We start from the raw sequence: 72,089 nt of genomic DNA on the forward strand, positions 1-72,089 counted from the left end.
GACAGAGTATGGGCAGGAGAGGGCCAGAGAGAGAGGACAACACAGAATCTAAAGTTGGCTCTAGGCTCCGAGCTGTCAGCACAGAGCCTGATGGGGGACTCAAACTCACAAATTGCGAGATCATGACCTGAGTCAAAGTTGGACACTTAACCGACTAAGCCACCCAGCCATCCCTCTATAATATATTTTTTAAGCTTGTATAATGTTCTCTACTATACTTTTTGGGAGTGGGACCAAGCCCTCATTTGATGCTGCTTGTCCATGGGCCACTCTTTGGTTGGTACTGAAAGCCTTATAGGGCCATCAAAGAACTCTGGCTTTGTGCTGTTTGGGTTTAGTGTTAACTTGAAATAAACTGACTTACTCAAATGTTCCTTCACACAGTTCCCATTTAACATTTTGTTGAGCCAATCAAATGAATATAAACACTTCATATATTGGGAAAGAGAATTAATAGGACTTGACACTTTCAGTGTACATTTGCAAATGGCTGAAGGTGATCACAAAACACCACTATATAAGAAACTAGCACTGAGAAAGTGTTGGTATTTGCTGGGGTGACAGCAGAAAGTGAGACACTCTGAAAGTCTGCTATTGCAGACTCATTTTCCTTGTACCTGAGTAAAACCATGGGTAGGCATTCTCTACCCACCCCACCCCCCGCCCCCCCAGTATTCAAGAAATAAAACATCCTCTAATTATTGGAGGAAAAAACATGTCTTGTTCTCAGAAGCCACATTGAAGGAGCTTCCACTGGCAAAATCAGGGACAATTTGAGCATCAAAATGATATTAGTAAAGGATTTTAAACTCATTAAATGAAAAAGGAATACATGGGTCCATATGGATTTAAATCCGTAAGTTAATGGGGAAGAAGATATAGCTCTGCCCAAAAGTAGAAAGCCAATAGGAAATGTAGAAAGAATGTGGAAATCAGAAATTCATCTCATGACAGCCATCCTTATGGTAACTATTTCAGGCAAGACTCCTCATGAGTGCTAAAAGTAGTGGGTGACAATTATGGTAGTAACAGGAAATCTATATAGTTTCATAGGTTCTATTCATAGAATACTTATTAAGTACAAAGGGGAAAATAACTTTACAGTAGAGAAACCAGATAGATACCACTTTAATCAAGAGATTAACATTCACAAAGTTTACATCACATGTCAACATCACATGCCTCCCAATATGATGTACTGAGAAGGGTACAGTGGTATTCCTGCCTCACATGTATCACTTGAATCTATCTTGCCCTCAAACCTGAAGGGCATTTTCAAAATAACTGCATGTGTTCTTCTAATACTATCAATGTCATTAAAAAAACCAGATTGAGGAACTTTTTTTTAGAGTTGGGACAACAAAATGCAGCCTGTGATCTGGGATTTTCTTTTGGTATAAAGGATATTATTGGGACAAATAGCAAAATCTGAATAAGGTCTGTAGACATGACTAGTTAATTCAAATATTAAATTCCTAATTTTGACAGTTGTAATATGATTGTGTAAAAGAATGTCTTTGTTTTTTGGAGATACATACTGAAGTATTTAAGGGTAAGGGACATTATGTCCTCAACAGACATTCAAATAGTCCAGGAAGAAAAATTACACACACATACACACTATGTATATGGAGAGAGAAACAGAAAGAAATAAGCCATGTGGTTAACCTGTGGGTAATCTGGGCAAAGAATATATAGGGATTCTTTGTAAAATTCTTGCAACTTTTTTGTATACTGGACATTAACTCAACACTTTAAAATGATTAAAAATAGACACACAAAATACCTCATGAAACAAACAAAATTTAGTTCTAAGAGCAAATGTCCAGGCTCCCTAACAAAAACCTTATAAGGAACTCCAGCTCAAGCCTGCCTCAGAAAAGTGGGCCTGGATAGCTACTTGCTCCCTCATCCAGCCTCCTCCCCACTTACCAGCTACAGTAAAGGCTCTTCACAGGTGGAAAGTGAAGGCGGTGACAAGCAGAGGGCTTTGTTGTATACGGGTGACTGAGTTGTAACCTGGAGTTAGTGGCCTTTGGTAAGGCAGATCCTAAAGTGGACTTTTTTTTTTTTTGGTCAATGGAGCTTTTGTGGATATTTTTGGATCTTCTGCCCAGCACTCACTACATTTCCTGGTGTCAGTGATGCCACTCCTAGCTTTTTACTCAGTAGTACACCTCCAGCAATGTCCAGTTTCATGTCTCAATTTGGCTAGGCTAGGTTCTAGTACACAGTTACTCAGTCAAACATGGATTGTAGATGTTGCTGTGAAAGAGCTGTGTAGGTGTAATTAACATCTACAATTAGTTGACTTTATATAAAGGAGATTATCCTCTATCATCTGGGTGGGCCTAATCCTTTCAGCTGAAAGAGCAGAACTAAGTTTCCCCTGAAGAAGAAGAAATTCCACTTGTGAACTACATGGATAGCTCTCACCCAAGAGTTTCCAGCCTGGACTTCCTGGTGACCTGTTCTGCCAGCCCCCATAGTCATGTAAGTCAGCTCCTTGCAATAAATCCCTTTATCTATCTATCTATCTATCTATCTATCTATCTATCTATTATCATCGCCTATCACCTATCTATCTCTGGTAGAATCCTTTTCCAAGTAGCATCCCCTGGCCCAAATCCCAATGGACACTTACAAGGTATATCTCTTAAATCCCCCACTTCTCCCTTGCCCCCCATGCATACGCCATAAGAAAAAGTCACACGTGATATCTAGTCCTTCTTTATCATATGCATATTTTTTGGTACCTGGAAATTTTGTTCCAAGTTTCCACTATTGTATGAATACCACTTGAATTGTTCCTCAATTGCACAAGACCCTGGGAAATGCTCCTTTCAGCCTGGGAAATGCTTATTTTGTAGTACACAGAAGATAAGGGAATGCATTTTGAAGTTTTTTGCTAGGGGGACTCAGAATCATAACTAATACTGTAGCTGTTATCTTAGTTTGGGTCCTTCCAGAAGCAACCTTGAGATAAGGGTTTAGGTGTATGTATTTTGGAGGTCATCTTGATAAAGACCTGAAGATGTGGAAGAAATATGGGAGGACAGGGAAGGGAAGGCTGCCAACAAAGGGTGTGTTATCAAATTACCATTGTGGGCAATGTGATATCAACCTCTTGGAGGAACTTAGGCAGTCAATAGGAATGCTCACTTCCAAACAATCCAACCAGAGCGGTGAGGGAGCTGGGGTGTTAATACACTGTATCTGTTCACTCGCTGGTTGAGAGCTGCTTCTGGGAGGCTCTTGTTCTCATGTACTTGGGCCCTACTCTACAAGTTTAAATGTCAGGGTCAGCCTTCCAGCATCTGAATGTTAGGCCTGCTTCAATCAAGGAGAAAGGGGTGGAGTGCTGACAGTGTCAGCTAGAAGTGCCAAAGCTTATTTGACCCAGGTATCTAATACATACCACGTATGATGGTGTGTAAGAAATAAGCCCTTTCCATAATGGATTAGAATTACTTCACTGCCCTGCTATTAAATTGTTTTCATCAATTTCCACTAGAATTATATCTTTAACAAACATAATGGTGTACATCTTGTAAATTTTTTGACAAATTTTTTGACATATTTATAACCAAAGTGCCATTTTTTCTACTACATCCTTAAAGAAGATTAAGGGGTTTATCTAGGATGACATGTAATTCATTGCAAAGTAAAATACACCTTCTCTAGATAGCTCAGAATATTTATAGCTGGTAAAGCAAAAACAAATATCTGGTTACAAATTCTTAATTTTGTGTATTCCTTTGACTTTGATGGAAATGCTGACTTTCTCCCTGGGCCTTGAAGTGTTAACCCCAAGAAGCAACTGCTGTGATTTAGGTCTTGAAGGTGGCTTCCAAGGCTTGAGCTTTCTCCATGATGTTCTTCTGAAAGGGCATCATGAAGTCCTCAAAGTCTACCTCATACGTGAGCCTCTCCCGCCGTAGCTCCCTTTGTCTGATCAGCTCTGCTGTTGTGGCTTCAGGACTCCAAATCTTAAAATAAACAACCATATCCAGAGCACGCGTGAGTAGGAAAGCCAGCAAACATGTCAGAATCCAGTGTCCAGTATGATTAACTTAAAACTATCATATTTACTTCTAAATCCATTTTAGCATATGCGTTCCTCTTACATGACATCAGGGGTTACGTGGGCATCACCATTTCTGATGGTGACTATTTGGACAATTAAAATGCTTTTCGGGGCGCCTGGGTGGCTTAGTCGGTTAAGCGTCCGACTTTCGCTTGGGTCATGATCTCGCGGTTCGTGGGTTCGAGCCCCGCGTCGGGCTCTGTGCTGACTGCCAGCTCAGAGCCTGGAGCCCGTTTCAGAGTCTGTGACTCCCTCTCTCTCTGACCCTCCCTGCTCACGCTGTCTCTCTCTCTCTCCTAGAAATAAATAAAAACATTTAAAAAAATGCTTTTCACTTACTTCTGATGATCCTCTGCTATTCATTTTTAGGATGTCAAAACAAGGAAAAGATGGAATTAGACGATCATTTGGGTTTGTTACCTCTATGTCTTATGTGGATGGAAGTCATAAAAACATTATTTTCATAGTAGAAGGCAGAGGGGACTGGTGGTCTCTTATTCATCATGGTTTGATGAGCATTGACAAGACCACCCTTGTTCTCCATAGATGTCTCCACCTCTTTAATTGTGTATGTTTTAGGAAGCTACTGAATAAATCTAGTGTTGCTTAACATGAAACTCCCAAGTGAGATGGTAGTAAGAGTACAAAGAGGAAGGCTAGGGTCTGAACAGTACCAAGAAAATATATCTATAGAACTTGGTGACCAAATGGCTATAGGGAATGGCATTAATCAAAGAATATTTTAGTTTTTCAAGGACAACTAAAATGTCAATATAGAAATAGTAATAGAGAAAACCAGATATTGGAAGCTAAACAAGATGAACTTACTGAGCTGAAGTAGCAGGAATTAGCAAAAGGATACCTTCAAATCATAACTATGAAAGATAATCTTTAGATATTAATTTGGGTGCTTTGCATAAATTTTATTTAGAAAAATGATATTATGAGTTTATACCATGTTATGAAGATCCTTCCAAAGTACTTACCCTCCGTGGAATAAATGTGATATCCACTTTCTTGGTATAACCACTGGTAATCAATGAATTGAGATAAACCACATTATCTTTACGCACTTTCTTTTCCTCTGATACGGCTGGTACAGTATAAACTGATGAAAGTGGTTCCTGGAAATGAGACACAAGAAAAACTGACCCTATTGATTGCAAAAACCTATATTACGCTTTCTTATATTATTTGTTGTTCTTGCTCTGAAGCCAAAAAATAAAAATAAAAATAAAAACATTACTATATAAATTATAGTTTGAAGTGAAATGGAATATTATAACTTTGGATGCGGAAAGATAACTTGTTTGCTTTGTTTAACTCTCCTATAGTAGTATTGGTGACAGATCATTTAAGTCTGCAAGATATCCATCCGTGACCTATCCTACTAAAATGATAATGATGTATGCAGTAGAAGCTTAGCTGATTGATCTTCTTTCACCTCTGGTCATTCTTACTCTTGTCTCCTTCATGTTTATTACTCTCTACTGTTTATTGTCCTCCATGTTTGTTATAATCCCTCCACCCTCTCCACTTCCTACCACCTTATGTTTCCCCAACCCTTTCCAATTTGATAACATTAGAACTTTTCCTTTTTGAATTTCATCCCTGCCCTATGTCTGCCAAGGATCCCCAGGGGTTCCTCCTGCTTTCCTAAAAGAAGCTTCTAGCCTGCTAGAAATGCACTTGAGCTTCCCTGTTAATGACAAAGTCTTGATCTCTCAGTAATCTCCATGGGCAGAAACCTGAATCTTCTGCTGGTAGTTTAGAGGCACCCACATCACTCCAGATTACCAGCAATAGTCACTTTGGCATCTTTAAAACTTTCTAGTCATTCTGCAGGATATCCAAGTCACAAGTGGCCCCATATCCCAGGGTTCATTGGTAGTCATTAAAATCTCTTAGGGGGGCACGTGGGTGGCTCTGTCAGTTAAGTGTCTGACTCTTGATTTTGGCTAAGGTCAAGACCTCATGGTTAGTGAGTTTGAGCCCCACATTGGGTTCTCTGCTGACAGCTTGGAGCCTGGTTGGGATTCTTTGTTTCCCTCTCTCTGTCCCTCCCCTGCTTGCACTCTCTCTCTCAAAAATAAATAACCATTAAAAAATAAAATAAAATTCCTTAGAATGAGGGTAAGGTGGGTAATGAAAAGATTAGGGCACCATAATGAAGGAAAATAATCCTTTGCTTCATTCCTCTCACCCTCCTTCCCCTTCTGGGGTGTCTTATCAAATCTGTATAACTCAGAACCAAAAAGACATATATCCAATGCCCATTCTTTTTTCAACATTCTAATTGTGTTTGGCTGAACCCACTTGGTTTTTACATGGCTTTTATTTGCAATGAGCACTTTTTAGACTTTTCTGTACTAAGAATTTCTTTGCTAGGTATTCCTTTAAAAGTACTGCATAATAGTGCTGACAATATGGGTTGTATATTATTTTGCCGTATAATCATATCATAGTATATGTACTATGTACTATGTAATAGTACTATATTACAATACTACATAAGTAATATGTACTATTATATAGTATATAATCATATCAAGTATATCATGCTGTATAATCACACATACATAGTGACACTGCCCTACCCCCAACAAGTTTTTAACAGGTTCTAGTTACTAATGGGTAACATCACTTTTCTTACCTCCTCTTTCCTAATTTCAGGGCCTTCAGTCTTCACTTTAGGAGGTGGCTTGCCTTTCAGTTTTTGATTGTCTGCTGGTTTTGGCAAGTTATCCAGCTTTTCTTGAATCAAACTAATTATTCTATAGTCAGCATACGCCTTTGCAATATCCATGGCAGTGTGCCCTTTTCAAGACATAAATTCAGAATAATGACAAATGGATTGATAATAAACCATGTAGAAAAACGTCAGCAGATCAGCCCTCAGCATACAGTAGTAAGGGTGATTACTAAAGCAAAGGGTTATATGTAAGGTCACAAAGCTAGATCAGATATTCTCTAAGGTGGACCTAGCTCTAAAATCTCGTAATTTAAAGTGCCATTTATTGGCAACACAACTTTTTCTTGTTGTTGTTGTTTTTTTTTTTTTTTTTTTTTGTGTTTTTTTTTTAAAAAANTTGAGCATGTTTCTTAAAAAGTTGATAGGAAATACTGGTAGGATATTTACATGTGAATATCTGATTGATGGTTGTCTTCCTACATTGCATACATTTCCTTCTGTGTGATAATTTTACATTATTCTCCCCTTTCCCTGAAATAAGGAGGTATATTCAAAAAGTCCCGAGGAAGCTGGTGTCACAGTGTGCTATGCAGATAGGGCTAGGTATTAGGACACCTGTAACATCCTCAGGCAGGCCTACAACAATACTACTGGTAACTCAGAGGAAGTTTGAGGCAGCCAGAAATATTAATGCTCTCTCAGATCAAAAGGAAGCAATGGGCTCCACTATAAGAAAATGGTACCTCCAAGCAATGAGGTCAAATGGTTATTCAAATGTTTATCTATTCTTCAGGTGTGATATTTGTGACATAAGCTAGGCCTCCCATTGACGTCCTAGAGAGAACCTCAAATTCAGAAATTACTTTGTTCAGTTTTAGAAAGAATTCAAATTCTATAGTCTTTAAACTATGCTATTTACTAGGAATTGACAGTTGCAACAATGTGAAAACTCTGAACACTGGTGCAAGCCTACAAACTAATGCTTATAGGACCACAATGAAATAACTCCAGAAATTAAGAGTAGGCAATTAGGGGGGCGCCTGGGTGGCTCAGTCAGTTAAGTGCCCAACTACAGCTCAGGTCATCATCTCATGGTTTCTGAGTTGGAGCCCCACATCAGGCTCTCTGCTGTCAGCATAGCACTCTCAAAAATAAATAAACATTAAAAAAAGAGTGGGCATTTAGAAATTTTAGATAGATTTGATAGAAGAATTTTCTGTCATTTTAATCTAGTGGTTTAAAAAAACAAAACCTGTATTGGGGCACCCGGGTGGCTCAGCCAGCTAAGTGACTTCAGCTCAGGTCATGATCTCACGGTTCATGCATTCGAGCCCCATGTAGAACCCTGTGCTGACAGCTAGCTCAGAGCCTGGAGCCTGCTTCCGATTCTGTGTCTCCCTCTCTCTCTGACCCTTCCCTGCTCACGCTTCCTCTCTCTCTCTCTCTCTCTCTCTCTCTCTCTCAGAAATAAATTAAAAAATTAAAAATTTTTTTTAAAAAACCTGTATTTCTGTTTCGTCTCATTTCATTTTCTAGGAAGTCACTTTTTATTGTACTTTACAAAAGTATCTGTCCACGATGGATTGCAAACATAAAGCCCTGATCCTTTCACATCAGTGATGTGAGAGGTGCTTCACAGAAAACCAACTTGTGTAACATTCAACTTAGGCTTGCACTTGCAGTAGTAACTCACAGGGAAAAGTGGTCCTACGAGAATAGAATCAGAAGTCTGGAATCAAACCTAAATTCTCCTTTTGACTCCAATGATATCAATGATACGAATACATACCTTTTCTATTTTCCGTCTGGAATTTAGCACCCATATCAAGTAGATATTTTACGGTATCTAGTCTACAGCTCTCGATAGCTCTAGTTAAAGGAGTGGAGTTGTTGATGGAGAGTGCGTCTATCACAGCTCCAGATTTAACAAGAAGCTCAACAATATCTTGCTGGCCTGCATGGCATGCAAAATGAAGCGGAGTCCACAGGAAATTATCTGTTGCATTAACGTTAGCCCTATAAAATAAGACAGATGTACAGGCTAAAAATGTGGGTTGTGCCAACCCACATTTCAGCTGGAGGCTGAAAATGCAAAGCAAGATTTCATATTAGTTTTATCAAGTTGTTCAGCTGTAAGCCAGGGACACTCTGAGTAAAGATAAACTCTGTACCACAATTCTTTTTGACTCGTGCTCTGCATTATCTGACAATCTTAATTTTCTTTGCATATATATATATATGCATTTTGTTCTTAAAGGCACTTAGATCCCAGGGGTTACAGTTTTTGCAAAAGTTAAAATTAAGGAAAATTATATAACTGGATCCAATGAAGGTAAAATCTGATAGGAAATATAAAAGTCATATTATTTCCCTTTGAGTCTACTTTCTCTGAATGTTATAGACTTTTTTTTAAATGTTCTTTATTTATTTCTAGGAGAGAGAGAGAGAGAGACAGTGTGAGCAGGGGAGGGTCAGAGAGAGAGGGAGTCACAGACTGAAACAGGCTCTAGGCTCTGAGCTGGCAGTCAGCACAGAGCCCGACTCAGGGCCCGAACCCAGGAACCGCGAGATCATGACCTAAGTGAAAGTCGGACGCTTAACCGACTAAGCCACCCAGGCACCCCTGAATGTTATAGACTTTTAAATGCACCTTCATTGTTAAAATTCTAAGCATTGAAGTGTATTATTTTAAACGTCAGTCCTTTTTTAAAAAAAATTCACTGTCCACTTTGGAGAAGTGTCTGTTCATATCTTCTGCCCATTTCTTCACTGGGTTGTTTGTGTTTCGGGCGTGTAGTTGGTGGGAATGTAAACTGGTACAGCCCCTCTGGAAAACAGTGTGGAGGTTCCTCAGGAAACTAACAATAGAACTCCCGTATGACCCAGCAATAGCACTGCTAGGAATTTACCCAAGGGATACAGAAATGCTGATGCATAGGAGCACATGTACCCCAATGTTCATAGCAGCACTCTCCACAATAGCTAAAACATGGAAAGAGCCTAAGTGTCCATCAACAGATGAATGGATCAAGAAGATGTGGTTTATCTATACCATGGAATACTACATGGCAATGAGAAACAATGAAATCTGGCCATGTGTAGCAACATGGATGGACCTTGAGGGTGTTATGCTGAGTGAAATAAGTCAGGCAGAGAAGGACAAATATCATATGTTTGCACGTATAGGAGGATTGGGAGGAACTTGACGGAGGAACAAGGGGGAGAAGAAGGGCGGAAATGGTGGGGGAAAGGGAGAGAGGCAAACCATGAGAGACTTTTGAATGCTGACAAAAACTGAGGACTGATGGATGTGGGGGGAGGGGGGGATGGGCATGGAGGAGGACACTTGTGGGGATGAGCACTGAGTGTTATGTGGAAACTAATTTGACAATAAACTATTAAAAAAAAAAAAATTCACTGTCCAAAAGTTTAAATTCTCATTAACTGCTTTATACTCCCTCTTGATAATATACAAATTTGAATACCTCTTTGACCTTGACCATTATAGTAATAATAACAATAATAACTTTTATCAAATATGCAATTGCTTTGCTAATAAGCACTTTACATATTTTAAATGATTTGATCTTCAAAATCTATGAGCTGAGTCCTATTAGAGCCCTATTATAAAAATGAGAAAATGGAGGCACAAAAAAGTTAAGAAACTTACCCCAGGTTATTCAGCTATGGTACAAGAAGAAATTAAACCTGAGCAGTTGCTTTAGATTACACAGTTAAATAAAAATGTTATGCTTTGATATTTTAAGGATATTCACAAATGAACCAAGGAGGTTCTGGAGGAGGGAAGGAGACATGTCATCATGGCCATGGTACCTGTTTAAATTTGTTAGGATTCCCCCACATGCAAAAGAGACAGATTAAAAAGCAACATATAAAATGAATAAGTTTTAGAGATCTATACAATATTGCAGTTATAGTTAATATTGTATTGTACACTTATAATTTGTTAAGAGGGCAAATCATGTTATGTTTCTCCAACAACAGAAAAAATTCTTGGGGCACCTGGGTGGTTCAGCCAATTTTAGTGCCTGACTCTTGATTCCTGCTTAGGTCATGATCTAGGTTGGTGAGTTTGAGCCCCTCACTGGCTCTGTGCTGACAATGCAGAGCCTACTTGAGATTCTCTCTCTCCCTCTCTGTTGGGCCCTCCCCCACTCACAGGCATGTGCGTTCTCTCTCTCCTAAAATCAATACATTTAAAAAACGATCTTGGTAATTTAAAATAAATAAAATGTGACTACACACCATGTAGGTAAAGCTCTCTGGGTAAAGCAACTTTGTGCATAGTTGTTACTGGCAAACTACCTGTGTGTACCCACAGGTTCCCATTAGCTGGCTTTCCCATGCAAGGTCTATCTGTAATCTAGATTTCAGAAATGAAGCTCTTTCTTTGTCCTAAAATTCTGGAGTTGAATATAAACACTCATGAAATTTAAACCTCATTCAAAAAAGAAAACCCACCCTTTTTCAAGAAGAAACTTGACAGCATCTATGTTTCCACTGGCACATGCAGTCATTAGTGGTGTTTTGTAATAATTATCCTTCATATCCACAGGTATTCCTGATTCAAATGCCTTTTTCAGAGAAGCTAGGTCTCCAGCCTTGGTGACGAAATTAATATTTGAAAATACATTCCCTGGATCATCAATGTACCAAGCGGAGTCATCCTGAATGGGATGTTCTGGTGGATGGTCTCGGTTAAACCGACTGCAGTCAGTTATATTCTTGTAAGTTTCAATCATGTAATAGGGCGGCCCGCCATCAGTCCGTTGGGGGAATACGTGGTCAGGGATGATGCAGATTGGGAGGGGTAAAACAAATTTGCCTTTCTTTACCTTTTTGGCCATCCCTTTTTTCTTTTTCTTAGGCCCATATGATCCCAAGACATAAGACTTGCTTAAGTATTTGGTTCCTTTAAAGAAATCGTTAATATTGACCCCACCTCCCCGTAATTTTTCATGATATTGAGCTACCATAGCCAACTGTTCCGAGGTCACGAAATCTTGCCTCTCCTCCAAGGTCAACACGAAGTCGTCCTTGCTGACTGTCCCGTCACCTCTGTCCACAAATGAAAAGGCTTCCCGAAGGAAAGTCTCATGTTCTAGCGACCAGTCGTGGAGTCTAAGGGCCCAGAGTGGATTTGGATTTTTGGCTCCTGGCCGTGCCAGTTTATTAGCGGTTCGCTCTGCCCGCCGAATTTCTTTGTTTGCTGCTTTGAAACCGCCTTCCTTGGCCACAGCCCTGGGTGTTTTATGAGCTAAGTTCTTCCATTTCAGGTCACATCCTAGAACACAAAGCATCATTATTATGAATATTGCCCAGTCATCTGCATGGTTCTACAAATGATATTCATCCGTTTTCTTAATTTTGATCTATTCTATAAAATTTATCCCCCATAATTACCAAATTAAACTGTGATTTTTTTTTTCTGTGAGCTTCACTTTGGTGGATTCTGAAGTATGTTTCCAATTTATATTTTCTGCCCCCTAAAGAATTAGGATGTTGATCTCTATAGATACTTGAAACAACTATCATTTTGGCATACTTGCTAAGGAGACTTGATAAAAAAGAAAAGAGTAAGGGTGGTATTTGAATATGGAAAGAACCTGGATTCGGAGAGCTTACTGGGCCATTAAGAACTCAGAATGCTGAACATCTGCTTCTTTGTGAATGATTATAACTGCAAACCTGTATACAATCTTAAACTATATTTATCTGTATTCCCCATGGCATCAATGTAATTTATATTGATCTGTTGTTTTGTGATAAGGCCATGTGAACAACCTAACTGAGGAAAAAGCAATTTGTTCATTAAATCTGAAAGACTTCCAGCATTTGTGCAAATTACGCATTAAAATTCATTTTCCTTCTTGGTCCCTTCCTTAAAATGATTTCACCAACACTATATGTAGGTATTCCCCAAATAAATAAACTTCTCTGATTACACTGGAGAGTCAGCTTAGTGCAACTAGGAAGGTTGTACTGTCTATAATAAGTGTAGTGAGACATTAAAAATCCATTATGTATATAAATAAGTCAGACGATGAAGAAACTTTCTAGTGTTTCGAATCCAGAAGAAGGTTCTCCTGTTGCTTTGCCAACATCACATAATCAAAGAAGATTGCTCACCAATCAGTACATCTAGCAATGAAAGCATACAGGCAGCTGCATGCAGAAATAAAACATGCCCCTTCAATACTTTATAGTTGTATTCCTTGTTAAAAGAAAATGAGTCACCAGCGCTTTTCAAAATTGATACTCCCTTTGGTATTGTCAAACTTAAAATTTTATACTAAGAGGGGCGTCTGGGTGGCTCAGTCGGTTGAATGTCCGGCTTCAGCTCAGGTCATGATCTCATGGTTTGTGGGTTTGAGCCCCGCATCGGGCTCTGTGCTGACTAGCTAGCTCAGAGCCTGGAGCCTGTCTTCAGATTCTGTGTGTGTGTCTCTCTCTCTGACCTTCCCCTGCTCACACTGTCTCTCTCTCTTTCTCTCTCAAAAATAAATTTAAAAAAATTAAAAATTAAAAAAATTTTATACTAGTTTTAGTTGTGATAAAAAAAAAACCCCAAAGAGTATTATGAGTATAAGGATTCCAAAATTTCTATGTTGAACAGTTTCAAGAACAGTAACTTGTCAAAAAGGGGACCTGAGACTTGTCTTGTTAGTATAATTCCATAGCAATTTCAAGAATGCTGTTTTTACTTAGTTTTTTCGCTTATTCAAGGTGTCTAGGGGTTTATCTACCATCTCCCAAGCCACTCCTTCTATATTAACCCCTAAGGATAAAAATATTTTAAAGCTGGTTTATCTTGCCTTCTTATGCTCCCAGTTTCCTCCTAGTTAGAGACCTTTATGTGGATAAAAGTTTCCAACCTCCCAGCTTAAAGTTCTGAAAGCGGTTTTTCTTTTCCTCTGGCCTTGGGTCTGTTTGTCTCCTCCCTCATAATTAGTAAATACAGATCCATTCATTCCCTTTGTGATTTACAATCTTCTGTGGTCAAAGAAAGGTACTCAACTTACAGCTGGTGTGTGCTGCCAAGCCAAAGGCCCATGAGAAACGTAACTCTCTCGTGGGGTGCTTCCCTAGAACTGTTCCAAGCTCCCTGCTTCTGCCCTTGGATATGACACTCACACTGCTTACTGGGACGGATAAGTTGCTCCAGCAACAGGGCCAGGGAAATAAGAGGGGAATATTGAAGAAGACAGTTTAATGAGGGAAAACAATCCAGCCTTCACATTTAAGTATAGAAGACACTAAACCCAGCGAGTTTCCTCAGAAATGAGCATTTCGTTGCTAATGCATTGTTTCTTATTGCTTTGATTGCCTTAGATCTAAGATTCAAAAGGTGGACATGTAATTGGTAATACATCTGCTATGGAGTTAGTCACCCACATAGGATCTAGCGAAGTGATTGTACTTCCAAACATGTAAGAGAACTTAGAATGCTTTCAGACACTTGTTTTAGAAACAAGTTTAGGGGCATCTGGGTTCTTCAGTCGGTTGAGCGTCCGACTTTGGCCCAGGTCATGATTTCATGGTTTGTAAGTTTAAGCCCCACATTGGGCTCTGTGCTGACAGCTCGGAGCCTGGAGCCTGCTTCAGATCCTCTGCCCCCCTCTCTCCCTCTGCCCCTTCCCCGCTTGTGCTCTCTTTCTCAAAAATAAATAAATATTTAAACAACAACAACAAAAAGAAACATGGTCTAGTCTTATGATTCTGGCAGGAAGATGAAACCTTTCTGTGTCATTGGGCAAGGCCTTTGGTGTGGCCCATGCTTTGGCCAAATATGCCTTTCAATTTCCTTTCTGTGACTTTCTCCCAGGAGTACATAGATGATAGAGTATGTGTCTGGTGATGTTTGTCCTAATAAGAAGGCAGTCAACATGTTAAAGTTGAAGAAGCTTGTCTTAATCTGGGCAGATCTTTAGTTTTTAGAAATATACAATGTTAAAAATGAAATATCAGGGGCACCTGGTTGAGGCAGTTGGTTAAGTGTCTGGCTCTTGATTTCAGCTCAGCTCATGATCTCTGGGTTCATGAAAGTGAGCCCTGCATTGGGCTCTGTGCTGACAGCATGGAGCCTGCTTGGGATTCTCTCTCTTCCTCTCTCTCTCTGCCCCTCTCTCATGTGTGTGTGCACACACACACACACTCTCTCTCTCAAAATAAACAGACATTTGAAAAAGAAAAAAATGAAATGTCAGAATAAACTGCTGATAGTGACAGATTTGCAAACAAGACTGATGAGACCATTTATGGGCGCAAAAGTTGCATTTGATACATTTTCCTTTATTTTATAAACATGTTTATTATTTGGGGGCAATGGGGGAAAGAGTATGAGCTTGTATAAGCTCAAAAAAGTAAAAGTGAATTCATTACTGCACTATTAGTTATACAGGCGCATTAGCCGAATCTATGTTAATGGTTATAGTATAGGATCTCTATGTCTCAGGGACTTCTAAGATCCCCTTCATTAGATCCCCTATGTAGGGGACAGAAAAACAAAAGCACTTTCTCTGCTCTATTCTAGAGTCATAGGACTTTAAGTTTTTGCTTATTACTCAAAACTGGAAAAAAAAAAAAAAAGCAAAACACCATATCCATTACCACAACGTTCAGCAAAATGCAGTTCCACTTTTAACAAAGAGTTAAAAACTTTTAATGTACTTTCAGTTAGCATGTAATTGACACCAAATGGATCCAGATTTTTAAACTTAATTAGCTAATATTCCCATTTTAAGGACTACATTAAGCTATACATGCATAGTTTATATTCCTAAATTAATAGTTACCTAGAAGCCACAGGAAAACTGAAAATAAATTTCTAATTTTCCATGAAAATTTTCATTTTATTTCATATTTCTTCCTAAAATATATCCCCTGTAATTTCAAGAGATTTAGAAAAGTTATCCTTCGCACTTGACACAATTGAACGATTTTTTAATAAAATAAATAAGAATGGAGACTAAAAGACATAATTTTCAGTGTTCATCCTTCAGATGGGTGGACATTTTTAAGAGGACTTTAATAACTATGAACATTTTAATAATTAGCTGACTCATGAAAAATCCTCTTTAGATTTTTAATGACAACCTAAAAACACTTGAGAAAATGGGTTTTCTTCTCTTTTTAAGACCCGATTCATGATTTCACAGAAGGTAGAGTAAGAAAAAATTTTCAGTTATCTTTCTACATATATAACTGAGGTTGGGTTATTGAAAAAGATAAGCAACTGACAAGTAGCAGGCCCAAATTGTCTGCTCATCTGCAACACTGGTAAATCATAATTGCTTTAAGCATAAAATTGCTAGACAATTTTACCTCGCTGAGCTATATATTTGCAGCAATCTGCAAAACCGCCCATGGCAGCATAATGAAGTGGTGTGTTCCCATTCATTGCAATCAGCCCCATGTCTCCCTTGTAAGCAAAAAGAAGCTTCAATATCTGCAAAATAAACAGTGGATATTGTAGAGAAAGAGGAATGTACATTTATTGCATGAAGACCGACACCCCAACTTGTTATCCAAAAGTTACTCAGGCTACATATGGCTATTTAAAATTAAATTGAATTAAATAGAAAACAATTTTTAAAAATCCAGTTCCTTAGGGGCGCCTGAGTGGCTCAGTTGGTTAACTGTCTGACTTCAGCTCAGGTCATGATCTCGTGGTTCGTGGGTTCGAGCCCTGCATCGGGCTCTGTGCTAACAGCATAGAGCCTGGAGCCTGCTTCAGATTCTGTGTCTTCCTCTCTCTGCCCCTCCCCTGCTCTCATTCTTTCTCTCCTTCTTTCTCAAAAATAAACAAATGTTTAAAAAAATTTTTTAAATCCAATTCCTTACTTTTACTAGCCATATTTAAAATGCTCAAAAGCCACATGTGGCTACTGTATGATACGGCACAGATATACAACTTTTTCACCATGGCTGGAAGTTCTATCAAATAGCTTTGACTGAGAGTTTAGAAAATTCAATACTTAGCTATCTTGGTGAATTCTAGTCATTCAAGAAAGCATCAGCCTATAGAAAACAACAGGGAAGCAAATTCTTTACCAAATGTGACTTCCATTGTGATGTATATTTTTATTTTCATGGCAAGACACAATGACAAAAACAAAGAGAGCTATGTTAAAACTCAGAAAATTGAGAAAACAAATTTTAGATGTAATTCAGAATTCAAAAAAATAGAATAGCATTGGCTCCTATTTCGTTTCTGCACTGTCCCTGAACCTATGAGACATCCTTTAAGATACCCTTTGCTGATATGTCCAGATAACCAGAATACTTAAGAGAGTTTAAAATTTAGGTGAGTCATTAGAAGCACACAAGAACTCAAAGAGGTAAGAGTTTGTTGGAATTGTTCTCCCAGAGTTTGGTCATGCCACATTTTGAAGATTTTGATATGCAATGGGTGCATAAAATAAAGTAGTCCTGATAGGCAAAACTTTTAAATTGTCATAATTGAGAATACAGAAAAACATTACCGGTAATAATAAATAAATAAACATAGCAAGCAGGTGAAACTGAATAAAGGGCTAGAAAGTGGTTTTATAAAAAATAATATTTGATATGAGATATAATTTTAGAATTATCTAAGGAAATCAAGATGGTAAGTTGGAAAAAGTTCTTAGTGTAACCTACATGATGTTAAAACAATTTGCGAAAAAGGCATGATATATTGAACAACAGATTTTAAAGCAAAGGACAGGTTATTACATCAAAAAAGCCTCCTTTGGCAGCAAAATGTGCAGCGTGATGTCTTTCATTGTCAAAGGCATTCACTTCACCTCCTCTTTCCAATATCCCTTGAACCAGCTCTAATACTCCTTCTCTTGATGCTTCCATTAAAGCTGTTCGACCTGTGGACTGGATGGGAACAGATCAAATGCTGGTTACACTTGTCATCTAAAAAATTTATTTGGTATAAGTATGGTCTAAATCCATTTGGCCTTGGATTTACACTGACATGCTTAGTTCTCTATATTTTTATCAGTTTCATGTAATGAATAGGAAAAGTGGAGTCAGTATGGTTGGTCAGTGTAGAAGAATTTGAATATCAGAGTCAAGGTCACACCAGATGTTCCTGTGAAATCATGCTAAAATGTTCATTTTTTGTAAGGAAAGTAGAGCTAAAGGGGAGAAAAGAGGGTAAAATAGATGCTAAAGTTATAGGTGTTTGCTAGTGAGGAAACAAATGGATATTTTGCCATCTGGAAATGACGATTAAACAATAAGAAAACTCAATAAAATTGGCCAAACAAGGAGAGGGAGCAAGATGGATACGGGAAACAGCAGGACCACATATCTTCTTTCCAAAAAGATACATTTTTATTAGGCATCAGTGAGATCTTTCCTATTTTTTTCTAATGATCTTTTACCAGTATGCATGATAAATACCAATTTTCCAAATGTAATTAGGAAACAGACTGTGGAATCATGGCAATATAAAGATAATGAAAATAAATCATCTTAAAACATTTTATTTTGAATAGAAATGAATAGTCTATAAGCTAACAGGATAATTTTACCGTAATCAAATGCAAAAATTACACTACTGAGACTCTATCATTGAAAAAAAAGAATATATATATAATCACAGGAATAGTCGTACTGTGTTGATAGCATTTGGATTAGCTCCTTTTTCCAAAAACGTCAGGCACACATCTTTAATATCATGTGCTTCTTCACATGCTCTAAGGAATACTGGCTTTCCTTCATAGCTAGAGTTGTTGACATCTGCGCCATGTTCCAGGGCAATCAATGCACAGCGATAATGCCGCTTCGTAGGCAAAATGCAGTAAAACAAAACACCTGTAGAAAAATAGAATCCCCAAAGAGTACTTAATTGTCCGTGTACTTGAACCAGATAGCAAGGAAAAGATAACAATTTTGAAATCCACAACTGGCTAGTTGAAGGTGGTGGAGCAAAGGCGTAGCTGCCTTGCTTTTTCTTTCTGAAACCAACCGAAATACCAAGACCAAGAAACAAAAGAAGAAAGTCAGCCTCTGATAAAATTAGAAAACAGTCCCAACCAAATGCGATGGGACCTGGTTCAGGGGAATAATTGGAGTGTTGATATGTGAGCCCTTGTCAACCATACCTCACATGGAGGACTGTGGGTGCTGGCTGGTGGGTTGCTGTGTCTCCTCTGAAACTGCAGGGTGACAAAGGACGTGGTACTGGATGTTAAAATGTGCAGACCAGCCATGTTTATAAGAAGGAGGCTGTCAGTACAGCAGCACTGAGAAGAAAAAAAGAGATGACAAGGGGCTCTACCATTTTGGCAAATCGTTTTGTTCCAATGAAGAGAGGAAAATGCTAAATCCCCCGATCCAGAACCTATGACAGGTCTTCAACATACTTCCTGTCAAAAATGTACTTCAGATTAGGGGTATTATAATCTGGGCGAACAACAGGCAGACTCCAAACTGACTTTGTAATGACCTCACTCTAAATAGAGGCTTCATTCAAAGAGGAACAGTAAGCAAATGAAAAAGCAGCATGTGACCTATGGGGGGAAAAAAGATACTGAAAGAAATAAACCTGATAATAAAAGCTAGGCAAAAACAACATACTAGAAAAACTACACCATGTGAAAATTATTGACTGACCTATTTCCATGGTAGTGAAGACGTCAAATATAACTTTTTTTTTCTAAAACAAATGTACAAAGATAGACCAAGACTAAAAGAAGGGCTGCCAGCACAATAGAAGATAAATAGAAGGAAAAGATAAAATTAAGCCAGCTGAAGTTAGGAAAGGAATGGTAGAGGGAATTAAAACCACTAAAGAAAGGGAGGTAAAACTGGAAGCAGGAAAATGAAAGCAAAATCACCATGAAGGATGTGGAGGAAAAATTCAAAAGAACTAAGAAGAATGTCACAGATGATGGAAGAGTTAAAATGGTCTAGAGGCAAAGAAAGGTGAACATGTGTGTAATTGGTGTTCCATAATAGAACACCATGTAGAAGAGAAAAAATGGAGATACAACAGAAGAAACTTTCTTGAAGTGAAAACCTGAATTTCAAGATTAAAAAAGCATACCGCAGTCTCAGGAAAAATGGATTAAGAACAATCAACAAGGCATGCATATGTAAAGCTAGGTAGAAAAGGTATCCTGTGAGCATCTGGGTAACACTTCAAATCGTATCTATAAGAAGCTAAAGTCAAGTTGCTCAAGATTTTGCCAGTGTAACATTCCATGTTAGAGGGGCACCTGGGTGGCTCAGTCGGTTAAGCATCCGACTTCGGCGCCGGTCATGATCTCACGGTTCGTGGGTTCGAGCCCCATGTTGGGCTCTGTGCTGACAGCTCAGAGCCTGGAGCCTGCTTCAGATTCTGTATCTCTCTCTCTCTCTCTCTGACCCTCCCCTGCTCACACTGCCTTTCTCTCTCTCTTTCAGAAATAAATAAAAACATTAAAAAAAAAAAGAAAATAACTAAAGGATCTCTACAATATCACTTGAAAAAGAATATAGGGAGATTTTGTACCTATCATATATAAAAGCAATGGACATGTAAGTTTAAGGATGCAAAAAAGTTATTGTACTAATCTCTTCTTTCATAGCAAAATATTAATGAATACCATGTGAAGTGCTAATTTAATAAACAAAGTTTTATATCTATGTAAAGCTATCAAGTTTGCCATTAAAACAACCAAAAATTAGCATCAGACTGTGGGCTTTGGCTTCGCAAGTTTGAGCCTCATATTGGGCTCCATGATGACAGTGCAGAGCCTGCTTTGGATTCTCTCTCTGGCCCTCCGCCACTTGTGCTATCTCTGTCTCTCTCAAAATAAATAAACTTAAAAAACAAAAAACAGTTCTCTTCCCAAGAAAAAAGACAGATGTTAACTAGATTTACTGTGGTGATCATTTTGCAATCCATACAATTATCAAATTATGTGTTACCTGAAACTATTATGTTTATGTCAAATATTCCTCAATTTTAAAAAATCAGTAAATAATACAAATAAGTAAAACTACCATACCAACAACCAAAAAGAGAACTAAAACCAGACCATTAACCTTAGAAAATATAATACACAACAAAATATAGAATATGTGGACAATATAGGAAAACATATTCATACATATTTATTTATATATTTATGTATTAAATAAATTTTACCTTCATAATATAAAATAAATGACAGTTCTGAGGCCAAACCTTTGGGACATCTACATAAATATAAATTGGGTAAATTCTAGCACTAAAATAAAAACCACAATTTATATAAAACCAAAATCCAAATATATTTCATATAAACAGACACATCTAAAATAGGGTTACTCAGAACAGTTAAAAACAGAAAGATGGTCTAGGACATGGTTGAAAATAGAAAATCAAAGACACAACAAGTCATAGGAAACAAGAATGGACCAAAACAACAATAAGCAACAGTGCGATCTAGAAATACCAGATGAGGCTGAATTCATTACAAAAGGCCCTAAGGCATTCATGAAATAGATATTTCATAATGATGCCACGTGCAACTCACAGTTAAAGTCTATCTGGGTTCTTTAAGCCACAAAGAACGTGAATCAAATTCTAAAATTGAAGTGGAAGAAAAGGGGGAAAATGATAGACAGTCGAATTTGCATCCTGCATGTAGGACTGGGTGTGCATTCCTATAAATGGGAAAAACAATGGAATGGGCCCTCTAAGGAACTAGGCTAGCTTAATCCTTAAAAAGAAAACACTTTTCCACTCTCTAGAACAGACAGACACTAACTAATCCCCTAGGACAACAAATAGGAAAGAGTTTACTGGCTTAGAGATTTACCTTTTCCATATTCTGCAAAATTGTTCAAAGCACAGTTTAGCCTAGAATATGTCCCACATCCTTCTAAAGATCCAGTAAGTATTTTAATCATTTAAATGTTTGTTTATCTTTAAGGAATAATGTGCAGTGAGGCATACATCAATCCCTGGAAAACAGGATGTTAATTGCTGAGACTATAGAAGAAGCAAAACAGTTTGACAAGTGACAGGCAAACCAAGGGATGTGCATGGTGAGCTAGATTTGTTGACGTGGGGAAGACAGGGCGTTCACTCAGTGCAATAAGCATACCATGGGTTACACAGAATCCAGCTCTAGGGGGCAGTACTAACAAGGTTATGTGTGCAACAAGATTTGTGCTTGTCCCAAGTTTTGTTTTCTATCTTTAATTCTTCCTATGTGATTTGTCAGATTGTTTTCTCATGCATTCATCTTCCAGAACCTTGACAGGTTTCATATTAATTTGAATGAGCTTAGATAGTACCCATATGGCTACTGCATTTGCTACAAGTATTCACTTGGCCCTGTTTGTAATTTAACTTATTCAGTTTTAATTTTAGAATTTTAGATTTTTATGATATAAAATTTCTCAACCTTTAAAAAAAACATTTCTGTTTCAAACTCTGGAAGGTAAACTGTTCTCTATTACAGTGTTTCCCCCAAAGCATATTCCACAAAACCCCAGGTATATAAGATGCCATAAGGAAAAACTATGTCAAGGGTCAAAGAAATATAGAAAATGTTGCTGTCTTTAGTCTGACAAATAGGAAATCAACATGTCTCTATTTTATCCAATGTTTCTCTAATGAATTTGACAGTGGAACCAATTTTGCATGTAACCTTAATCAACATCTCAGCAATTCAGTGGTCCATGGCACACTTTGGGATATGATATCCTATAGAGCTTTAAGAGGATTTTTTTAATTCAAAATTTAACATTTTAACATGCATTTGACCCCTGAATGCATCCGAAGTTCATTTCGTTATGTGGCGCTATTAAGTAATTAAATGATTGTTCCTTTTCTTTGTCATCTCCTATTGTTTTAAGCAAGTCACTTATCAAATAGCAAGTCTGGAGAGAATTACAAAAGCGGATTTTGTTCCTGTCAGAAAATATTAACATTAAAAATGGGATTTATTTCTCCAGTGTGGGACTGATGTTAATGGCTCTGTACTTGAAGCAACTCGTTGGGACAATTGATTAAATCTACCAATTTATATTAAGCTTGGTCGTATTTTCTCGGTGATTTTCATGATGAGGCTGTGTCAAGTCCTTCCAGAACCTTGAGTTATTTGTGCCAGGAGCTCCCCAACATGGTCTTGAGATGTGATTAGGGAGAACAGAGTAGAGAAGGGGGGCTATCTCACCTAAAAAAGAATGGAAATGACATGTCTCAAGTTTTAAGTTCTTTTTCCAAATACAATTAAACTGACCCTAGAAAATTGAGAGTGTATGCCGGCATCCACCTTAGTCCTTGTAGCTCCCAACTACAACCCCTTTCTACATCAGACTGCTGATGAGAGGGGTCAAAGTCCTTTCACAGTCCAAATCTAGCACTATTTGTCTGATGCTCTGAAGTATCAAAAGCAGTTAAGAATGCCTCCCTCCTCTTTTATCTTAAACAAGATTTTATATCTTATAATCAATGATTATGCCTATGGTATTGTCAATAGGTGTCATGTAAAAATTCTCCACATTAGGAAAGCCACCAAACACAGATTAATCTAACTCTAACTTTCTTTTTAAATGAGAAATTTCTCAGATCTTGTCTCCCTAAGATCTACCTATACTGTTTTCAAATTATGGGGAGACAGTATCCTTAGGTATAGGAATGAGAACCTGGCTCTCACTTAAACCCATGAGTCTTTCACTTCTAAAGTTGGAAATAAAAAAATCCACTATTTATTGATTTCTGGCTACAAAGTGGATTGCATCTGTTGGATAGAATGCTGGGATTTTTACCTTTGCCTTCATTATCAACTATAGTCATGTCAGCCTTTGCCTTGGCTAATATTTCCATGGACAATTCATGACCCAGTTCTGCAGCCCTCATTGTCGGAGTACAGCCCATCTTGTCTTGCACATCAGGGTGAGCACCAAGGCTAAGGAGAAAGCTGACCATATCAATGTCATTGGAAATGGAGGCTAAGTGCAGAGCACTGTGTCCATTGACTGGTTCTGTGAAATTGATTAGTTCAGGGTATCCAAACTTGATCAGCTTCTCTATCTGCTTCGTGTCTTTGTTCCGTACACACTGAAGAACTTTGTAGATCTGCAAGTTCTCAAGTCTCTTATCTGCTAAAGCCATACTCGACCACCTTCTTGAAGATGCTTTTCTGGACCAAAACAAAAACTACAGTGGCAAAAACAAAAAGAGAAACATAGAAAACTCAACGTTAATTCTGTCATCTATAATTTTAAGCCTTCCCTTCTAAGAAGGAAGGCTGTTTCTTACAAAATGATATTACCATAATTTACGGCAACTGATTTCATGAAAGTATAAATTAGACATAAATACAAAGAATATTCAGTTAGCATAAAATTAAAATATTTCAGAACAAATCTTTCATCCTAATTAATATCAGCCTTGCTATGCAGCTTTCTTGTTAATTTAATTTCTTGTTTCATTTAATCTTCCTTGACATAGATTCCCCGTTTTACCCACAAAGAATGTAAGGCTAACTAAAGTGCCAACGTAAGGGTTTAAGCTTCCCACTACATGGCTCTGTTACCAGCATGCCCTGCAACAGAGACCACACAGGTTTTAGTAGTTAAAAAATGTTTTAAAAGGCCGTGCAGAATTTTGAGGTGCTTATTATTAGGAGGAATCTACTGGGCTCTGTGAGATACCAAACATGTGATTACTGTGTCATCTTACATGGGAATGAGGTAGGTAAATGCTTGGGAGAGAAATGTCATTTTCATAAATAATCCCACTGCTTTACTGTAATGAGCATTCTAATAGGAAATTTTATCTCCTTTTATTTATGGAAAAACAATCTTTTCAGTTGAGTCAGGCTAAGTATACCCAGCTTGCTTTTCCTACCTCACTTTTTCTGGGAAAAGAAACCCATTATCTTATTGGGAATCCATTCCAGATCATACAGTAGTGCTATCCTAGGCGAAGTCATTGCCACAGACTTCTGATTTGTCTCACTGCTTCTACAACAGACTCCTAAGTTCCTTTCTCTGGTCAGTCCTCAGAAACATCTTTCTAAAATATAGATCAGATAAGGTTAAGCAAGCTTTGACACTCAGCATTTTGGACGGGTCTGCCCCTTCCACACCCTATGATAGAAATGGGTCCGAGGCTGAGGCTTAGTCTGTGTGGGTGAGCACATGCTCAGGAGAGACATCAGCCAGTAAGCACCCTAGGAGACCCTTGTGTCAGAACTACATGGTCGGACTACTGTGTGCTGACACTGCTAAGCAGTAGGCTGTGAGGCGATAGTTGCAGGAACCATGTTGGCTGTCAGAGAGAGTACGTGTTACAGAGACTGAGCCTGAGGGCTGAGGTTGGGACTCAGTTGTGCCAGAATTCACCTACCACTTGAGCAGACGTAACGTGTTACTTAGTGCAACACGTTGCAGGACTAAATATCCTCTCCCCATCCCCACCTCCCTTCACTTGTATAAGCTAGTTAGCGGAGTTTCTGTCCTTTGCAACTGAAAAGATTTCATCTTACTACAAAATCTGAAACCGCACCAGGTTCTCCCACAAACCCGCTCCCTCACCTACATTCCCCTTGGCAGGGAGTTGCACCTTTGACCACTTGCTCCTCTTTAACTATGTCTCTCCAGGCAACAATAACATCTCCATTGCCTGTTCCTACCTCGCCATCCACTCTTCATTCCCCTTTGCTGGCTCCCCTCCTCTGCCAGAAGCCTGTGTGGGGACCAGGGCTTGGCCCTCAGGACTCTTCTTTATTCTCACACACTGCCCTGATGCTCTCATCCCGTCTCATGACCTTCAGGCCAATTTGAGGCTTCTGAACATTCACTCTCCAACTCTCCCCAGAGCTCCAAAGTGACGTATCTACCTGTTGACTCTTTATTCTCACATGGACCTCTAACAGGTATATAAACATGAACCATCCAAAGCCAAACCCCTGATATCACCCTCTCTCCAGTTCTCCCCACTTCCAGTATTGGTGCCACCATCATCTGTCTACTCATTTGAAAATATTAGAAGTTATTCTTCTTCCTTTCTTCACAGATACTCTACTTTTTAAATCCACCAGTAAACCCCATAACTCTACCTCCAGAATATAGCCTCACATCAATTACCAGTGGTGCCACCGTAGGCCAAATCCTTGTCACAGCTTCTAATCTGTCTCACTGCTTCCTCAGCAGCCCTTCAGAGCCTATTCTTTATTCAGTCCCCAGAAAAAGCGTTTTTAAATGTAGATTAGACAAGCCTTCACCCCCAACATTTTATTATAATTACCTTTAATATATAGAAAAATTGAATACTCATAGAACCATCACTGAGATTCTACCATGAATGCTTTACTCACTTTCATTTCTCTATCCATTCCTCTGTCTATCTACTCAGCCATCTATTTTTTGATCCATTTTAAAGTAAACTGCACACATACTCTAGCATGCAATATCCTTAACTGGAGGTTCAGTATTTGTTTACAGTTCTTTTTTTTTTTAATTTTTTGTCTTTTGAATATATAATGAAATGTCCAAGGATTAAGTGGTCTATTCCATGAGTTTTGACAAGTGAACACATCTTTGTAACCCAAACTCCTATCAGGATGTAGAACATTACCAGAAAGTTCCCATGCCAGAAATTTCCTGCCAAACTGTTTTTTAAAGCAGCTCAACAGCTTTTCATTGTAATCAGAATAAATTCAAACTCCTCCCAATGATCATTTTCTCTGCCTCTGTGATCTAACTTTACTCCAGTCTTCCTTGACAAGGTGATATCCAGCCACACTGGCCACTTTTCTGTTAATAGAACAAAAGTGCATTCCTGCTTTTGGAACCTCTTGTTCTCTCTGCCTGGAGTGCTCTTAGCTCAGAATTTCCATTGGTTCGCACTTCTCACCATTCAGACAGCAGCCACATTGTTACTTCATCCCTTTCTTTTCTTTATAATGAAATCAAACATTTCTGTATATTACATTTCTATAGACCTGTAGATATAGATATATTCAATTTATATACTGTGTGACTTCCCCAGTAGTATAGAGCCTTCACGGAATAGAAGTTTTATATTATAATTACCTTTATTTCTCCATCACCCGGAACCTGACTCATGTGAGGCATTCAAATAATGGTTCCTCCAAAACTGAAAGTTTTAAGATTGAGGAGTGGAAGAAACGAAAGAGAAGGCCCAGGTTTCTGGTTTGAGCAACTGGCTACCTGTGTCTGAGATGGGGAGCTCAGGATGCAGTCAGATTGGTCATAGAGTGCATACAGTTATGCCTTGGGCATGCTGAGTCAGAACCCACATGGCTATATGCAACAGAATTCAAGAGAGAGATCTGACCCTGGTATATGGGAAGCTGTGGGTTTTTTGGTGGCTGCAGGGCCCCCTGAGACTGGCTGAAGGCCAGGAGGAGAGTGTGTCAAGGGAGAAGGTGAACACCGTTGTCAAAGGCATGCTGCTGACTCATCCTTTTCTCCCCACTCTTCTGCCTGCTGGGTTTTTTTTTGCTGTTGTTGTTGTTGTTGTTGGGTTTTTTTTGTGCTTCCTCCTTTATGCTGGGACATCAGTCATTACAGAGCTTGTGGCTTCAATGTCCTGTTTGCTGTAGCCCCTATCTTCCCTTTTAATCTGTTTATAACATGTGGTAGACTAGGAAACCAGATAATGCGGCTTCTTAGAACCATGTGTGTAAATAGGCTCCCAGTAAGTCCTGAGCTGCCCCACAAGTCACCCACTTGGCCTTTCCTGCATGCCTTGGTGATATTTACTTTAGTATTACTAGTCATATTCTAGTTAGGTACGGTGTCACACTGCATACGTAGGCACAACACACACCGGAAATGGTTCATTGACCGTCCTGAATCTATGCCACCTCATTTGTGTGAACAGAGACATCCTCATCAGAGACTTCAACGTCTCAGAGGCACTCACCCCTAACAAAGAATTAGCAGCATGAAGCATCGTCCAGTCAAGCTACAATGATGAATTCCACAGCCCACAGGCCAGTTCTACAGCTTGTACTCTTCTACCTAAACCCCCCCAAATACTGGGGAGAGAGCAGCTGCCCTTGCTCTGTCCTTCACTACTTGCTGCCAAGACTGAACAAGAGCCTCATCCCACTGTAGGTAAAAACAGAAGCCCTGCCCTCTAGTTCTGAGTTCTTCAAAAAGTATGATAGCATCTCTGGTCTTCAGGGGAGTCATCATGTATACACCCGCCCAGCAAGTATACTTTACCTCTGTATGGCCCCGGAGCCACCCTGGCATACCCCCATCTGCTCATCTATATAGACAATCTCAAAAGATAGTGGAATAGGACAGGAGTTCTTCACCTCAGGTCCATGTTTGGGTCTGAACCCTCTAAAACTATATGACAATCTGCAATGTGTGTGTGTGTGTGTGTGTGTGTGTGTCCAGGTACATTTTTCCCCTGTGGAGGAGAGATCCACAGAATTCATCAACTTCTCCAAGGAGTCTACGACACAAGGGTGGTTTGCTAGAATGAGGAGTGGAGGGAAACACACCGGGAACAGTGGAAAGAGTGTAGGATTGCAGGTGGAGAAATCTGTTGCTGGGGTTCCCCTCTTCTCTGCATCATTATTTACATAAACTGGTTCCGTAAGCCTGAACATATTATCTACCTGGTTTGTGCCTCAGTCTCTTTATCTGTGAAATGGGGATGACAGTACCAACTCGATGGTCCATGTGAAGAGGAAATGAGACAATCCTAGTGGAGTACTTAACAAAGTCCCTCAATGCAGGCTTACTACGAATAAATCAAATTTCCGTGGGTTTCAACTCCCCCAGAAGCCACGGTGTACATTTGCGGGGTTCTTTACTGTCCCTTTCAGTGTTAAGTCTCAGAAAAATGCGGTAGGGAAGAGGGGTTAAGTAACCTCAAGGTAAAGTCCAGGTGGCAGGGAGCAAGATGCCAAGCTCACCTCTTAGTCGTGGGGGTGATCGGGTGCGGCCGATGACTGGGCACCAACGCGCCTCTGTCTGCGGGGGCGCCCGGCGGCCCCGGCCCTCGTTCTCTGCCGCCTGGCGCAGGCCCCAGCCGCGACCTTGGGCTCCCAGAGCCCCGCGTGGGCGCCCAGCCGTGAATGGTGTCTCTGTGGGCAGAGGAGGCGAGCCAGCGCGCGGGGCAGCAGGGAGCGGATGTGTGTGTCCATGGGCCTCGGGTCCGCAGCTGGCGAGCGGGCCGCCAGGTGAGAGCGCAGCGGGGCGGGGTGGGAGGCGCAGAGACTTGGCCGATTGTGAGCTTCGGCCACGCCCCGCCCCGCTGCCCAGGCAACCGCTCAGGTGCGCGGCGGGGCGGGGCTCCGTCTCCGCGCGCGCTGCCCAGCTCCACCTGGTGGCCTTGTCCCCGTCTGGTGGCCGGCCCGCCGGGATGCTGGAGGACCGCTCTGCACGCCCAGCGCCACGGATGGCAGAGACCGGCCGAGGTCCGCAGCTGTCCGCCCTTCTTTTCACCCTCTCCTCCAGCTCCACGGCCCTCATTCTGAAAAGCATTGTATTTGAAACGTAAGGCTCCTATAGTAAGACCAACCAACCAATCGATTTAAATATAGAATAAAATAATTTTATAAGTAAACTTAAATGAAAAATATATTATACAATAAAGTGAAAAAAATGTACTTGTCAGAGACAACTGCTGTAGATTCTGGTAAATCTTCCCAGAATTTTTCTTTGCACACTCTAAGATGTATATAGGCTTAAAAATATCTATACACAAATGTTAGCAAATATAACAAGATCATTTTATTTCAAAGCCCGCAAGTGTGCCCTAACATCCCAACCCCCAAGCTGGTTTTTTGGTTTTTGTTTTGTTTTGTTTTTGGCAGGCAAATTCTGACAGCTTTTTTATGTGAATGCAAAACATGTATGCTTTTTAAAATAGTACATAATAGCTTCTGATTAAGAGCAATAGTTCCCCCACCCCAATCTAATTTTTTAATAGTTTATTGTCAAGTTGGTTTCCATATAACTCCCAGTGCTCATCCCCACAAGTGCCCTCCTCCATGCCCATCACCCCCATTCCCCACCCTAACCCCCCTCAGCCCTCAGTTTGTTCTCAGCATTCAAGAGTCTCTCATGGTTTGCCTCCCTCCCTCTCCCCAACTATTTGCCCCCTGTTTCTCCCCCATGGTCCTCCATTAAGTTCCTCCTAATCCACCTATACGTGCAAACATATGGTATTTGTCCTTCTCTGCCTGACTTATTTCGCTCAGCATAACACCCTCAAGGTCCATCCATGTTGCTACACCCCAATCTATTTTTTACAGAGACTGTTTGGAAATATGATTAAAGACTATTTCATGAACACAAAGGAATATACTATACAACATGGAAAGTTTGGAGAAACAAAGCTAAACAAGTTTGCTTCTACTGCTGGACTCCCTGTGTCTTTCTTCCCCAAGCTGCACCTTCCTGCTCCTATCCTCATAGGTGACTGCTATTCTGAAATTTGTATATTTCACCCCCTTGCCTTTTAAAATTATGTTGCTTCATAGAATGCTTCCCTTAAAAATGTGCAGTTAGTATTGCACGTTTTGAGGATTTATAAAAATTGAGTAGAATGGTATGTATTGTTTAGACATTTTTTTCCTTCCAAACTCTTACTTTGTAATTTTATTTATTTAAAAAAATTTTAATGTCTCTTTATTTTTGAGAGAGAGAGACAGAGTGCAAGTGGAGAAGGTGCTGAGAGAGGGAGACACAGAATCCAAAGCAGGTTCCAGGCTCTGAGCTGTCAGCACAGAGCCCATTGTGGGGCTTGAACCCACAGACCAGGAGATCATGACCCGAGCCTAAGTCAAATGCTTAATCCACTGAGCCACCCAGGTGCCCCATATATATATATTTTTTATTTTAGAGAGAGAGCGCATACGACGAGGGGAGGGGACAGAGGGAAAGAGAGAGAGAGAGAGAGAGAGCTCTCAAGCAGATTCCAATCTCAATGAAGCCTGATGCAGGCTTGATCTCATGAACCCTGAGATCATGACTTGAGCCGAAACCAAGAGTCCCATGCTTAACTGACTGAGCCACCTAGGCACCCACCAGAATCTTATTTTTGAAGTATACCTTTGTTGTGTTTAATTATAGCTCTTTTATCTTAATAGCTATTTACTCTCAATTGTATTACCATTCCATACCCCCATTTAAATCAACTCTACTATTGATGGACATTTGAGATGTCTCCTGTATTTAGTATTATAAAGAATGCTGCTATGATCATGTTTGTATGCCTTTAGATGCCCAAGTTCGAGTTTTTCTAGGGTATATGCCTAGGAGTGAAGTTTGTGGATCATAGGTTATTTATAACATCAAGAGACTTGTTTTCCAAGTATATATAGCAATTTAGACTCCCATCAGCAATGTGTGTCTTAGCCAAAACTTGGTTTTGATACGCTAAACTCTTTGCCCATCTAGTGGACATAAATTGGTATTTCATCATTTTCTTTTTTGCACGCTCTAATGAATGACTGTTAGTCTGAGAGCTTGATTTTTTGGAAATATTTGAGTGTAACTTTATTGGCAAGCTACGTTGTGCACCCTCACATACTTAACCACACAACTGTCTTAGATAATTCTCATAGTCAAACTATGCTTGACTATCAGAACTATCGGTGCAAATATTTTGAGTAGCCGTAGGGTAGACATTTGTTAGTTGAATGAAATCTTGAAGTTTACCAGTCTGACTACTCACTGTCCTAACTTGGTTTCTAGGAGGTTGTTTTCCCCTGAATGGGAAACTCTCTGAGTTTCATAAAAATGCTCTTTGTTTTTCTGAGCAAGTAGCTGAAAAGTAGCTTTGCAATGATAATCTGATTTGATTTCAAACCTTTTGTAGTCTGAGGAGGCTAGATATGCTGAATTACTTAAATATCGGTTTATTGTCAATGAGAGGGCAGGCATAACATGGGTAAAATGTTAGAAACCCCACAGATTAGGAAATAGACATAACCTTTCCCCTCTTTCACCAGAAGTCTTAAAAACACTGTGAGCTTTTTAACTTGAACTTTGTTTATAGTTTTGCTCTTAGCCATTTGGCAGTTGAGTCATCAGAACTTGGGCAACACAAAGGATGGATGGGAGTAAAGGGTGTTAAGAGTCCTACTGCCTGAAATAAAGCTAATTGAAAAGTGGTAGAAGAGTTTATGTAGTTCTTATCCACATAGACTATGAGACAGACTGATGCCTGGGCTAAGTTCTCTACCAGTACTAATGCCAATTTATGCTTCCATCTCTATCAAGTATTCAATAAAACTTTATCTTTAAGTTACAACTATGCAAAGGTGTTGTTCATTTAGTACTTCTTATGTAGTCCTAGGGGTTCTGCAAAATGCTTGGTGAGTAAAGTGATTCTACTGTATTCACATATCTTTATAAAATTTGCCAGTAAAATCCAGCAAGAAATTGCATTAGCTGCCAAAGCCCTTAAATTCTTATTTATTATTCAGGTCTAACTTGAAAGACAGAGCATAGAGTAGTCGTTCCATAGCAATAACTATATTAATTAATTTAAATATGGAAATAATTGAAGTATGAGTCAGTAAGCGGTGTGGCATTCCAGTGGGTGATGGTATATTTAAGTGGAAATAAAATCTATTAAATAATTATGGATCTTTTTATAAGTTTGAGGCAAAGTCAGTAGAGTTTATTGTTGTTGTCTTTTCAAAAATACTTAGGAAATTCATCTTTCATACAGCCCATGTGTTAGTGTTTTTTCCTTCTAAAAATAAATCTTTCATGGTGCCTCTGTGTTATGGGGGAGGCTATTTACTATTTTGCACTGCACACTGATTTAAAGCTTTATATATTGCACAAGTTATTGATGGATTAATAGCAGATATTTAGTTGTTTTTTTCCAAAAGGGAAATAAAAACATGTCAAATAGCTTTGAAATGGGAGATAGATCCATTGACAACATAGAGCACTGATTACTACTTCCATTAAGGACTTCTGTGGCTTCTTTTATATCGTAGCAATGACAAAATACCTCTTTTTTGTTTGTTTTGTTTTGTTTTTTTGACTTCAATTTCTTTCTTTCTTTTTTTTTTTGACAAAATACCTCTTGAAGGAATGAATGTAGAAGAGATATTCCTCTGGAATATGAGCAGTTTGTGGATAACATATTTATATCAGGATCTGTACTTTTCTCTGGCCTAGAGTAAGGACTTCTATGATCTTAGAGAAAATCTCTTGTGAATCTGAAATAAATACCTCAGAAGTTCTCTTGCTCCTGAGCATTTTTTATGTTTGTAGACTACTGTTATATTATTCAGGTTTCTCATGTACTTGTTTATTTTTAAATTAAATTTTATGTTAAATTTTAAATTTTAAATTAAACTTGTTTAATTTTTAACTATCAATCTAATTCTTAGAATATATTAAATCTTTTACAGTAAATATACCTTTATCAAGTTCATCATCAATTTCTAGTAATTTTTATTACCATACTGTTTGTGCATGTAGATTTATAACATCTGGTTCCTAGTTTTTGCTTTTTACTGTTATGTAATATTCTCTTTTTCTTAGGGAGTACTCATAATCTTTAATTCCTCCTGGTCTAATAGGCTTTTTGTTTGCCTCCAATCTCTTATTTTTAAACTTTAATCATCAACTTATTTACAGATATATTTCTGTAAATACTATATTTCTATCTTTTTCTATTATTTAATCCTATCTGTCTCTGTCATTTGGTGACAGAATTGAGTATATTGACATTTGTGTAACAGGGATATGTTTGATTTTAGTCTCTTAATCCTATTGCTTACTTAGTTTTCTCTGTTATAAACTCTTTTTTCCTTATTTTTCTGGTTTGCTCAAATTCTTCCTTGTTAACTTGGGAAATTTGATGAACTTTTCCATCTCATTAATAATCACTTTGCATTTTCAGGCACTAATAACCCATTTTTCATTTTATAAAAATAAGATAACTTTTCCCCACTTATTTCCACATGTTCTGTTCTCCCAATGCTTTCCCTGTTGTCATTTCCCCTAAAACTCTTCCATTCTTAGATCTTGAGGGTATAAAATTTCTCCACATCTCTCCAAAGAGTTGACTCCAACCCTTGAGTTTGGCCAAAATAACTTAGAACTTCTAATTCCAGGAAGTTTCACATTGTAGTTACAAGCTTGAGCATCTGTCTCAGCTCCTGGGCCTACTAACCATGTAAACTTGGGCAAGTTAAATAACTTTTTTTGTGCCCCGGTGTAGTGAATAATATAATTGTGGAAGGTTAAAATGTCCACACATTCTTTAACTTTCCCCTCATAAGTGGAACTTAGTTCCTCACCCCCTTGCATGTCTGCTTCTTTTTGAAAAAATTGTTTAATGTTTATTTTTGAGATAGAGAAAGAGAGAGAGAGTGGAGGAAGAGCAGAGAGAGAGGGGGACACAGAATCCAAGCAGGATCCAGGCTCTGAGCTGTCAGCACAGAGCCCGACATGGGGCTTGAACTTGCAAATGGTGAGATCATGACCTGAACCAAAGTCAGACACTTAACTGACTGAGCCACCCAGGTGCCTTGAATTTAGTCTTTTCTAATGACTAGAATAAAGTGGAAGTGACAGTGTGTGACATCTGAAATGAGGTCATAAAAGATATTGTGGCCTCTGAATTTCTCTCTCTCTCAGTATGTTCACTCAGGAGGAAGCCAGCTGCCATGTCACAAGGACACTCAGACAGCTCTGTGGAAAGGCCCATACAGTGAGGAGCTGAGTCCTCCAGCCGACAGTCATGTGAATTAAGTCATCTAGGAAGTAGACTCTTCAGCTACAGTCAAACTTTCAGATGCCTGTGGCCCTGGCAAACATTCTGACTCCGTCTTCAAGAAAGACCTTGGGCCAGAAGCACTGTTCCCAGAATCTTGACCCACAGAAAGTATGAAATCATGACTGTTTGTTGTGTTAGGCTGCTAAATTGGAGGGGGAGGGGTAGTTTGTTATATAGCAAAAGATAACTAATGCATCCACTTTCCAGAACTGTGATGAGGAATGACTAAGATAGAGCATGTAAAGAACTTTGCTATTATTTTTTATTATCTGCGCCAGCAACTTATTGGAAAGATTGTTTCCTAATCACTCTCTTTTTATCTCCCTAGCTTGACATTTTTTGGGGTCACTTGTTTTCACTTAGAGTTTTGTGTCCAGGATTTTTCACAGCTGGGTACATAAATGCTAGATTTTCTGAATCTTTGCATATCTGCAAATATTTTTATTTTACCCTGACAGGTAAATGACATCTTAGCTGTGCATTGAATTTCTAGGGTAGGCCCTTGTCCCTCAGCACTCTTTAAATGTTATTCCACAAGCTTCTAGCTTCTCCCATTTTATTCTAGTGGATAATTATTCTCCTCTCGTGTAGCAGATGATGCCTGTCACCAGATAGTTTTTCCTTTTTGCTTTGTATATCAGTTGTTATTTTTCCTTAAAGTTTGTAATATTTCTCCTTGTTATTTAAATTTTAGAATATAACCAGATATGTTTAAGTTGATATCTTTTCTTGTCAGTGCTGTGTAGAAGTTAGGAACCTCTTTCAGTATGCAGACTTGGGTCTTCAGCTCAGAATAAGTGCTATTTTATCATTTGTTTAATTACTGCCTCTAGTTTCTCTGCACCCAGAAAGCCCCAGAACTGTGAAGGCGGTGCTTCTAAAACTTTAAAATGCATTAAGAGTCACTTGGGGATCTTGTTAAAATGCAGATTCTAATTTAGAGTACCTGGAAGGCAAGTACCTGTCAATGAAGGGAGTTGGCCCTCTGTTGCAAAAGATATGTTAGTAATAAAATATATGTGCATAAAGTTACTTATGATATACACTGGAGAGAGACATTGGGCTTTTTTCTTAAGATTTTCCCCAGCCTAGATGATTCGTGGCTAGGATAAGTGGGGCCTGCCACAAAATGATTGATTTATTCCTACCTAATTACCAACCTAGACACAAGAGATATAAACAGGAGACAAGGGAGAGAGAAATATTCTGGAGGAGGCAGAGTTTAGGGAAGCTAGTTTGGTGCCTGAACACATCATAAATCCAAGTGGATCAGGCAGAGTAGACAGAGGCCTGGACAGAAAACTTTTGAAGTATACACGTACGCCAGACCATATAGATGGCACCCCCTTCTCATCTGGAGATCACTGAAGGCAAGGGGTCTCATGCAGGATCTGAGCCAACAGCACAGGCTGGGATTTCAAGGGAAGAGTCCCCCACCCTATATTTACTCCCCTAAGCTCTTGGAGGGCGGAAAATTTGACTTCGCAAGTTTCTGTATTTCCAAATTAGAGATCTCTGAGATTAGCCGAGGGGCAGGAGCTATGGGCTACCCTGATGGTGGCACAATAGAACAACAGGACACATTCCCTAAAGGGGGTATAAATGGTTTCTGGGCTCCAAAGGAAAATGCAGCCAAGATATGGCTATGTCGAAATCAGCATGCCAGGAATAATTTAAAAATCAGACACGCCTATCTGCCCAGCACCTGGGTGGAAACAGCTCATGAGCCCAGCAGTAGAAGACAGCACAGCCCAGCTGTGTCCATCAAGGTCATTGCCACTCAACCAGGCAGATCCTCCTTTCTTCCTTTCCTTCCCTTTCCCACCAGTACATACCAGTGATGAACAATGTGCTAATGCTGATAGTATTTAGATTTTATTTACTAATTAGTTATGACTATTATAACAGGACTAGACAGAAAAATCCTAGATTAGATTAGATTATTAAATAAGAAAACATTTAATTTTCCCATCACCAACTAAAGAAGAGGGCTGTACATAGAATGACATGATTAAGGACAGGGTGGCCATGTGTCAGTGGTTTGAGTGGGACACACTGGATTACACCTTGTATTCAGGCTTCTTTGTTAGGAGGTATTGCAACCATCAGACCATGGGGGGATGAGCCTCGGGATAATTCCCACCAGCTAAGACAAGCATATCGAAACCTAAGAACTTAGAGGCTTTCATTAACTTGGATTAACTTGGACCAGCTCTACTTCTGACTTCATACAAAGTGAGATAATAATTGCCTGTATTTTTAAGCCATTTTGAGATGAGTGTCTTCTTATAGCCAACAACATTGTGACACAGCATCCTATTTGGTACCCAATGAAATGTTCGTCAATCTTTGATACATTTATTAAATAAAGCTTTTGATGTCTGTCTCTTCTATGTATTGTACATATGATCTGAATATCTATCCAGAAGTTATAGCTGGTATGAGAGAATATGTAATTACTATAGGGCCTATATTTATAGTTATTCTTTCTCAACCTTCTTTTACTATTCCATGCATAGGCAGAGTAAGTCCACCCTGTGATGTTCATTAAAAAAAACACAGCAGTGAAATCAGGAAATGAGTGTTCATTATACATTTATTTCAATTATGGAAAAAGCCAAAACCTTTCTTATTTATTTGACACTTCTTTAGAAAAGCAGTTGAAATAAACTAGTATAATTCTAAAATAATGTGTACTCTATAGCCCAGAGTAGAGGGATGTACCTAAAAATAATATTGGCATAATTGTTCTAGAAGTTAGATCTTCATGAAAAAAACAAACGATTGACTAACTGAAGCTGATAGGATATTTTTATTAAATGCATCCTTAACCAGTACTTCTTTTCATGGCTGCAATAATTAAAATATAGTACATATTCATATCAGTAATTGAATTTGCTAGAAGAACATGCTCAGCTCAGTGAAGACTTTTGAATAAATAGAATTCAAGTACCATGTTTTCATACTTTATAACACTTGCTTCATCTTAGTTTAATAACTGCCATGTCTTGTACTATAAGAAGATTTATTTTAAATTCATTTCTGACTATTCATAAGTTCATATGTCTGTGAGTACATGTCATCTAAGGCATAACTGTGGACTGAGAGTTTGTTAACTATTTTTGAAATAAGAATAATCTAGAGAGTCTGATTAGCCTTGCATAGCCTTTCAGTCATAATGCCTACTACCTTGTCCAGCTTTGCCAGTAAGACCCATGACATTTGCATTTCATACGTCCTTGCAGGGAAATGATTGTTGCATTGAGAATTTTCTTTTTCTGTGCTAAGTTTAAAATAACTCCTGTTCAGGGGCGCCTGGATGGCTCAGACGGTTAAGCATTCAGACGGCTCAGGTCATGATCTCATGGTTCCTGAGTTCGAGGCCTGTGTTGAGCTCTGTGCTGACAGCTCAATGCCTGGAGCCTGCCTTCGATTTTATGTCTCCCTCTCTCTCCGCCCCTCCTGCTCACATTCTGTCTCTCTTTCAAAAATAAAATACACATTTAAAAAAAAATCTCACCCTGCTCTTCTTGAAATATGTAAACCCCATTTTTTGTTTTATTTTTACTCTGTTGTCCTGCCTCCCTAGTTACTGAAAAATTCAAGTCGTGTGTTTAACATTTTAACCTTTTCTTTTTAACTATTGTGGAAGGATTATCTTCACAATTATCTTTGATATTCGAAGATACTTTCCCATACTTTTCCCATTTTAGAAAAGAAATTTAAATAAAATCTTTCACTTTTCAAGCCATTTCCTTTTCAGTGATTCAAGCAAAAAATGAAAAAACTTAATTTTTTAGAGCATTGTTTCTCAAATTTGCCTGTGCCCGAGTCATGTGAGGACCCTGCTACAGATTTTGCGGGTCTGTAGTGGGGCCTAAGATTCTGCATTTCTAACTAGCTCCCAGGCAAGACCATTGCTGCTGGTCCAAGGCTTTCACTTTGAATAGCAAGATTTTAATGTTATATAAATGATAAGGTGATAGTTAAATGTTGACCAAATATAATATAACAAGTTAATATTTTTGTTTCATTTTCATTTGTGGAAACAATGTTTGTCAGATTTATTTTCCTTATAAATTAAACAAGTAGTGCATAGTTATAAAAAATTACTAATTACGGAAATAGATGGAGTAAAAGGAAAAAGTCTTCATTCTCCACTCTTCTTCCTCAATCTCTCTCCTCTATGGACAATAAATGCTTTGGTATAATAAATACTTTGTACATATAAATAAATATAAATGGGAATTAGTATATTGCATACTTTGGTATTTCTTGAGAAAGATCACAATGCCACAAAAATGCTGCATAATACATTCACCCCAAAATTTAGGAGTTTACACCACAAGCATCTGTCTGCATGCTTGCATTCTTGGGTTGACTGCTCTGGTCTCCTCTAGACCAGGCTTGGCTAGCTGCTTTGCTGCAGCTGTTGTGTTTCATCATGGAAGCTTCTGGCAGGGATTGGGGTCAAGGTGGCTCCCTGCTGCATTCCAGGCTGAAGGAGAAGTGGCAGTAACTTAGGACATCTTCTCCCCATGGAGGATCGCAAATGCCAAGAAGACAAGCCCAACATTCAGATTTGTCATGTCGATTACTATTGTTGAAAGCAAGTTATTAGGCCAAGCCCAGATCAACAGGAGGGGCTGTCTCAGCTCACTGTAAAGCTGTGGCAGAGGTGAGTGAAGAAAATGAAGAATTGGGGTAAAGTTTTAATCTATGAAGTCCCTGAAAGTATTTCCTTTGTAGCCTCTCTTTTGTGCTCTGTGCAGTCTTCTATCCACAGTGAAATCCACTGAGTCCATGGTAGGTTTTCATACACTGTCCTTATAAGCTTTTCCAGTGGAAAGCATTGGGCAGAGGAAAAAATAGGTTAAACTGCCTCTCATCTTGGAGTGACTCCACCATGGTGGTGGTCCAGAACAATGACTAGTACAAGAGAATCAAAAGCCCCCCCAGGCTTCTGTGTGTTCATACAGAAGCAGAGCCAAGTGGTTGATACTTAACAGGGGTTGGTGAGGTCCTTCGTTTATAGGCCACCGCAATAAACATGTTGGTTTCTTCCCCAATGTGTTCTTCAGTAATAGCAAGGGGATTTTTATTAAGGAGATTCAATGCTGTTTTGAATGTTTTGTCTGCAGCTTAATAAATAATCGCAGTTTCAAAGCTAATTTTAATTCCTTCTGACCCTACACTAATTAACTATTCTTCTTTCTATCTAGAATCCCAAGGAGGTGGCTGCTGTGGTTTTTCTCCATGTTTGGACATTTTACCCCTTGCAAAATAATCTCAGAGTGTATCATAGAAGCTACCATTGCCCCAGTCTAGATTCCTTCTGCCATCTTCTGGATTTATTGCAGCAGTAGTATCCACGTACCCCTCCACCCCAACCAGTCTCTGCTTGCTTTCTCTGCCTGTGGAGGTCTTCTCAGCTCTAGGGAAGCATGCTCTGGGTGCCTGTGTAGAGGGCAGCTTGGAACTACAGTCAGTTTAATGCTCCCAGTAGTAAACTTCAACTAATGAGAAACGGGATCCAGTGCACAGACACACCAGTTTCCCTGTCATTCAGTGGGGCAAACTCCCAGAAAAATTGGATACAGCTAACCTGCTCATGCACAGACCCACACCTGCGGCCTTCTTTCCCTCCCTCCCTCCTCACTCCTCACAGCACCTCCTGGGGTCACCTCCCAAGTGGGTCACCACTTGGACCCCCATCCTTTCTTCAGGGGCAGCTTTTGGAGCAATCACAATGAAGACAGGTCATGAGCAGAAAAGGCTGAGAGCTTTCCCTAACACTCAGAGCACCTAAAGCCATAAAGTAACTTAATTAATGAGCAGATAAAAAATGGCTGGCAGATGGCATTGCTCTGACAGAGTTGGCAAGTTAAAATAAGTAGCGACCAAATATCAAAGACGTAAGGAGAGAGAAAGAAAAGCTCCCACCTACGTGTTAGTCTGTGTTTGAAGCTTAGAGAAGGTGGAGTTTTGTTCTAGGCAAGGGCAGTGTCCCCGATGCCCTGACTGCTTCCCGTCCCCATCTACTTTCTCTCTCTGGCTACCTCTTGGTCTTTGTGCCCCCTTCGCAAACTGTTGCTAAGAAGGGATGGGTATGAACCTCTGCTCATTATTTCCAGGACAGACAGATCTGTATTAGACTCATGCTTCTACGAGCTGCAGTCAGCACTCTCTTGTGCCCTAGATCACACCCTCTCTGCCCGCCTTTTTACAGTAACCAGCTTAGTGAAGGTGTCACCTGCCAGCAACCTACCTCAGTGGCCACACCTATCTTTTGCTTTCTACTCTGGAGCTTTTCTCTTGACATCTCTTAAGATACGTCCTGAAGAGGCTCCTGAGTGGCTCAGTCAGTTAAGTGTCCAACTTTAGCTCAGGTCACAGATCTCATGGTTCATGAGTTCAAGCTCCGCATTGGCTCTCTTCTGTCAGTGCAGAGCCTGCTTCTGATCCTCTGTCACTCTCCTCTCTCTGCCACACCCCTGCTCATGCTCTCTCTCTCTCAAAAATAAAAGAAACATTAAAAGAAAAGATAACTCTGGGGGCACCTGGGTGGCTCAGTCAGTTGGGCATCTGACTTCGGCTTAGGACATGATCTCACGGTTCGTGGGTTCGAAACCTGTGTCAGGCTTTGTGCTGACAGCTGGCTCAGAGCATGGAGCCTGTTTCAGATTCTGTGTGTGTCTCTCTCTCTGATCCTCCCCTGCTCATGCTGTCTTTCTCTCAGAAATAAATAAAACATTAAAAAAGAAAAAGAAAAGAAAAGATAACTCTGGAAACCATTCAGCTATTCTGAAGCATAGGCAATCTTGGAAATGCAAGGTCATGAACACCATCATCCCCCTGCCCCTCATAATTCTTGGCCAATGGGAAAAGAAAGCTGATGGATTGTTTCTCCTTGTCCTTCTGGTGGACAACTTTGCAGAGTATTCTCCACACTTCCTCAGGGGGCCTCCTGGAGGTTGGCCCCCAACAGCCCATGGTGTTTGGCTTCATAACACACCTTCCTTGTATTCCTCTTCCCAGGCTCCCAGTCCAGTTCCTTGGGATGAAACTTCCCAAAGTAAACTTCCTAGGTACACAGTCGTGCGTCCAGCTCAGCTTTCTGGAGAATCCAGTGCTGGTTAGGTCCACATTCTAGGATGCCAACCTTCCCATGTGTCTCCTTTCCCAATGGCTCCTTTGACACCTTCTCAGGCCAGCTGCTCTTCTGACACTGTCACAGTCTCATCTTCACTTCCAGTGAACAAAGATGGGAACTAGAGTTTGCAGAACTAGGATTCAGCCACTGATTTAACTACTCTTAACGAATTAACCACGAGTGACGATGTGAACAAATGTTTAGGACTCTAACATCTGCTCCTTCCTGTTGTATTTTTGAGAACTCTGATGAGCTCATTCCTCAGCTGATGGCCCTCCTCATTCATTTTCATCTTTACTTGGAATATTCAGCATTGATCTCTCTGGCTGTAGGTTTTGTAGGGATTTACTGATTAAGAGAAGTTTTTTTAATATTCACAGCACTTGGATAGGTACTGTTGACAATACAGAGCAGCTAAGATGAAGTTACTAAAGCATAAGGACAATCTAAGGATTGGGGCACCTGGGTGGCTCAGTCGGTTGAGCATCTGACTTCAAGTCAGGTCATGATCTCACGGTTTGTGGGTTTGAGCCCCATGTCAGGGCTTTGCACTGGCGGTGGAGAGCCTGCTTGGGATTCTCTCTCTGCCTCTCCCCTGCACTTGACACTCTCATGCGAGCACGCTCTCTCAAAATAAATAAACTTTTAAAGAAGTTATCTTTAAAAAAGAATAATATAAGGTTGAAATAGGAAAAAACTACAAGTAACCAAAGCACACAAAACAGAGAATGTGATGTGTGGCAAGTACAGTATTGGCAGGATGTCATGGTGGAGAGAGAAATCACATCTGGTCAGAGTAGAAGGAAGCATGGCCTTCACATCTGGTCTTCAGTCAGAGAGTAGGATGCTCCACCTGGAGCAGGCTGAGACCAGCAAAAGCAATACTCACTTTTGCCATGATGGCAAATATGCTCACATTTGGTTAGCTAAGGCATTTCAGAGAAACATTTTTCTATTTCATTCTTGAACATTTTTAGAGCTCTAGGTATTTCAAGCTCCAAAGGCATTTTGTTAAGTTTCAGTACTATGTTGGATAGCATGTTTATCTCTTCAAGGTTGAGTTTTTAGAGTTCTAAAATCTATCTTTTTTGTGGCTGTGCTGTCATAAGACAGACGTTTTTGAAATATTATAACTCTTCATGCCTCCTGGGTATCTCTGCTTGTTTATGAGCATTTCTTTGTTATTCATGTGTAGATAGCAGTTTGACCTAGAAAGAAAAAAACATTAAAAATGATTACATACTTTATGCGATCCCTAATTATGTTTTCTTTTCTTTCTTTTTTTTTTTTTATTTATTTCTAGGAGACAGAGAGAGAGAGAGACAGCGTGAGCAGGGGAGGGTCAGAGAGAGAGAGGGAGTCACAGACTGAAGCAGGCTCCAGGCTCTGAGCTGGCAGTCAGCACAGAGCCTGACGCGGGGCTCGAACCCACGAACCGTGAGATCATGACCTAAGCGAAAGTCGGACGCTTAACCGACTAAGCCACCCAGGCGCCCCATAATTATGTTTTATTTTCTAAGAGCTATAGATGTTGTATTATTCATTAGCCTGTTCACATATTATTTATGTTATACAAATAGGATGTTCGTTGGCTTAAAACACTTAAGGAAATCCTGTGTGTGTCTTTAAGTTTAAAAAGTGAGTCTCAGGGTATATTCACCATTTTTTTGTAAGCCTTCCCAACTCAGTGTGGTCTTCAGACCCACAGAAGCATCACAGAAATGCAAGATTCTGGGCCCCAGCCTAGAATTCAAAATCTGCATTTGAACAAGATGTCAGTTGATGCATGAGCGCTTTAAAGTTTTCAATAGCTATAAAATTTCAAGGATTATGAGAGCTAACTTTGGCCTTAATTGCAACTATATCTGACACATGGATCTCTTCAAGACACCTGATGACCATGGTACTTGTGTTTTAGAATATATATTGATATATTTTGAAAAATGTATTTCTAGTAAAAATACTTTTTGCCTTCTAAAACAAAGACGGGTTACAGGTTTAAAGGATCTTTAGTTACTATGGTCCATTTTCCATGCCTCTGACCATTTTTTGTACTGATTCACAAGGAAAAGTTTTAGGTTTTAGAAACTTAGAACCACTTTAATGGTCACATATTGAGTATATCTCTTGGGGAATGAAATAACATTGTTCAAATTATAAATATCCAGTAGTATATTCAATGATGCTAAACCATATTTAGAATTTTTTAAACCATTTTTTTAAGAAAGAATTTTTCTTTCTACCCATCAGACTGAGTTATGAATGACATCATTACGTTAGGGTTTGGGAAGGGGAAACCAGCCTGATATACATTGGTAAGGATATGAATTGATACAAACTTGTTGGAGGACACATCTACCAACTTTTCAGCAAGCATACACATCTTGATCAAAAAGTTCCACTTTACAGATGTACTCTACAGATATTTTCTCATATATTTGCGAAGAAATATGTTATGGGAATGTACTCTGAACCATTTATACAAACATGAAAGCTGGAATTACCTAAATATCTATCAACACAAATAAATGATTTAAAAATTGCAGCATGTTCATACAGTGAAGTGTTATATAGTTATTAAAGAGGAATAAATAAGCTGGTGTCTAAAACATACGTAATTAGAGTCAGATATATATGTAGATTACAGACACATTAAATGAACTCTAGATAACAGATCTATGCATAGAAAATGCTCCCAAGAATAAACACTGAGCTGTTCACAGCAGCTGCCTATGGGTAGTGGTCTGCGGGAGGATGGAGGACTTTTTATTTTGCAGTTTATCTACGGTTTTATTTTTTAGAATATCAAAATAAATGCATAATTTAAAAATAATTATGGTTTTTTTAATGTCTTCCTCCCAGCGCAAAAAAAATATGCGCAGTTAGATTGAGAAAATAGGCTTATAAATTTCATAATCTGTGTGCAATCCAAAGAAATTAAAAATAGAAAAAATTCAACAGTTGCTCAAGAAAGACTTCTTAGCAATTCTCAGCTGTAGAGTTTCTGAGAAATATTTGGATTCTGAATATGTTTTATATCAGTAGATTTAAGATATTTTAGAATATAAGCAACATTAAACTCGTAGGTAATTTTTTCAAAATGCCAAGTAAAATTCTCCACCTACCAAGCTGACAAAAAATTTGCCAATATTAAAAAAGTTGCTGATATTCAGCAATGGTATAGGTATACACATAATGACTTAGGAGACATACATTTTTAAATAGAACAATCAAGTTTAATCTGATATGTGTAGCCTGATGTCATTTTGTAAGTACGTACATCCATATTTCAGAATAAGCATAAATTTCAATATTAGTGTTTTAATTATAAAAACCTTGTAAATACTCTGTAATTGCAATTCTGATGACTTCTTTGATCCCAGACATTTTCCTGGAGAAAAATGTTAAGATTGTAGGTAGTTGCAGATTTTCTCTTTGATTTTGGTTATTATTTTTTTAGCTTTATTTTGTGTGTGTGCATACATTTAGAGAATAGTGTACACTATTTATACTTTTCATTCTAATTTCTGCAAAATTTTTTGGTAAATATTGACTGAAGTAAAGTATATTACTTGTTATTAGGATATAGCTTTTTAATATATTTTATTACTTTAGCTTCAGTTGTTTTGTTCAGAACTTATTACATATCTATGGTCTATTTTGTTTCTTAGCATTTCTTACAGTTCATAATGAATTATTTATGATATTTATTGTTTAACATTTTCTGCTTATTAGTTAATTACTGTTGTGGATTAGACTTTTTGCCTTCTGTTTTTTGTCTCTTTCAGACTTCTCTTCCTTAAATTTGAACTCTCTAATAATTATATCACACCCTCAACATTTTATTAATGTTTTCTCAGTCTGGATATTTTTAGCCCTTAAAAGTTAGCCTTTTCTGTATTGCCTCATATTATCTGTATTTTATACAACACGTATTTGTCGCTGCTTACCCAACCTGTCATAATTTTGTGTACATTTTAATGTATATGTTGACATTTTGAGAGAAAAAGTATACTCAGACTTAATTCTGTCTTCTTGACATCCTTTCTGCTTTCACTACTGTGAGTTCAACTGAACCAGTCTTTAAATCCACAAACTATGGGGGAACCTGAGTGGCTCAGATTAAGCGTCCAACTCTTGATCTCGGTTCAGGTCCTGATCTCAGTTTCATGAGTTCAAGCCCCACATCAGGCTCTGTGCTGAGGCTGCAGAGCCTGCTTGGGATCCTCTCTCTCCTCTCTCTCTGCCCCTCCCCCACTTGCACCATTGCTTTCAAAATAAATAAATGAACATTAAAAAAAAATCCACAAACTAGTACCCATTTTACCAAACTTTTTTTTTTCTTTGGAGGACAAGATTTGGACTCTCACTTCTTGAAATTATTAGTCTACTTCTTTGCCAGTGGCATGATCAAGCTTCAGTAGCCTTAGATATAGGGCAAAATTAAATCACACATGAGTCTGTGAAAACAGCTTTAGGCTGATGAATTCTCCTCAGAACTACAAAATCAATGTGAATTTGAGCAAACCTAGCATGAAAATAGCTCCTGTGGAAAAAAAACAAAAATAAAAAATAAAAACAAAAGCAATAAACATTTAGATCTTCTAAGAAACTGAATTTTCAACTTGAGTTAGAGCAGTTCAAAAGTAATGGCTAAAGAATAGTAAGTAGGTATTACTGCTCAAAGGTTTATGAGCCAGCGAGTTGGGTCTTCTGGTCTCGTGGGATTCTCTTACACATCTGTGGTCAGGTGTGGGTGACACAGGTAGGCTCTCTCACTATGTTTGGGTGTCACCAGCTGTAGGCGGGTCTAGTATGACCTCAGCTAGGACAATAGAGCCCTGCTGTGTATGTGAGCTCATCCTCTCACAGCCTGGTTAGGGGCTTTTTCCCAAGGTGCTGGCAGTACTCCAAGAGAGTGTGGAAGTGGGGAGGTCCCTCAATATACAGACTAGGAACTGGCTCCCTTCGGACGTGTTCTATTAGCTAAACCAAGTCCAGCCCAGATTCAAGAAATGGGAAAACAAACACAGTCACCTTCTGATGGGGGTTGTAAAGTCACAGTGCAAAGAGCATGAAGGATTGAAGAATTCAAACACATAAGCCATTGACTGATAGGCTACTACTTAGAATTAATATCTTTTTGCATTCACATCCTCTATTTCACACACCTCAGGCTTTTATAGGAGCTTGAGTATTCTTCATTAAAAAGAAGACCTAAACAAACAAACAAACAAACAAATAAATAAAAATAAAAGGAAGACTATTTCATCACCTTTAAAAAAAATGGAATGAAGCTTATCATGCAGCAATTCATTTGGAGGCTCTTAAAATGTGTTATCTTACATCCTGACGTCAGCATTTCTATGTTGGAGTTTTGAGATTTTCCTAACTCTGGGAGTATTAAAAATGTTTACATACCAACTCAAGAATTTTGCCAGCATCTATACATTTCAGAGTAAAGAAATTGGAGAAAATTAATATTTATCCATATACTGGTGTTTATAAAACACTAGTATAACGTAAGCAAGATGGGTTTTATACAACTACTGATGGCTGTTTTATAGTCACGTCCTTCTTCAGTAATTGTTCTATTTTTTTGAATGATTAAGTTACATATTTGAGATTTGTGAACATATGAACTATCCCATGATTCCACAAAAGTTATGTTTATATTGTTTTTCTCATTCATACTATAAGCAGTCTCCAGTTAAATAAACCTGGTTGTGAAGTGAATAACCCTTAGGAACAAAGAAGCTTTCCAAATTTATTTGTCTTAAATTTGGCAGGCCTGTCTCAGATACATGAATCTTGTTCTAAAAGAAATCTGTTATTTACCCCTTTTGAACTTGTCAAGATCAACAGTGACTTGAAGTCATAGTGTTTCATAGAGATGTTATTTGGTAAAACTGCTGGCAATCAAAACTGGAAATTAAAAAATATTCAGAAAGTATAAATTAGTCATACATTTTCTTATTTGACAAACCATTCACATGTAAAGTGAAATGAGAAATTCTGATAATTCTTCATTTTTAAAAAATGTTTATTTTTGAAAGAGAGAGAGAGAGGGAGAGAGTGTGTGTGAGTAGGGGAGGAGTAGAGAGACAGAGAGAGAGAGACAGAAACAGAGACAGAATCTGAAGCAGTTCTCCAGGCTCTGAACTGTCAGCACAGACACAGGGTTCAAACTCACAGATCATGAGAATGCTTAACCAACGTGAGGGCACTTAGCCACCTGAGCCACCCAGGTGCCCCAGAATTTGGACAATTCTTCAATACTTTATGAGTGCTACTTGATTAAATATTAATAAGGCTTCCGTTATATATTGGAATAATTATCATTTTTAACAAAATGAGAAAAATTACTTGCTTCTATAAGTTATCTCCTTTGTGGTCAGTATCTGTTAGGTGATATTCTGAAATGGAAATTTTGGAACAAGTGTGATATCCCATATTATTTAAGCCAAATTTGAATGATTCACCAATTGGTCATTTTTATTATAATCAATTTCTGTCAGTGATCTCTAAAAATAATTAATTAATATAAGAATGCTGGTTAACTATTTATCCATAGAAGAAAAATTTTGCTCTGCTCTCAATGACACTTGACTAGTAAGACAAATTAAGTTTGGGCAAATTTTACTAAATAAACTGTAGACTTGTGAGTTTACATGACTTGCCCAAGTTCAGAGCCAGTCTAGGGTAGACCTAGGATATTGCCTGCCCCGAAACCCCTGCTCTCCCAAAACAGCACTGACCTTTGACCCTATCTACTTACCCTTGTGGGGGAGCTGAGCCATCAGCTGCGATGACAGAGGCTGAGGAAGTAGTTCAGAGCACACGCGATGGGATAATCTGAGAAATTGTCACAGAAAGGGCAGACTCAGCTTCTAAGCACTTCTTTCTAGCAAATAGATGCAATTTCTTTTTAATTGGAATCATGGAAAATGTCAATAAGTAAAGCACCTGGATTTCAACTCCTATATTAAAATTCACTCTGGCAATGTAAAATCTGCATTTTATTTCATAGCAAATAAGGACCAATCAATAATATTGGTAATGCTATTCATTATGAAAATTTTGGGTTTTTTGTATCTCATGAGTATATTCAATTGTCACTCCGCAAATACTCCTCCTTCTCATGATCTCATGGAAGAAGGAGGGTACTTTCTTGTCCCATTGATGTCACGTGACTCTCTTAGGCCAAAGGAATATGATTCAAAGTGACAGTGTGCTAACTCCAACCTACACCTTAGTGTCCACAAGTGTTCTTCAGTCCTTCTTGAGAAGATCATGCTTCAAGTAGCTGCCAGTCCAAAGAGAATGAGGGACCTGTGGACCAGATATGGACCCAACCTGTAGCTTGGAGCCCCATGTACAGCCTACATCAGCTGAGTCTCAGCCAACCTGCAGTGAAATAATTGGTGCTAAGTGGTTAGAAGGCTAAAATTACTAGATTATGATATTCACATTACTCACATTTCAGGAGAGTGGGAGCTACATCAAGTCTTCAAGCATAAAAAGAAGTAGCCACGTTATCCTCTCTGGGAGCAATGTGTAAAGACTTCAAATGGCAGTTATTCCTTTAGCTCCTCCCCCAGAAGAGGAAAAACATGATTTCAGTTTGGCGCCAAGACTTTCAGCATGCATGAGGCAATATAAGGAATGGCTGGACTGCTTTGTGAATAACTCAAAATTGGACATTTGCAGCATGATGGCTTAATTCCCAAAGGAAATCATGAACCTGAACCTCTGGAAATATGATTGTCACCTTATTTGAGTTTCCTGAATAAGAACAATCACATAGTAAATATCCTGCAATTGTTCTCTGTTGTCTCCACGTGGTCTTTATCGATAGGAGCCTTCAAATGAGGCCTCAGTTAATTAAGTTAATTGAGTTCATTATATTTTCTCTAAAGTATTTGAATAGCCTTCCTAACAATTAACTACATCTGAGCACTAAGTGAATTATTGACTTATCTCATTTAGGACTGAAAGCAAATCTAATAAATGCTGTTGAAACCTATTATGAATCACTTTCAATTTACCTAAGAACTTACAGTACTTATTATAGGATTTCTATGGTGGGGCCTACCAGCATTGAATTCATCATGAAGAGCTAGTTAATCAATGGGGCAGTCCCCATGTTTATTAGTGACAAGAGCATGGGTGTATGGATATCTCTCTGAGACCCTGCTTTCAATTTTGGGGGGTATAATACCCAGAAGTTGAATTGCTTGATCATACAGTAATTCGATTTTTATCAAATTTTACTTTTGTGAGGAACTACCATACTATTTTCCATAGTGGCCACAATATTTTACATTCCAATCAACAGTGTACAAGGAGTCTGATTTCTCCACATCTCTACAAACACTTGTTATTTTCTGGTTTTTAGCAGTAGCCATTTCAGTGAATGTAAGGTGATATCTCATTGTAGCTTTAATTTGCCTTTCCCTAATAATTAGTGAGATTGAGCATCTTTTCATGTGCTTATTGACCATATGTATATCTTCTCTAGAGAAATGTCTACTGAAATCTGTGTTCGTTTTATAATTAGGTTGTTTGTTTTGTTGGTGGTGTTGAGTTGTAAAAGTTCTTTATATATTTTGGGTATTAACCTTTTATCAGGTACATAATTTGCAAATATCTTCTCCCATCTCATGGGTTGCTTTTTCAATCTGTTGTTTGTGTTCTTTGATGCACAGAAGTTTCTAAATTTTGATGTAGTCCAGTTTGTCTATTTTTACTTTTTTGTCTGTGCTTTTGGCACCATATTCAAGAAATTGTTGCTAATCAATCCATTTACTTTTAGCAAAGCCTGTCTTCTAAGGCACAAAGATGATTTACCATGCAAATCAACTGGATAACCTGCATTAATTTGCTTATTCAAAACAGAGGCTATTAAAAGTGAATAAATTAAAATTGGTGAATCTGAGCTTTTATTGAAACTTTAACTTTTTAAAAAAGTATTAAATAATATTTAAGTAGTTGGTTACTTTGCATGAATTTTCTAATTCATGTCAAGTTCATAGATGATCTGAAATTGAAACATAATAGGAATGGATTGAAGTCAAAGGTTATGTATTATATGTCTTCGTTTTGTCAAATTGTTTAGTAGAGTGAGTACCAATAAGCACCTACTCAATAAACCCTTAAAATAATAATCTATTAGCCCAGGAGTAGTGATTAGTATTATTTATACCATGTATTTACTTTGTGGATGAACACATTGAGATCATGAAGGAAAAGTCATGTACGTGATCAATATAGAACACAAAAGAGATGCCTTGCTTGAAGGTAAAAAGAAGAATGCACAGGTTTAGAAGTCTGGACAGCTTGTCTGAACTAATGAGATAATTGATGTCTGTGGGATGCAGATGTGCATATGATGTCACCCTTTATGTATGAGCAAGTGGTGCAATAGGAACATCCGGATACATTTTGGGTCTCTAAGAAATCTTATTCCAAGAGTTTTTCCCTCCGTTCTATAAATGTTCCTGAAAACCATCACCTTGTCCCTTGGGGGGCTCTCACATCTCATGCATCCCCCAGATATTAGTAAGACATTTTGAAAGATACGAAGAGATGCCCTGTGCAAGTTGCCATCCTGGTTGACCACATTTCATATTTCTGACTCCTGTTATTCTATAGAGTTTACAGTATTTTAGACTTAAAAGAGCCTTCCAAGTCACTGAGTTCACATTCCCTTCTTTTCAGATAGGAGAACAGAGGCCTAGAGGGGCAGTGACTTGATACAAACTGCCAATAACGAGTGGGGTCAAGATCCTAATTGGACTCCCAGATTCAAAAACTTACATAATGTTAGCAATATCACCAAAAGCAAAAACAAGAGAGAGATGATGCATTTCAGGCATGCATTGCAAAACTTGAACTCCCTCCTTGTTTTGCAGGTTGTGAAAGCTTGCTTTCCCTCAGCCATGCACAAAGCCAGAAAATCTTTGGCTTCTAGCATTCTAACTGCTCCAGCCTAGCAACAAAGCCACAGGGATCCTGGCCATGGCACTTCCATTTCCCAGCTCTAGACAGGCTTTAGCTGGTCTCAGTACCACCAGAAATGAGATGACTGGACTCTGTCCCAATTCTCCACTTTCAGCTACCTTGGATAAAAGGGGCTTAATTCTGTAGTGATTAGCATACTTGAAGTGTGGCTGCTTCTGAATTCATACACAAAAAACTTGTATTGACAAGTTTGCCAATTCTCCAAAATGTTCAAATTCATCTGACCTTCTAAACCACAACATCCACTGGAAAATTATTGGACATCTGGAGAGTCATCTGGGGTTGAATTACATTTTTGATGTGCTGTGAAATGGGGTCAGTGCATTAGAATTACATTTGAGTAGTTATGAATGCACTGATAAAATGCTGCTCTTCAGTGCAAATTGGCAACTCTCCCAGTCTTCAGGAAGCTTCAAAGAAATGAATTTCAAAGCCCTTGATTAACAAATATGTACAAGAAGTCAGAAAAGACAAATTAAGAATCCTCTGTTAAAGTACACAATACGTCCTAGACTTATTTTACGAGCTATGATTTTAAATAGGGCCTATTTGCACTGCAAAGGGCAACATTGTTCCATGGCTTGAGTAGCAAGTAGCAAATAAGGAAGGAAGCTCCTTTTTCTCTTAGGATTTGTGGTTCCAGTGAAGTCATTGTACTTGGTCAACTATTTTCTAGACTGCTTAATAGAGTAACAATGGGACAAAGAGATGGCAGTTGTGGGGGTTCAGATTTCCACTGGATGTTATAAAGCACTTCTTAACAAAGGGCTGTCTTATGGATTTCATAAAAAATGTTTAAGCAGAAGCTGAACAACCATGTTTCAGGGATTTTGTAGAATATATCTATTAATTGGCTGAGAAGTGTATTCAGACTTTCAAGGTCCTTTTGAGTTTTAAGACTGAGCTGCTACAGTCTATAAAATGAAGCTAAAAGGAGCCCTAGTTGAATCGTTGGTAAATAATATGTCTTAGAAATGAATTATCACTTAACAGCATTTAGAATTCAGCTAACCTAAAGCTAATTTTTTGGAACCCACGCTGAGGCTAATGGATGGTCACCAGGGAGCTGCACAAACCTGGCAGGGCATGCAAACCCAGCACCCTGCAGGGCCAGCAATTCTCTGAAAGCACCTGGAAGACAGGTGTGCTGTGGAGGCTGATGGCAAGCCTCCAGATATTCAAAATGTAAAGCACTTTTGGTTTCTTTTCTTATCAGGTCATTATCATTGACCTAATCCTTTACATCAGCAACACACAGAAAATGAGAGAACTCTGGTAAAAATGGCAAAGCCCATGCAAGAAATCCTTGTTGGGGCACAACTGTGGCTCATTACCCCCTGAATGCTAGCACAGTTGAGTGTAGAAGTTTCTTAGGTGTCCAAAAGCTGTACAAGGCAAAGTTGTATGCTCGCCTTGGTGCCCTTCAGTTTAATCACACCCAAGGCTTGCATGTCATGATCTTTCTCCCTTTCTCTATGCTCGTCTCCCTCATCCCTGCCCACAGTTCTTCCCTCGGATCCCTGACTCAGGCAATGCCTCATATTCAGGACCTGCCCTTCTGCCTCCTTTGAGTCAAAATTGTCCTAGCCATGCTCTCATCCTTCTGTGCCTTGTAGCTAAGTTGCTGAGTGAACTAAGACTTAAAGACAAATAAGTACATACTCTGTGTACCTCTTTCATGATATTTCATGATGGTTGAGTTTTCTTAGAATTGAAAAACCATTTCACAAAATAACATCTCTGTGATTGCAAATGGAGTGCAGGTGGTCAGGAGCAATAGTTTAAAGTGTGGTCTGGTTGTACCCTCCACGTCCCACCAGCTAGGTTACCCACGCAACATCTGTATGTAAAATTGGGAACTATGTAATGGAGAATTCTGTTTAAATCCCTTACTATAGTTTGTACTCATTGAACAAAATTTATCAGTTTTTTCAGTGAAGTAGCTACTGTACTCTTGAACCAACATCATGACTAAAANGACATCTGTATGTAATTGGGAACTATGTAATGGAGAATTCTGTTTAAATCCCTTACTATAGTTTGTACTCATTGAACAAAATTTATCAGTTTTTTCAGTGAAGTAGCTACTGTACTCTTGAACCAACATCATGACTAAAACATGGATAACAGTATTTTTTTTTTAATATTTTATTAATTTCTGAGAGAGAGAGACAGAGTGAGCAGGGGAGGGTCAGAGAGAAAGGGAGACACAGAATCCGAAACAGGCTCCAGGCCCCGAGCTGGCAGTCAGCACAGAGCCCAACGTGGGGCTTGAACCCACAAACCGCAAGATCATGACCTGAGCCGAAGTCGGACGCTTAACCGACCGAGCCACCCAGGCGCCCCTGGATAACAGTATTAAAGTTAATTCATTGTTTCCTAAAAGTGTAAGTAGTTTTCTTCTTTCTTGCTGCATTTATTTGTAATTTTTTTCCTATTCCTTTTTTTCACTTTATTGATGAGGAGCTGTATATATTTAAGGTATTAAGGTATATAGTCTTTTAAATATATAGTCTATATTTAAGGTATACAACTTGATGTTTTGATATATGTATACATCTTGGAGTAATCACCACACTCAAGCTAGTTAACACATCACCTCACATGTTTTCCTTCTGTTGTGTGTGTGTGTGTCTGTGTATGTGTGTGTGTGGTAAGAATGCTTAAGATCTACTAAAAGTTTAAGTATTTGTTGTTCATGGGACTAAGCTCATTATTTTTCCTTACTGAGTTGAATTTTGCTACTTTTTTCGTAAGGAGTTCATTTATCTTAATAGAGACTCAAATGATCCTTTCAGTTTGTCAGGAGGAAATACTTTAATAAGTTTAGATGTCAAAAGTCCACAAGGCAATGGACATGAAATATGAGGACAAGAGTTTGGTTAAGAAGCTGTAATCACAATGGCTAAAATTGCATCAATTTACCACACTCTTCTGCAAACTAGCCAAATATTGCTCCTGAGAAATTACAGCTATATGCCATGCATTATATGGATTTATACCATAAACCCCCAAACATCATTTATGGCCCTTTATTTGACAAAAGCCAAGACAAAACAGATCTCCCTCTTTCCACCGGGACTAAAGCAGTGAAACAGAATAAGCAACCCAGTGATTCCAAAGGAGTCCAGTTTCAGGGGCTGGAGTGTTATTCTTATGCAACCAGGAATTTTTCCCCTTAAAATGTCTAGTGTTCCAGGACACCAACCTAAAAAAGAGTAAGTGTCCTAAGTGCTACCTCACATACCTCAAATACTGCTTTTGTTCCAAGGACCATTTTGAAAATATATTTTCTACTCGAGGACAACCGCTTGGAGTCAAGGAAAGAACCCATAGATAGAAAGAACATCCATTTTCTCAAACTTCCTTTTCTACCAAGAGCTACTAAAGAACAAAAAAGTTTCGACTACTTTTGACCTGTGGCTAACCAATGCTTGGGAGAGAAAATAACACAGGTAGAATTCCCTGATTTACTGGGGAAATAGACTTGCAGCTGAAAACAAAAATGGTTTATAATCCTTATGGAGGCTGCCAACTCCATTTTTGAAAATGGGGCAGTGATAAGCATTTGCTTTCCTCCTCTCACCTTGAACATACATGTTACTTGTATGAGCTCATTCACAGAAGGGATAATTAAAATGAATATTGCACATGCTCACCTTAAAAATAACTTCATACTGAAGAAAATACGCTGGTTGATCCAAATTCATTAAGGAATAAGATATAATATACACAAGTTTCTCTTTTTTTTTTAAGTTTATTTATTCTGAAAGAGAGAGGAGGGAACATGAGTAGGGGAGGGGCAGAGAGAGATAGGGAGAGAGAATCTCAAGCAGGCTTCACACTGTCGGTACAGAGCCCCATACGGGGCTTAATCTCACAAACTGTGAGATCATGACCTTAGCTTACTGAGATCAAGAGTTGGTTGCTCAACCAACTGAGCCACCTAGGAGACCCCACAAGTTTCTTTTCTTCCTTCCTTCCTTCTTTACTTCCTTCCTTCCTTCCTTTCCTTCCTTCCTTCCTTTTTGAGAAAAAGAGGGCACAAGTGAGTGAGGGACAGAGAGAGAGAGAGGGAGAGAGAGAGAGAGAATCCCATGGAGGGTAGACAGAGGGAGAGAGAAGCAGGGCTTATCTGAATCAGGGCTCATGTTTTACCCCAAGTGGGGCTTCTGCTCACCGGATGTGGGACTCAAGCTCATCTGAAGTGCCCCTCAAGCTCACCGAAGTAGGACTCGAATTCATGAACAATGAGATTATGACCTAAGCTGAAGTCAGATGCTTAACCCATTGAGCCACCCAAGAGCCCCCACCCCCACCATGTTTCTTTTATTTAATAAAAGGTATCACTCAGTGGTGGTGAACCCAGAACTATAACCCAGAAGGTTATATAATTTAGGGGACAAGATGTCTTTAAAGAGATACCTCTTGGAGGACGCCTGGGTGGCTCAGTATGTTAAGCATCTCACTTCAACTCAGGTCATGATCTTGTGGGTCATGAGTTCGAGCCCCGTATCTGGCTCTCTGCTGACAGTTCAGAGCCTGGAGTCTGCTTCTGATTCTGTGTCTTCCTCTCTCTCTGCCCCTCCCAGGCTCAGGATCTTATCTCTTTCTTCTCTCTAAAAAATAAATAAACATTAAAAAAAAAATAAAGATACCTCTTGGTTGGGTGGGCAGGTCTTCCTATGCGCCTCCTCCACCACAGATAGCTCTTTGCTTTCTAGAAGACAGAACCACACTCCTCAGGCAAGAGCGCCTCTTCTCTTGCTGCTGGAAAATGGACAGGGAGCATCTTGGACCTGACTCCCCCCATCGTGCTGGCAAATGGTTTCCCGGTAGCACTGCTGGAATCCAGCACCCAGATGTTGCCCTTGCTGACATCACAATTTTTGTTCATCCTTTTGACAATGTAAAAAAGGACTGAGATGAAAACACCTGCAGTTGCTATTAAGTAAACGGCATAGAAGATAACAAAAATGACCAAAGCAACTGTGAGATCCACCATGAAAATGATCAGCTTGGCCAACATGTCTGCACTTCTCCACATTCACAGAAGATATTTTAAATTTTCCAAAGGCTCCCACCACGCAATTATGTCTTTGTAAAATATGGGCAGGGAAAAGGACATTTCTAAACATGCTGAAGTGTGTTGTAATTCCTCCAAGTAGCTACCAGGAGAGCTGTATAATGAAACTTTGATTTCCCAACTGATGCAAAACAGTGGCTAAAGGTAAACTATGAGCTATCACTTCACCACGACTATTGTAGTGGAAAGAAGTCCAGAGATTTAAACCTAAGTGTGTAACCGATTAACTTGGATTGTGATATCCAAGGGATAGGAACACACAGATGTTGTATATTTATAACATGTAAGGCTACTGTAGGAATTTGATGTTTCTTGGAAAATTAAAACAGACCAGTACAATGTGAAAGGAAAATAAAGCCATTTTCAAACACGCAAAGAGTCAGAATGTTTACCTCTCGTACATGTGTTTGAAAAAAAAACATTACTAGAGGATATAATCCTATAAAATACCTCATTTTAAAAAGAGGAGTGCTTGGTATATAAAAATTGTAAATATAACTAATAGAGCAATGGAATTAAGTCCCAGAACCAGTGCTTAGAAGCGGACATACAAGGTAAGAAATTCAAATTAGAAGAAGTTAGTAGGCTACCAGAAAAAGTCTTTAATAAGACAGTCACCTTCCTGTATTAAATGGCATGATTAAAAAGTGTGATGATCTAAAAACAAAATGGCCAGGATATTTCTTAGTTAACAAGTTAAATGAAAGGTAATAAGAGAATCCAAGAAAATACATAAAGTCAAATGAGCAAGCCGTGGTCCTCAAATAGAGCAAACTAAACTGAAGGGTGAGTCTGAGTAAGGCATGGAGTATATGAAATAAGAATCTATTGGTCCTTAATATTCAGAGCCTTTTGCTCTGCATAGCACAGATTAAGAGTGTGAGAATGTATTTCCAGAATGGTTAATCACACTGCTTGGCTTACTGAATATTTCTAAACTCTTAATATTTTCAGTGCTATCTACTAGTTTTACATTTCTGGAAACCTAAAACACAGAAAGAAAATTTATTACAGTGATAGAGCAGAATGTATAGGTTAAAACCCTTGACAATTTAAAAGTAATGATAGAGCTGACAAAAGTGTGGAGGTACAGCAAGGGAGATGAAGAGAAGTGAGGGAATACAGATTTCCCACATCATGCATAGTTGGAATTCGAGGGATACTGGTCTACTATTGGTGTAGGAAATAAATGTTTGGTATAGTTTTACAAATAATAAAAAGGACCAATGGGAGAGCTAAAAATACAAATTTAACAAGATTTGTAACATAGATTGGGTAGCAGAAGGTATTAACATTTTCATTTTCATGGCAAGAAGTCAACAGATACTATTTAAATTTGCTAAATAACAGAGGCATCTGGGTGGCTCAGTCGGTTAAGCCGACTGACTCTTGATTTCATCTCCGGTCATGATACCAGGGTGGTGGGATTGAGCCCTGCATCAGACTCTGCACTGAGCATGTAGCCTGTTTAAGATTCTCTCCCTTTCCCTCTCTCTCTCCCTCTTTCTCTCTCCTTCTCCCACCCTCTCTCTAAAATAAAAACATTTTAAATAATAAAATTACTAAATAACAAATTAAATGTATAAATATATTATCTGGACCTGTGATATCCAACATGGTGGTCACCAGCCACAAGTGGTCCTTGAACACCTGTAATGTAGCTAGTCTGAAATGATATGTGCTCTACGTATGAAATATGCTTAAAATGAAAAAAGAATGTAAAATTGTTCATTCATAATTTTTATGTTGACTATATGTGAAATGATAACATTGTGGTTATATGGTATTAAATAAAATATAATATTAAAATTATTTCCACTCTTTTAAATATAGCTATTAGAGTAATTAAATGTAGCCTACATTATATTTCTACTGGACTACACTGGTCTAGAGTTTAAAAGCTAATCACCAGGAGACCCCAAACCAAAAAACGTTAAATTAGTTCTCTAATTTAGTTCTCAAAAAAAAGNCCTGAGCTGAAGGTCAGTTAAGTAAGGTTAGGTTCACTTAACCAGCTGAACCACCCAGGAGCCCCTATCTATTATTCTTTAAGTAAACATTAAATAAAATACAAATAAAGGATAAAGATTATGATACTTTTTTTTAAAGAAGAGATTAGGTGGGTGTACTGGAGGAAAAAATCAAAAGGACAAAGTAGGAAGGCTAATTTAAATAAGGTACAAGACAATATAACATATCTTTTAATATATAGGAAAAATGAAAGGAATGGTAGGTAATTATAATTGAGAAAGGAAGTTAAACTTATAAAATGTCTTATAGTGATCAATAGTGCATTTTTTAGCTTAAACCTCTATGTTAGGAATTACTGGGTAATTTTCAGCAGACTAATCGATAAATGTGAAATAATAAGAGATAATGGATAGTTAATACAGGTGTATGTAGCTAAATAATACACACATGGTCCAATTTAACAACGAGATGGACCTGGTTGGGCTTACTTACTTTACTAAAGAAGCTTGTCTTTAACTGAAAGAATCAACAAAGAACTTTAAAATCAAACACCTTTAAATATTATCTCATAAATTCAACCTCCTGATTTCATAAAACTGCTAGAGAAGTAACAAAGTCAGGAAAAATCCAAACAATTTTCTATTATAATGACAATCAATGAAAGAATATTTAATAAAACTAAATTTCCATACAACATTTAATGAAAGTGTTTATTCAAAATTTCTCAGACACATTTATTATATACAATAAAATTAATTTTATTATTAATTAGAGAAAATACAAGTTTAGGCTTACCATCCCGATAGAGTATATTTTCAGGGATCACACCGGGGAGGAAAGCTCTCTTCCCTTAAGAATTTGTCATACAAAAAATTCCTATAAATTTTTCAGAGGAGTAGCAGGAATGTAACATCAATACACACCAACTGTCCTTTTGAATCATTGCTTTTAAATTTTCTCCATTGTACGATTTTACAAAAGAAAAGAATATATCCCACTCTCACTTTTAATTACCTTTATTTCCCATTAGAACATCATTCCTTTGGCTAAAATGTCATTGTTTTTTTTTTTAATTGACATTTGCATGCTGTGACCTATACTAACAGATATAATTTCTTGTCAGTGAGGCATTGAGATCTGCTTGAAAGATTTTAATAAAAATAATTGATTTATATAATGGGTTTTTCAAAAATGTTTATTTATTTATTTTTGAGAGAGAGAGAGTGAGCGAGCAAGGGAGGGGCAGAGGTAGAGTGAGATGGAATCCCAAGCAGGCTCTGCACTGCTAGCACAGAGCCCAACTCGGGGCTTAAACCCACCAAATAGGGAGATCATGACGTAAGCCAAAACCCAAGAGTCAGATGTTTAACTGAGCCACCCAGGCACCCCACAAAATAGGTTTTGACAGGAAAAGGAAAAGGGAGATAGATTGAGACATCAGAGAACATCAAGAGATTCAAACAAAGGAATACAGAAAGGGTTGGGCTCAGAGAAAACTAGAGCAGACATCACCAACTTTGCAGGTTTAAAAGTCAAAGGTGGCTGGACAGTATGAGACCTGAAGGCATAAACTGGGATCCTAACCTATCATGTCCCTCAGTGTGAAAACTGGGATGATTTGAAATGTAGATTGATTTCAGCCTCAAGATAAAAGAATATGGGAAATTCTCTCATCAAACAGAAGGATCCTGGGTTCTTATCCTAAAGCAGATTTATGTAAACATCAGTAGATCTAGAACAATTTATGATGGAGAACAGTCCTTTATTATATAAAGAGGTTTGCTGACATATATGTTTATTGATGGATAGGTTTTTTGTTATGCAAATGAGATTTTAGTTTCGACCACCAAAAATCACATTCACCTCTTCATCCTAAGGTGCTCCCCAAAGATATTTCCAATTATTTCAAATCCATTTTAAATCAGCAGCAATCAAGGTTGCAGTCAAGTGGAGTCTACTGCAGCGAGTCCTGAAGCTAAATTATACATTTAATATCGCTTGCCTTTCAGATCAGCAAATCCCCAAAGACTCACTATAAATCTTTCTACTTCCAACTGTAATGACTTGGGCAGAAACATTCTGAATTAAATGATGCTCTGACGTGATTTATGTACATCTGGACTTTCAACCCAATGGCTTTCCAGCACTCTATCAATCTTTATAAAGTCCTGGTAATGTACTTGAAAAGAATTGCAATGCAGTGAGTTAAAAGCGAGGCCGGGATTTTTGCCAATGTGACAGGATAAGAAGCTGTGTGACCTGGCCCGTGCTGTGCAGCTGGTGCTAGAGGAGTGATTGCACTTTGGGCTTAGAAGCCCCCTGAGCTCTGCTGTTTGCCCTCTCCAGTCAACTACCACAGCTTGAAATGACTCCTGCTGGGAAAGGTTGAGAAGGACTTCAATGTGGGGGCCTCTTTAATATTTCTTTCATGACATCACGTTGAGCTGCTAGAGCATGCTTGCTTTTGTACCCTGCTAATTTATTCAAATAGGAGACTCCCTAATAATTCAGTAAGTCTGAATTATTATTGTTCCCAATATTAGGTAACTTTTGCCCTCTATAAGGGAATTAAAACTTCCAGGCTCACTGACATCAGGCTTGGGTATGTGACTTGCTTTGGCCAATGAAATGTGGTCAGAAATGCTAGATGCCATTTGTGAGCAAAAGCTCTAAAAACCATTGTGGGGTTTCGTCATTCTTTCCCCACGGTCAGGGGGCTGGCAAGTCCCTGATGGAGGCTGCTCATTCAACCTGAGTGGGCTCTAAATGGAAGAGCCAAAGCCAACCTATGATTGCCATATAATACGAGCAAGAAGAAAATTCTGTTGTAAGATAGGGTTGTGAGAGTAGAAGCTGTTTTTCGTTACTGTAGCATAACTCAGTCTAAGCTGACTGATAAAATCATCATCCTCTATAGAAACTGTAAGAACCACCTAAACACAAATAAACCAAAAAAAGGTCGACAAACCTTTGGCCAGTGAGAGTGCTATCTTATTTCTTGAGATTTGGATTTGTGTACTCCTCGCCTATATACTTTTTATCTGTCCTTTGAAAAATACTGGAGACTGGGCATGCTGCCTTTTAGCAATGCAACATGCCTGTACCCAAGGGGATCTCATACTCTCTCCTTTTCGTGACAGAATGGAGGTAGGTCTGGAGTCTGAAAGTCTAGTGATCTCTCTCTTACCACTTATCCACTGATGGCATTAAGCCAGCCATAGTAAACTTCTCAGGTGAGAGCTTATGTCTGGGAAGATTGCTGGGAGAGCAGGATACTTCAATTTATGAGGGGCCCTGCAAAGATAGGGGGGTCTGAAATTCCAAACAATATATTGGTCAAGAGCAGAGAAGTATCCGTGGTAAACCAACTGGACTGGTAGGTCTAGATGGCACTTATATTCCAGGGGGATATAATTTTTGACGAGTCTGGGGTTGTCCAAGTCAAAACAGAATGTAATTTGGGGAAGACCTTAGTTCTAAATTCAGTACTACCTTTAATAGTTTATTATATAAACTTCGATGTTCTTTTTATCTCTAAAAATAATGATTGGGTAATTGCACGAGTCAGCTTGCCTGGGTTTTAATTCTAGCGATGCTGATTCCTACTTGTATGTATCTGGTAAGCTACTCAATCTTTCCTGTACTTCAATGTATTCTTCTAGGAAAGGAGGACAATAATACGGCCCTCCTCATCTGACCATTACAAAGATTTATTGCTCCAATAGAGGTAAAATGCTCCAATAGTTCTGTAAGTATTCAATGAATGTAAGCTAACATCATTAGCTATTTTGCTTATCTCTAAAGGTTTCCAAGGCTATGAATTGCCTAAAAAGAACTTTATAAACTTTATGAAGCATGATTTTTGTGATTTCTTATTTCTCACTTTGCCGTACAACATGACTTGTTTTTCTTTGACTATGGTTCTTTGAGAGATAGCAATAGTTTAGGATGCTTATTGGCTTCATTTGATGAGACCAGTATCTTCTTGTGAGACCATTGGAGTCAAAAATAATTTGTCTCCACAAATCGGTCTTAAAATGCGTGCCAAATGTTGTAAAATCTTCATAATGTTGTTGACTATTTGTGTCAAATTTTTATCCCAAGTTGACTTCCTTTCTGCACCTGAGCCTCCTTCTCAAAACTGATTTTAGAAAACTAACACAAAGATGACAAATCCTATCACAGAGGAATAAAAGAAAAAAAATCCATTCTCCATGCACAAAACAATGCTTATTCTTTGCTATTTATTAACTACCTATATTCCCCTCTTTCCTTCAGCACAGCGAATGCTCCTTTTGAGAGCTCTTTCAAATTTTACAAAAGTTTATTGAAACTTGTCTATCATTTTAGTTTAGGAAGTTAAAGAATCCTTTCATTCTAACTCCCCCACGAAACTACTGTGTTATCATTCTACCAAAAGTTGTAGAAATCAGATGCCCCCACTCCCAACCCCACGTGGAGCTTTCCAGTGTCCTCTATATTTAAAGACCTCTATTGCAGTATTTACTCACTGTGGGTTAAGATGTCTTTACGTCTGTTGAGAAATATCGGAGATCTCTTGAAGAGATAATCTTCCTTACCACATCTGTATGAAATGGACATGTTGGCTATAGCACTGGCCTGGGACACAAAAATTGAACACTTCAACTCCATGAGTGAATGATAAATGATGGTTGAAGCTCAGACAGGAAAGGTGAAGAAATGACAATATCATCTCTTGAAGAATTCAGAAGCGAGGGTTATGTCTTTGTCCAGTGTTCTTTCTGGCAAATACTTTTCCCACAGCATGTTCTTCCGTTTGTCTTTTTCGGAGCATTCCACATAACGATAGCACCATCTATTGGCCTATTCCATCCATCTCTCCTCTGCTGTCCCGAAGACTTTACTAACTACTCTCCTAACAGGTATGGAGAATGCAGTTTATGGTCTCACTGTTATCACCTTACTCTCCTTTTCTACTGAGCAGCTCTGTTGTACTGCAGTTTTGAGGTGAGTTCAAGAGCTGACGGCTATTAAAAAGAAATTTTAAAAGGACCCATTTCTTAGCTCCCAAACTCAAAATAATAAGTTACATAAGTACCATAACTAACAGATTCTTTAGTTTTCTGTTACAGTGCAGTGTGAATCAATGAGCCATCCTAGAAGGCACATAAAGTTAACTGCTTAATAACACTTGCTAGTTAACCCAATTCAGCTTTATTTCATCAACCTCAAGTATTGTTTCTGCTTATAAGGACAGACATAAAAAACTTGGTTATGAGTTCATATTAACTCCTTCTTTATTTTTTATAATTTTTTAATGTTTATTTATTTTTGAGAGACAGAGACAGAGTCAGAGCATGACTGGGGCAGGTGCAGACAGAGAGAGAAGGAGACACAGAATATGAAGCAGGTTCCAGACTCTGAGCTGTCAGCACAGAGCCCGATGTGGGGCTTCAACTCACGAACTGTGAGATCATGACCTGAGCTGAAATCGATGCTTAACCAACTGAGACACCAAGCGATTCCTTAACTTCTTGTTTAAATGGAGCTAGAGAGTGTACTGGGTATATGAACACAATAGAATCTTAGAATCATAAGGGTAAAGGTCCAGCTTGCAGAAAGCATAGAAATTCTCTTTTTATTCCTATTTTTGCTAAATCGTGAAATTGATTGACAAAGAAAACATAAGTCAAGATTGTTTTAAAGTTGGTAGATGGGGCTCCTGGGTGGCTCAGTCGGTTAAGTATCCAACTTTGGCTCAGCTCATGATCTCAGGCTTCGTGAGTTTGAACCCCACGTTGGGCTCTCTGCTGTCAACACAGAACCCACTTCAGATCTTGCTGTCTTCCTCTCTCTCTGCCCCTCTCCCACTTGCTCTCTATGTCTCTCAAAAATAAATAAATATTTAAAAAATTGGTGTAAAGATCTGCTGACAAAGACTGACTTCTAAAGAAGTAATTAGATTGAGTGCTAACAGTCTCACTGTGGCTTCCTGATATTGGCTACATAAAAGCAAATGACTCACACACAATAAAGAATAGATAAATATTTGAAAAACAAGGGAAGAGAAGAAGGAATGAATACAGGACTATCATACTGTAGTGTATGTAGGTCAACCCCAAAACAGGGGCTGAGAAAGAATTCTTGTGTGTGTTTGTGATGTACCGAAGGACACCTCTTCAGGAAAATCTAGCCGTAATAAAGGGGATGGAGCAGGACAGCAAGGACATGATCTTCAGTAAGTTCTAGTCTCAGCTCTGTCCCATGGCAGAGCCACATCACCATGTGTATTCCCTGATTGGTCAGTCATTGGCTGTAAGCTTGTCCCTGGTTGCAGAGAAGACCTCACTTCCCTGGCAAGAAATCTCTTAGAAGAATGGAGTGCAGGGGGGCCTGGGTGGCTTAGTAGGTTAAGCGTCCGACTTTTGCTTGGGTCATGATCTCGCGGTTCGTGGGTTCGAGCCCCGCGTCGGGCTCTGTGCTGACTGCCAGCTCAGAGCCTGGAGCCTGCTTCAGATTCTGTGTCTCCCTCTCTCTCTGACCCTCCCCTGCTCGCGCTGTCTCTCTCTCTCTCTCTCTCCCCTAGAAATAAATAAAACATTAAAAAATTTTTAAGAAAAAATGGAGTGCAATTCTCTGGAGAAGGAGCAGCTGGTAAAATGACTAATGAGCATCTAATATTCACAGCAACTAGGAAATGGGCACTTGGCTCCTCTAGGGCATCTGGGTAGAGGGCTTCTAGGTGGGGCTCTAAAAGTGTGCTTCGACAGTGCACCATGGTGGTCTTAGTTTTATGTTTAAATGCATTCAGATTCACCATGGTCTTTTTATTTAACTTTTTTGTTCCTGAGTTATTTTTATTTGACCCTGAAGTTTGAATACAATCTGTTATTTCCAGCATCCTTTCAAGAAACATGTTTGTTCTTGGGCCTTACAACTAGTGTATCCCATAACTAAATTCCAGAAATCAAATTTCTCATTTGAAATTCACACTCTCTCTTCCTTTAGCATGGCAAGCAGAAGTCTTGTACACGGTATCACAACTGTGGTAATGCGTTGTCATTTTAGTGCCGATGCAATAGTTTGGGGCATTATGTTTCTTAATCTGTAATTTGAGGTTGTAGCTCCTTTTTTTCTTTTCTTTTCTCCCTTCCTTGCTTTTTTTCTTTACATTTTTAAAAGCTATTTTGTTTATTTACTTTAAGTAACCTCTACACCCAATGTGGAGTTCAAACTTACAACCCTGAGATCAAGAGTTGCATGGTCTTCTGACTGAGACAGCCATCAACTTCCCCACTTTTTTTTTTAAACATTTTTAAAACTAGGTGTATAATTAACATATCATAAAATTTACCCTTTTAAACTATAAAACTCAGGGTTTATTCTGTTATTGTCATTGTCTGGTATATTCATGATGGTGTATAACCATCACCACTGTCTAATTCCAGAACATTTTATCACCCCCCCAAACAAATGTTATATCTATTAGCAGTCATCTCCATTAGTCCCTGAAATCTAAAGTGCCTAAAACCCACTACTCTACTGTTTCTATGGATTTGCTTATTCTGGACATTTCATATAAGTGGAATCATACAATATGTGATCTTCTATGTCTGGCTTCTTTCACTTAGCATGTTTTCAGGGATCATTCATGCTGCAGCATGAATCAGTACTTTATTTTTATTGCCAAATAATACCTCATTGTGTGGCCATAACACGTTCTTCATCCAGTCATTTTCTGATAGGCATTTGGGTTGTTTCCATGTTTAGGCTGTTCTGAATAGTGATGCAATGAACTTAGTGTACAAACTTTTGCACGGACATGTTTTCAATTCTTTGGGGGTATTCAAAAGAATACTCTTTGTAGATGGAACATTTCGCTCTGTTTATTCCTGTTCTGGTGTGTTTCAAGAGAAAAGTGACATGCAAATGCTTTTATTCTTCCATCATTAATCACAAATACTCTTATCTAAACCATAGATATAAAAACAAAGTCCAAAGAGTTTACATAAATTGCTCAGAGGCACTAGCCAGTTAACAACAGAGCTGAGAAAAGTCTCTTAGACTTCGTGAGGTACTTTATTCCCTTTTTTCCTTATGTCTCCATAATACCTTGATTCCTTTTTCCCCCTAATTCCTTTGATTAGCTATTGCTGCATAATAAAATACCTCAACACTTAGTGATATAAAACATCAGCCATTAACCAATTCTTATAAATCTTCAGGTCAAGTGGGTGGTTTTGCCCATCTGAGCTGGGCTCGGTGGGGGTCTCTCATTCATCCTGGTCGGTTGTCGGTCTGCTAGCTAGCTGATTGATTGTTGCTATTCTCTTTGGCACATTGGGGTTCTTGACTGGGATGATTTATCACTGCTTCTCATGGGCCTGTCAACCTCCAGCAGGCTAGCTTTGACTTGTTCTCATGGAAAGGCAGGGTTCCGAAAGAGAGAAAAAAAGGACACAAGTTTTCTTGAGCCTCAGAACTGGCATGCTATAACTTCCTCTGCACTATATTGGCCCAAAGAAGTCAGGTGAGGCCCAGATTCAAGAGTAGAAGAAAATAGCTTTCCCCTGTCCTTAGGAGGCTCTATAAGCTCACACTATAAAGGGTGTGGATTTTGGGGGGTGGGGATGGGGAGAATGGTGGGGCCATTTTGCAATCACTCTCCCACAGTTTTGTACTAAGAGTTATCTTTTTATGATTATATATAAAAGTTGACAAGGAGGTGACAGAAGATAGTTCAGGGGAATATAAAATTAACACTAGGTATAGACCTCTTACCGGAGTAAAATATCTATTCAGGGCTTTCTATGAACACTCTCTTCTAGACACTAGTATGCATGCTGTCTTCAAATCTACCCCTTCGTTCTCCTGACCTCCACTCCTGTTTTGATGGTGACTGTTCTATGGCACGGCCTTTCTGCCTTCCCAAATCCTTCCCATGCTTTGAGTGACACCTTTGGAATCTTATTAGCACCCAGAGTGTTCCTCTTATAACACATTCCTATAATAAATTTACTTGTCTACTCAACATACCCTGCCCCACTGGACTGGAAACTCCTTGAGAACAGAGCTATTGCCTAATGCAACTTTATATCATCTAGCCCAGTGTCTAGCACATAGAAGTGCACATTATTAAGCATATTAAAAAGTGTTTGTGGAATTAATAAACTATTGAATGAAGCCCTCCCTACCTGCCCTCTTCAGCACATTGTGACTTTTCTTCTATGATTCATTTCATGAATTGTCTTTATCAGCCACTGCATATTTTTCCCTTTGTATATATTGTGCAATATGTACACATACATTTATATACATACACAAATACACATTATCTTTGTGCATATATACATATGAATACATGTGTACATATTTTTATATCCTATGTGGTTACTTAATTATTCTATTGCTGTTTTGCTTAATTAACTATCTCATCATAAATGCTACTTTTTTATTGAAGCATAGTTTGCATGCGATATTTTATTAGTCTTAGGTATACAACATAGTACTTCAACATTTACATGCATTATGAAATGATCACCACGATAAGTCTAGTTACCCTCTGCCACCATACAGTTACTACAATATTATTGACTATATCCTCTAGTGTTACTGCCTACCAATAAGTAGATAGATAATTCCTTACAAGAGGAGTAAATTTAGCTGAAAGCTTAAGAAACTTGCTCAAACGTTACTGCTGGGTAGTGGTAAAACTAGCTTTCAATTCTAGGTCTGTTGAGCATTAATCATTATATGTGTTCATTAAAATCCTTCAAAGGACTTGCCTTATAACTAGAAGCGTGTATTGTTTGATCTCCACTTATAAGATAAATAAGTACTGGAGGTGTAATGTACAATATGATGACTATGTTAGCAATCCTGCATGGGACAATTGAAAATTGCTAAGATGCTGAATCCTGTAAGTTGTTATCACAAAGGAAAAATGTGTTAGAATTTGCTGTATGGTACATTTGAAAATTGCTAAGAGAGTAAGGCCTAAGAGTTGTTATCACAAAGTGGGGTGCCTGGGTGGCTTAGTCGGTTAAGCGTCCGACTTTCGCTTAGGTCATGATCTCGCAGTTCGTGGGTTCGAGCCTCACGTCGGGCTCTGTGCTGACTGCCAGCTCAGAGCCTGGAGGCTGCTTCAGAGTCTGTGACTCCCTCTCTCTCTCACCCTCCCTTGCTCACGATGTCTCTCTCTCTCTCTCCTAGAAATAAATAAAACACTAAAAAAAATTTTTTTTAAAGTTGTTATCACAAAGGAAAAAATGTGTAACTATATGACATGATGGATGTTAATTAAACTTATTGTGGTAATCATTTTGCAATATAGGTATGACAAGTCATTACACTGTATTCTTTAAACTTATAGTGTTTATGTCAATTATATCTCAATGAAACTACAAGAAAAAAAAACCAATATTATTGACTATATTCTCTCTGCTGTGCTTTACATCCCTGTGACTTATTTATATTATATCTAATTCCAGTTCTTCATTAATATTCCACTTTTTCTAAGAGAAGTTGAAGTGACATATTTTTCAAAGATACAAAAAAGGTCATTATGAGTAAACATTGAAAAGAAAGGAGGAACCATTTTATGATAGCAGTGTTCTAGGAACCTGATTTATTGATGTTGCTTTAGCAATTATGGTAAATAGGAAAGCAAAACTAGAAACCTCAATTTTAGAGAACCTTTTAGGAGAGGTTTATATGGCTTCTTACATGAGCAATCTCACAGAATATAATAGATGCCATCTATAAATGTAATTTTGTATCAAAAGCAGAAACAGGCTTCATATGATTATTTCTCATACAGACCTTCAATTAAACCTAAAGTTTTAAACCATAGCTTAATTATGGCTTTTCTGTGGATAGCTAAGCTAGTTTAGGGGGGGTTTGCTTCTGGGATATACCAACTCAACATAATGATAGGGTTTTATGAATATAAGCTAAGAAAGAATTTCAAGTTTCTGAAAAATTTACCCTCAAGTTTCTACAAAGTTGCCTGATATTGGAAGGTTTCCAAGATCAACATACTTGACACTGAACTCCCTAAAACATGCCAGATATGTAGGTTTTCATCACTGACTAAAATGTGATCTACAATAAAGTTTCAGTGCAAATTATCAGGAGATAATACCAACATATTTTTATAAAAACAAATTTCCAAAATCCTGTCACTTGCAACAACATGGCGGAACTGGAGGGTATTATGCTAAGTGAGAAGAGTCAGTCAGAGAACGACAGATATCATATGACTTCACTCATATGTGGAACTTGAGAAACTTAACAGAAGACCATGGAGGAAGGGAAGAGGAAAAAATAGTTTCAAACTGAGAGGGAGGCAAACCATAGGAGACTCTTAAATACAGAGAACAAACTGAGGGTTGATGGGGCTGCGGAGGAGGGGAGAAGTGGGTGATGGGCATTGAGGAGGGTACTTGTTGGGATGAGTACTGGGTATTATATGTAAGTGATGAATCATGGGAATCTACTCCCAAAACCAAGAGCACACTGTATACACTGTATGATAGCTAACTTGTCAATAAATTATATAAAAATAAATTTCATGATAGAGGCTCATCACAGAATATAAGAGAGTCAAGAAAATGTTTCCATAGTGTATTTAACTAGGTATGTCTTCTCTCATGTCTAGGCCATACATTCCTTAAAGTTTGCTCTTATATTTAAGTGTATCTATATTTCCCATAGTTTAATAATGCAGTTAACAAATCCATGTTGAACGAATGAATGAAGACATTCAGAAGCCCTTCTGAATTTGGCCAATGGGAATCTCCGCTAGAGATCATAGGCAGAAAAGAGCTTAGAGCATTTCTTCCCTACTCTCTGTTGGCTTTAGTGTTTCAGTTATGGAAATGACTGAGTCCATCAATAATTATAAGGGCTACTAATCTTTCATGCCTCCATTGGTAACATCATCAGTGCCCCACATCCTTTCAAACCTATGAATGACAGCAGCTTCTCAGTGTTGCCGGTCTCTGCCTGCTTCATCCTTCCTCATTAGTTCTTTTAATGGTACCCGTAGTCTTTTCATTGAATCATCTGGGAAAAAAGTGCTGTTTTCTTGTAAAACTCAGCAATAGACTATTTGTGAGTAAAGGAAAATAGCAATGAGGTTAGAAATTTTAAGATCATGCAAACTTATTGTCTATATAAAAAATGAAGGTAGATCTCAGAATATTTGCTTGATGACCATAGAAGCAAAATGTAGGTGGAAGGCAAGATTCAAGTATTACAATGGAAAGATTAATGGGAATAAAGATGCAAATTACACCAACCTGGGTATGAGCAGGCATGTGTGTGAATCAGATTAGGTTAAGGGGCAAGAAAATCTGGATATTTGTTTTCCCACAGAAGATGTTTGAGTAAACTACTAAATTTTAATACAAAAGTCAGGATAAGAAATAATGTGAAGCACTTTTTAAGCTTCATAATTCATCAGGCGCCTGGGTGGCTCAGTCGATTGAGTGTCTGACTGTTGATTTCAGCTTAGGTCATGATCCTAGGGTCATAGGATCGAGCCCTGTATGGGGCTCCATGTTGAATGTGGAGCCTGTTTGGGATTCTCTCTCCCCCCTTCTCAAAAAACTAAAATTAAAAATTAAAAAAAAACTTCATAATTCATGACAAGAGAGTAAATGGTAAAGACTTAATAAGAATTAACAGACAAGATGGTGACCTCAAGGGTGAAACCCGTTTTTTTCAGCAGCCAGAATGCACCTACTTTTTGCTCTCTCCCAGGGCCTGCCACTACCAAACTTATGAAGACCATCATTTAAAACTATAAAGTAGACAATCTTTTTTTTTTAATGTAACTCTACAACTTCATCTTCATAAAGTAATCTAATCAATGGATCAAGTTAATTGAGGACTAGAGAGAAGGGTGTTAACCTAAAACCATCAGCAACTCTTTGATAGAGTCCAAATTTCTTCTGCCTGTTCTACTTTCTCTCTTCACTGATAGTCCTTCCTTCCCAGGGTTCTAGTTAGGATTAAATGACATGATACCACAGAAAACCTTCCAACACTGTTCTTGGGCCAGAGAGGGTAACCAGTAATTTTATTTTTCTCATCTTTTGTGAGAGACTGTGGTGCACAGCCTGGGGACACGGAGCTGAGTTTGAATTTAGCCTCTGCCTTATTTGCTATGAGCCCTTGAGCAAGTTACCTAACTTCAGAGAGTTACTTCTCAGAGTTTCAGTTCCTCATCTGAAAAATGAGAGATCATCACAGCCTACTGTGAGAGGAAATGTAATCCACATGTAATAATTGCCGTGCCCTTCTGGGCCTCAATTACCTCATCAGGATAATTCTGATTCCACTGGA

General features: G+C 38.6%; 1 protein-coding gene and 1 long non-coding RNA gene across 6 annotated transcripts; one reads left to right on the forward strand and one right to left on the reverse strand.

Annotated features, from left to right (window-relative positions):
• Positions 1-3,672: 3,672 nt before the first annotated feature.
• ANKEF1 (ankyrin repeat and EF-hand domain containing 1) lies at positions 3,673-28,961 on the reverse strand. Of its 2 annotated transcripts, XM_077753748.1 has the most exons (10): positions 28,685-28,961; positions 23,547-23,937; positions 18,412-18,611; positions 17,517-17,666; positions 16,125-16,248; positions 11,262-12,084; positions 8,569-8,795; positions 6,741-6,904; positions 5,074-5,211; positions 3,673-3,989 (listed from the first exon to the last, which is right to left on the reverse strand). In XM_077753748.1, the coding sequence occupies exons 2-10, from the start codon at positions 23,890-23,892 to the stop codon at positions 3,831-3,833; spliced, it is 2,331 nt and encodes a 776-aa protein (XP_077609874.1). In that variant the 5' UTR covers positions 23,893-23,937; positions 28,685-28,961; the 3' UTR covers positions 3,673-3,830. The 2 variants fall into 2 exon arrangements, with proteins under 2 accessions (XP_077609874.1, XP_077609876.1); XM_077753750.1 differs by lacking the exons at positions 23,547-23,937; positions 28,685-28,961 and having other exon boundaries at positions 18,398-18,456.
• Positions 28,962-29,068: 107 nt separating this feature from the next.
• On the forward strand, positions 29,069-49,503 carry LOC144223053 (uncharacterized). 4 transcript variants are annotated; one of them, XR_013332539.1, is made up of 4 exons: positions 29,069-29,267; positions 30,029-30,191; positions 34,386-34,632; positions 49,164-49,503. It is a non-coding gene; the product is annotated as an uncharacterized LOC144223053 (long non-coding RNA). The 4 variants fall into 4 exon arrangements; XR_013332540.1 differs by lacking the exon at positions 34,386-34,632; XR_013332538.1 differs by lacking the exon at positions 49,164-49,503 and having other exon boundaries at positions 34,386-34,771.
• Positions 49,504-72,089: the final 22,586 nt, after the last annotated feature.

Source organism: Crocuta crocuta, unplaced genomic scaffold, assembly GCF_008692635.1.
Source record: "Crocuta crocuta isolate KB4526 unplaced genomic scaffold, BGI_CrCroc_1.0 scaffold82, whole genome shotgun sequence".
Classification (NCBI taxonomy): domain Eukaryota; kingdom Metazoa; phylum Chordata; class Mammalia; order Carnivora; family Hyaenidae; genus Crocuta; species Crocuta crocuta.

Excerpts from the sequence above, each read along its gene's own strand:
- ANKEF1 (XM_077753748.1), bottom strand. The coding sequence starts at position 23,892 with ATGGCTTTAGCAGATAAGAGACTTGAGAACTTGCAGATCTACAAAGTT. Across the intron at positions 17,667-18,411 it reads ATCCAAATGCTATCAACACA|TCCACAGGTCGAACAGCTTT; the intron begins GTACGACTATTC and ends GTTCCCATCCAG. Across the intron at positions 6,905-8,568 it reads CCAGACGGAAAATAGAAAAG|GGCACACTGCCATGGATATT; the intron begins GTATGTATTCGT and ends TGTCTTGAAAAG.